Source organism: Equus przewalskii, chromosome 18 (assembly GCF_037783145.1).
Source record: "Equus przewalskii isolate Varuska chromosome 18, EquPr2, whole genome shotgun sequence".
Lineage (NCBI taxonomy): Eukaryota > Metazoa > Chordata > Mammalia > Perissodactyla > Equidae > Equus > Equus przewalskii.
The window spans coordinates 46,941,267-47,013,355 of record NC_091848.1 but is presented as its reverse complement, the minus strand read 5'-3'; the positions used below and the strand labels follow the sequence as shown (position 1 = coordinate 47,013,355).

Sequence of the window (72,089 nt, the reverse complement as noted above, 5' to 3'; positions counted from 1 at the left end):
TCCAGTGAGTCTATTCTGTGCCATTGGTCATTTATGTTTGAGCCAAGATCACAGTGCCTTTATTACTATAATTATGTGATATAATTACATCATATCATACATTAAGTATGTAATTAATTATATAGACTAAGATATAATTAATTAATTATAGTTTTAACAGATTTTGATATCTAGTACCACCTTCAGCTTTTTTTTTTTTTTTTTGTTGAGGAAGATTGTCCCTGAGCTAACATCTATGCCAATCATCCTCTATTTTTGCATGTGGGATGCCACCACAGCATGGCTTGATGAGCAGTGTGTAGGTCTGCACCCAGGATCCAAACCTATGAATCCTGGGCTGCCAAATCAGAGGGCTCAAACTCAACCACTACACCACAGGGCCAGCCCCACCTCTAGTTTTTCTTCTTCAGGATTGCCTTGGCTATTCCGAAGCCTTTGAATTTCCTTAGAAATTTTAGATTCAGCTTGCCAATTTCTGCAAAACACAAACAAACGTACAAAAAACTCTGCCAGTGTTTGATTGAAATTGACTTGATAGTTTAAATTAGGTCACATAAAATATTTTGTAATCATTAAAATTACTTATAAAGAATTTACAGAACTCAAGAAAAACTGTTGTAATAATATTGATAATAGCTAATAATATTGTGCTAACATCTTACATGAATCATTTCATTGGACTGTCATGAAAACTATATCAGATATGTGCAATTACCCTTACTATTAGATATTTGAGAAAATGAGAGCTCAGAGATAAGATTTAAAATGTTACACAGTAAGTAGCAAAGTTGGAAAAAAATTCAAGCCAGTACTCTTATGAAAAAAAGTCAAAATTTTAGTCACCTACTTTTAAAAAACATTAAGCATTTTGAATGGAAACCTTTCTAAAATGAACTACAAACTTCTTTTGCCTTCTTCTTAACCTATAGAACACAATTATACATTCTCATTTCAATTTATGATTATAAACATTAGTGATTGGCTTGACCCAGAACTATCCTAAGACTCTATTATGGTACCTAGGATTATTTTCTGTTACATTGAATGGTCTGAAAATAACTGACTTTTTCTTTTTTGTAGCTGCTCTTTTGGACTTTTCCAGCTTAAGTACCTTAACTTGAAACAATTCTTTCCCCTTGCTTCTCACTGTGTGTTTTAAATTTGACTTCACAAACCATGTAATGCCAGCATTTTATTCTGGTCTGCAAGCTTTTCTGGTGTGGGTTATCGTCCCTCGAAGTGTACTTAGAGGCAACCATCACGTGAAGGCAATTTCCTGCATAACGGCTAAGCATAGCAAAGAAGATACATAAAAAGAGGTGAACCTCTGATGACACAGTGGGGCAGGGGAACTAATTTGCATATTCGCAATGTCAAACAGGATAGGAAAATCGTTCTTTATATTGATATATCAAATATGTAGTAAAACGTTTATATCTTGGTGATAAATTAATGCATTTAAAAACATTTTACATTAAGCAGAATGTCTCAAAACTGATATTTTATCTATCTTTTGAAATCACTGATAGATTTATATAGTATTCATGTACTGTTGTATTGATATTTTCCAAATATCGTGGAATCAGGGAAATTTAATTATGGACTTCTACATCAAGATGAAAGACTTGCTATACATACTTATCTCTTCTACCTCATGAAAGTCCCATTGACATGATCATAAAATAGCTTAAAATATTATAAATATGCAACCAATAAAAAGAGAAAAGGTGAGCACATGTTAAAAGCCAGGAGGTTTTAACAAAATTATGAAAGATGAAAATGAATGTAGGAGCAAATGAAGGAGAAGTATGGAGAAAAGGTGGCATAGGACAGAGATGGCTCCAGAAGAGAGAAATGCAACGAATCCTGGGGCAGATTCTAGGGTTGTCTAACTGCAACCCTAAATCCCGGCCAAGAGACCTCCTACTACATTCTCTAATTTTCTCAACCACACGCAGACACATAGGCAGCCAGTTATTTAAATGCCACCTAAAAACAATCAAAAGATCCTTCAACAAGGAAATTAAATGAATTAGCTGAGATAACCTAAGGCAGAGTATTTATATTTGGACATAAGTTTCTCCAGAGCAAAGACCTCTACATGTGGGCACTTGGGGTCCTGAAACATTTTTGGCCTGCTCTTGTTTCCACAACGTGAAAACTACCAGTTAATAACCCCTAATTATATTCCCAGAACAGCCAGGAGTCATGAATCACTTCCAGCTATTTGAGGAAGTTTGGAACATGAAAGAAAGATCAAGTTAAAAACAACGTTAAAACTCTAATCATTTAGTTGAGAAGAAAGAGAAATGATTTGGGAGACAAAAAGAAACTTGAAAACAGACAAAATTCCAGTTAGTATCTGCAGGAAGATCTGAGATATTATTTACATAAAACAAGCATAAGAGACTCTGATAAAAGAAAAACCAGTTATCCTGAAAGACTCTTGGAAATTAAAAGTGTATTTGACCAACAAAACAAAACAAAGAATCAAGGAAAGAACTAAAAAATAAAACCTAGGAAATCTCTGGAAAGAAGAAAAAAAAAAAGATGGAAAATCTGAGGGAAACATGAGAGAAATGGAGAATCAATACTGGAGACCCGATAACAGACTAAAGGGAGTTTTTAAAATGATGACTTGACAGAAAGAAATGATTACAGGAAGAAATAATAAAAGAAATATAGAAGATATTTCCTGCCTGTGAAGGACGATAAGGAAAGGTTCCACTGAATGCTAGGGATAGTAAATAAATCAAAAGCTATGCATATTCTCACTGAAGTTCAGAACACCAGAGAGAGAGGGGAAAGAGTAAATCCAAATTACCTAGCAATGGTCAAGAACCCGAGGGCATCACACTGCTTATGGACCCCCAGGATTCTTGAGCTCTTCAAAGTCAAGACAGTGCTGGAGTTCAAAATATAATGCAATTGCAGCTGAGGGTAATGAGAAAAAAGCAAATAAAATTTAAAAAATAAGATTTGACCATAGAAGAATATGCTGCTTTCCAGTTCCCTCTGAGCCCCAGTTTACTCAACTGAAAGATGGGAGTTGGGATTCCTGTCTCACGTGGTTGTTATAATAATCCAATAAGAACATGTACATAAAAACACAATGACTAGACACTACAGATATACTGTTTTCCATGTGTTATCAGTGTGGTCCCTGTGTGGGGAAGACAAAAGATAGACATGTGGACGGTAAAGAGTTAATTACTTGGATTCAACTTGGAAGCTGCCATGAGAGCATTTGTCTTGTAAATGGCCTGATGTCCCATGACAAAAAATAACTGAATTACATTTAATTCAAATCTACAATCACCGTTTTAGAATCTACTGTGGTAGAAACTAGAAATAGTGAGATAAAGGAGATGTGGTTCCTGCCCAAAAGGAGCTCCCCATGAATCTCCTTGGATCTTTGTGCATTCACTTGATTCATTCCTCCAACAAATGCTTGTTGAGCTGACAGAGCCTGTGCTAAGTACTGTGACTGCAGCAAAGAACAGGACATTCTTCATTCTTGATGATCTTGAGTGTGTACCAAAAGAAAACAAAACACTCTCTCAACCTCTTTCTCTATTATGAAAAATAAACACTGATGGCCTAAACTTCACCAGCCACTTGTTCTTCACTTGATTTCAACTGAGCTTGCAGACCAACCAGTTATCTAAAAAGACTATTGAAAAATATATGTGTGTGTGTGTGTGTGTACACGTATATTTATATAATATGTTCAAACTTGTTGATAACCACTTCATTTCTAAATGCAAAACAAACCATCTGTTAAAAAAATTATTTCAAGACTTTGCCAAAGATCTATGCTAAGCAGCATAGTTTTCATGTATGCTTTAGGCCCCTGCCCTTTTCAAAATAAATTGTTTTTTCCCTTATCTTTTGTCCCCTTGCCAAAAGAATGAGCTACTTTCTATTCTCCATCATAATTTATTGTGTATTAATTAGCCTAAGCTGCTGCTAGCGAGTCTTGGAAGTCTGAACTTTACAATATGCATTATTTATAAGGTAATTAAAAAGGAACATGGTCTGGATTTATCAATTTTGTTATAGTTTTCAAGTATAATATTTATCTCCATGGGGTGGGGGGCATGTGTATACAGTGATAGTCTAAAAATGGCCCCCAAAGACATCAGGTACTAATTCCTAAAACCTGTAAATATTACCTTATTTGGAAAAAGGATCTTTGTACATGTGGTTAAGTTAAAGATCTGGAGATGGGGAGATTATCCTGGACTATCCCGGTGAGTGCTAAATGCAACCGCATGTATTCTTATAATAGGGAGGCAAAAGAAGATTTGACACAGACAGAAGACGTGGAGACAATGTAACCATGGAAGCAGAGAATGGAGCGATGCAGCCACAAGCCAAGAATTGCTGGGAGCCAACAGAAGCTGGAAGAGGCAAGGGGCAGACCACCCCCTAGAACCTCCAGAGGGAGCCAGTCTGACACCTTAACATTGGCCCACTGGTGTCGATTTTAGGCTTCTGACCTCTAGAACTGTGAGAGAATAAATTACTACTGTTTTAAGCAACCAAGTTTGCGGTCATTTGTTACTGCTGCAATGGGAAGCATATAGACACACACGTGTATACAGCATGTGCGTAAGTAAGTAAGCGAAGCCATTGCTGCACTTGAAAAGAAAAAGGTGCACTCTCTCTAAGGGAACTGGAATTGGGAGAAATCTCTAAAAGACAAAAATTATACTGATTGGATTAATTAAAAGCCACAACCCAAAATCTATGCTTAATTAAACTATTAAAAATATGGAATTTGGTAGCAAGAAACTCCATACCTGGAGAATGATGGGTACCAGAGGAAATAAACACGGTGGCCAGTAGGAGCAGCCGAGCTGCTGATTAGTCATGCGAAGGGAAGGGAGTGGTTGCTTACAATAGGAAGGAGTGAGAGAGATCCGGTTAGAGAAAATGGACAATGGACAATGTGCATGTGACTGTGCTGCCTAGGAGGAAGGATGGACACCCACACTCAGAAGAAAAAGACACTGACGTGCCATCCTGTCAGCACGCCATGCTTTCCCCACACTTTCAGTGGAACCGTGTCCTGGCAGGCTGCACAGACATTTACAACCAGATAACCAAAAATAAAATCCCCACCAAAAAGAAGAGTGAATAATCTGGAATAAAGAGATATTTGAGGAAGCCAACACGTAAGAGCGAGAGAGAGAAGCTTAATTAATGGAAGACTCTACAATGGAGAAATAGAGTTAATGGAACAAGCTAAATAGAGGGGGTTTTTAAAAAAATTAAAAGCATAATCAGTATCATCAGGAGAGATGAAAAAAGCTATTACAGTCATAAAAATATCAAATTATGATGATGGAAATTAAAAATTTGGTTGTTGAAATGAAAACCTCAAGAGAAAGTCGGAAAAGTAGACCACACACAGCTGAAACTTGATGTCGCAAGCTAGAAGAGTGGGCCAAAGACGGCCTGCCAAAGGCATGTGAAGAAACAAAGAGAGGCGAGGGATGAAAGAAAGCTTAAAAGACTTTGGAGACAGATCCGGACTTTATATAGCCATTTCATAACAGTTCCCCAGAATAAGAATAGACCAAAAGGAAGAAAGATGATTTTTAAAGAAATGTTAGAGGATAGTTACTCTAAACTGAGAAAGACATGAGTCTTGAAATTAAAAGACCAACCGAAAGTCAATCAAGAAAAAGAATTAAACTATACTACCTATAGTGTAATATTTAGAACACTAAACACGATGGGGAAAATCCTAAAAGCTTTCACACGACAGCAACAAAAATTATCTACAAATGAGTAAGAATCAATTGACACCAGTCTTACAATAAGTAACACTGGAGGCAATGAGATAATGAAAAAATGTCTTCAAAATATCAAGAGAAAGTAACTTTGGCCCTAGAATTCCAATCCTAGCCAAATTAAGAAGTTGAAATAAAAATATTTTATACATGGAAGAACCCAGAATATTTACCACCAAAACTCTTACTGTAAGAATTTCCTGAGGATGTATACTAGCGAGAAAAAGATTATTCCTAAAAGATGTGGGATTCAAGAAGCAATGATAACCAAAGAAGCTACTAAAACTTATTGTGAACATGTATTGATTAGCTAAACAGAAACTTCCGTATGATAACAATAAAGATATAGAGAAGGTTAGAAAGGGAGAAGAGAGATTTTTAAATGGAGCAATTTTCCTGTATTGTTCAATCAAAGGATATAGTTACTAATTAAACTTCCACGTTGATTGTTAGAAACAATACACAGTTAATTACATGGTACAAAAAATTAACATTTACAGAATAAAATGAGAATATAAAACATTCAAATAAGTTGAGGGAAAAAGGGGAAAAAAGACAGGAAAGGGGAAAGAACAACCAAAGTGGGCTAAATATAAAATATGAAATATGAAGTAAGGAATAAATTCAATCAAATCAATAAACACATCAAAAAATGAGACAGAAGCTCATTTTTTAAAACCCAGGTAATATTATTTAATAATATCTACAGTGGAAAACATCAAAACAGCAGTTGTCTCTGAGGGTTGGGCACATTGACTGGGAGGTGGCATGAGGGAACTCATACATGCTCCATATATGATGGGAGGGAACTCATATATGCTCCATATATGATGGGAGTTTGGATTACTCAGGTGCATACATTTTTCAAAACTCATCTAATGTACAAATGAGATTTATACATTTCAGCATGCAAATTTTATATAAAAAGAAAAAACTCTAAACAAATATTGCCATCTAGTTAATGATATGCAACGTTTTTTAGCTAGAAGTGTACTCATATCGTTATTTACCTTGAAATATATCAGTAAAATAAATAGATTATTGGATGGATAGATATGTGATAACACAACTATAGTAAGAGGTTGACAGTAGCAAATGTTGATGGCAACATTATTCATATAGCCAAAAAGTGGAAACAAACTGCCATAAACTGAAGGTTTGTGTCCCCCTAAAATTTGTATGTTGAAATCCTACCCCACAATGTGATGGTATTAGGAGATAGGGCTTTTGGGAAGTGATTAGGTCATGAGAGTGGAGCCCTCATAAATTGGATTAGTGCCTTTATAAAAGAAGTCTCAGAGCTCTCCCTCCTCCCGCCATGTAAGGACACAGAGAGAAGCCAGCTCTCTGTAAACTAGCAAGCAGGTTCTCACCAAACACCCAATCTGTCATGCTTTGATCTTAAACTTGCCTCCAGAACTGTGAGAAACAAATGTTGTTTAATCCAGTTTATGGTATTTTTGTTATAGCAGCCTGAATGAACTGAGACACAACACAAATGTCCATCAACTGATGTCCATCAACTGATGTCCATCAACTGATAAACAAAATGTGGTATATCCATACAATGGAATATTACTCAGCCATAAAAAAGAATGAAATACTGATACATGCTACAACATGGATGAACCTTGAAAACAGCATAATGCTAAGTGAAAGAAGCTAGATATAAAAGGACACATATTGTATGATTCCATTTCTATAAAATGTCCAGAATAGGCAAATCCATAAAGACAGAAAATAGATTCATGTTGCCAGGAGCAGGGGAATGACTGTTAATGGATATGGGATTTCCTTTTTGGGGTGATGAAAACGTTCTGGGATTAGATAATGGTGATGATTGCACCACCTTGTGAACATACTAAAAGCCACTTAATTGTGTACTTTCAAATGGTGAATTTTATGTTAGCTGAGTTATATCTCAATAAAACGACCAAAAATTAAATCTTAAAAAGTTAATGGTAGGATCCAGGTAGTCAGTATATTGCTGAAGAATTTTAAATCCTTTCCAATTTTCTGTATATTTGAGAATGCAAAACGTGAAAAAAATTAGGGGCCAGACTTTCCTGATAATAATCCCTATTCTTTATTCTTTCATGGCCTGGATTTTGATGGATATTTCTTGTTCAGCAGAGTTGTGAATCTGATCACATCATGACTCACTCAACTCACTCTATTAAGCACTTGACAGTCAGGTAGGCATAGAAATAGAGAAACGAATATGGCATAGAAACTGCTGTTAAGAAGTACCAAGCGCCAGTAGCCTGGAAGAACAGACACCTAGGCACAGTAATGCACCTCCCACAGCCCAGCAGAGGAGGAGACAGGAAATAAAGTCCTGTCAAGGACTCTGAACCAGAGAGAGACAACAAACAACTAAAGAGAGATGAAAGCAGCTCTAGGAACCATCAGCCATGAAGACTTTGAGAGAGAGCCAAACATTTGCCTCAGTCTAGAATTTTAAAATTGTGTGCCCTGTGAAAATACACTGTATTCTCTGAGTGAGATTGGCATAGGACCTAGAGAAAAGTGAGACTCTCTAAATGGAAAGCGGCAGCAGAGAGAAGGAATTCCTCACGTCCATAAATTTTGTTCTCTTATGGAGCAAAAACTTATCAGGACAGAAGCATCCTGTGAGTTTCCACCATGGCGTGAACTTCTCAACAGATGGACATGACTTGACGTGGTTAAGATGTATTACTGTAAAATTCATGTATTTTGGAGCTTAGAAATGATCCTTTTACTGAGACCCTATAAAGACATGCCTAACATCTTGAAGCTAACGATACCCTGAAGTGTCATTTCTCCTGTGTTTAACCTCACTCCATCAGATATAATTGGAATGTTGATTACTTCCTCAGACATTTTTCACTCCCATCTGTAACAACAAGATCATCTATGTTTAGTACTGAATGGATACTATTATTAGAGGCTTTTGGAAAGGAGGGAAATGTTAGTAAGAAGAAACATGCTTGTATTTGAAGCAAGTTGTTGGATAAGGTTTTGAGAATCTCTACTGGAGACGATTTTAATGGATAGTATTGGGATCTGGTGCTTCCAGGAGATAACCCTCTGCCTTTCCCTTTTGATTTGGGCAATTAGAGAGTGACTCATAGCTAGACTGATGAAGATCAAAATATCAATATATTACAATCAAAAGCTGAATTGGAGCATTTAGCTTAAATATGCAGCCACAGTGAGTTTCTTAATACTTCACTCTAGATTTAAACTGACCCTCCCACATAGCCAGCCTCCCCCAAAGAAGCCAGGCCTGCTCCACCACCAGGAGTAGGGGGGCAGACAAGAGCGAGCCTGTCTGCAGCTGGGCATGTCTAAAGTGTGAGCAAACCCAGAAGTTCAGTTCTGTCTCACAAATTCACCAGGTAGATAGATCACTCCTTTTCTTGTAGGAAGGTATGAGGAAGGGCTAGAGAATTAGAGGTGCTTTGTGCATAATGTTTCCTATTGAATGGAGTAGGGTTACAATTGGCTTCCACTTTCGTAAATATAAGAATCAGAGATTGTGTTCCCCCCATTAGATATCAATCTGTCCAAAATGATTTCTTGTAATAGTGTACATGTGCATGACATTTTACAGTTTACAAAGGATTTTCTTATAATTATCTCACTTGGCCCTTAAGGGGTTCTTCCAGGATGTAGCAAGTTGGGGGCTCAAAACAGTAACTACGAACCTTGTAATTCCAAGATCTACATGTAGATTTCCATGACACTACTGTTATAGGATTTGGGACTATAATAAATGTCTTATTTGTCATAACATTTCAGACCCATTTTATTTTAGTTTAGGACAGTATGGTCCAAAAGTAAAAAAAGGTTTTAAAAATCAGGGGATGAAAAATAAGTGGAATTAGATGGGTACAAATAACCAAACGAATCTTTTCCATCCTTGAAATTCTTCTCTTCTGTTAGCATCAATACACACCCTGGTCAGAACCTGGGAGTCATTTCTCCCTCTTCCTAATCCCTCCTATCAAGTGGCCAAGTTCTGACAAATCCACCTCCATTTTATCACTCATATATTTCCTCCTCCTCAGTGTCTACCACCACAGGTTTAGTTTCAGCTTCCTTCTCCTCTCCTCTCGTTACAGCCTACTAACTGATTTCCCTGGCTCCAGAGTCTGGCCTTTACTTGTGCATCTTCTACTCTACAGATACAATGACCCTTCAAAAATATAAATCTGATCACCACCCCTCCACAGGCCCAGTGGAAGATGCCGATAATGGGGTAAACCCACAGCCGTTTCAACTCCCTTTTTCCTCAACACGCCCAACTAAAAAGGCAGTTGAGTTCCCTCTACTCCCTTATACTTAGTAATAACCATGATGTGTACTTGTGCCACTAGCCATTAGGGATTCTGTTGAGTGGCTCCCAGGAAAGTTTTACTTTGTTAATAAAAGGGATCTGTGAATTAAATGCCCCCAACACCAGTGCTAGCTCTGAGAAAGACAGCTAGGAGTGTTATCCTCTTGCTCTGAAATGCTCTAATGGAAATCCCATGAATGCACTGCTCCCTGCTATTGGGACCCGTTTGCAAGTGCCTTTTCCTTCTTCTACGATCTCTCACTGATTCCAATTATTACCTTTTTGAAACACACACTTTCCTCCATGGTTGAATTTTTTGACTCAGCAGATGTATCATTTACCCAAATGGCTGTTAAGAATAGCAGCTATGCTAATAGATCCTCCTGGGTCCCACCTGCTGGAAGACATCAGAGTATTTAATTTTTTTAAATTTTTTCCCCAGCTTTATTGAGCTATAATTGACATATAACTTTCTGTAAGTTAAATGTGTACAATGTAGTGATTTGATATATGTATATACTGCAAAATAATTACCACAAGGTTAGTTAACACATCCATCCCTCACTTAGTTACAATTTTTTATGTGTGAGAATTTTTAAGATCTACTTTCTTAGAAACTTTCAAATTTCAAGTATTATTAACCATAGTAACCATGCTACACTCTATATCTCCAGAGCTTATTCATCTTGTAACTGGAATTTTGTACCCTTTGACCACCTTCACCCATTTCCCCACTCACCTTTCACCCATGGCAACCATCAGTCTGCTCTCTGTTTCTATGAGTTTGTTTCTTTTAGATACCACATATAAGTGAGATCATATGGTTTATCTTTCTTGACATATTTCACTTAGCATGTGCCCTCAGGTTTCATCCACATTGTCATAAATGGCAGGATTTCCTTCTTTTTATGGCTGAATAATATTCCATTGTGTATATGTATCAAATCTTCTTTATCCATTCATCCATTGGTGGACACTTAGGTTGCTTCCGTGTCTTGGCTATTGCAAGCAATGCTCCAATGAACATGGGGTTGCAGATATCTCTTCAAGATAATGATTTCACATCTTTTGGATATATACTCAGAAGAGGGATTGCTGGATCATACACTAATTCTATTTTTAATTTTTTGAAGAATCTCCATACTGTTTTCCATAATGGCTCTACCAGTTTACATTCCCACCAACAATGCACCAGGGTTCTCTTTTCTCCACATCCTCACCAACAGTTGTTATCTCTTGTCTTTTTGGTAACAGCCATGCCGAAAGGTGTGAGGTGATATCTTATTGTGGTTTTGATTTGCATTTCCCTGATGATTAGTGGTGTTGAGCATCTTTTTGTGTACATATTGTCTATTTGTATGTCTTCTTTGGAAAAATATCTATTCAGGCCTTTGCCCACTTTTTAAATCTGATTATTTGTTTTTTTGCTCCTGAGTCGTATGAGTTCCGTATATAATGTAGATATATAGATCACTGTTCAGGCTCCCTTGCTACGCAGGGCCAGAGGCTATACTTACCCATTGGGCAGTACTGCTGGCCTGTCTCCCTGCCCAAACACAGCTGTAGGAGGGGCTCTGCAGCTGCCCAGATTCTCTAGTCAAGCTTCCTAGTTGGGTGGGACTAGAGGCTATACTCAGCAGTTAGGCAGAGCTGCAAATTTGCTTCCTCTTTGGCAGGGCCATAGAATGGGCTCCATTTCTCATATAGCTCATTGGCTGGTGACCTGAATTAGGCAGAACTGCCCACCAAGCTCCAGATGCAGGGGCAGATGAGGCCACTGGCTCAGCTCTGCAGATGGGCAGGTCACTGACTGGGATCTCTGCACAGGCATGGCTGCAAGGAAGGATGCAGTCCACTAGGGTCTAAGCACTGGTTGCTGTAAGCCTTTGCCCCCCTTCTCTGTCTCTATCTGATTTCCGGTGATCAAGTCCCACAAATTCCCCAGTGATTTCTGTGAGGCAAGACCCACATAGGCCTCCTGGGAAGCATCCCACAACACTAGAGGAGCTATGTATCCACGTTGGGCTTTCTTTTTCCCACTGGAGAAACTGTAGGGTCAGGAGGGCCCTCTCCATGTGGCACGATGCCAGCCAGCCTGGCGGAGGGGAGATGTGGTCAGTGTAGCTCTTCCTCTTTGCCTTCTAACCCTGTCCTTCTGGGTCTCTGGGGCCAAGGGAGGTGCTTCAGCCTTATCCTGGGGTTCTGGAATTTTCTCAGTGTTGTCTTGTCTATGGATAGTAGCTGGTTGGTCTTCTTGTGAGGAGGACTGAAGATGGGAATGACCTATGTACCAACTCCTTGACATCCATTCCCAACATCCCTTAAAGAAACATAAGACTAGTCCTGCTGATTTGAAATGGAAACGTATTTACATTTAGCCCAAATCTGACCACATGGGTGAAGTTATGACCTTTGGGAATACACACTGTCAAAATTAATAGCATAGATTTTGTGTCTTGTTCATTTATGTCACCTTTCTTTGGCACAGATAAATTTAAACCCAGGCCTGGTATCATCAGAGCAGCAAAATAGAAAAATTTAGTGATATGGGAAATTTATAAAGTCCTGTAACTACATTTTCCCCAACCCATCATTCCCATCTCTAGATCTTAGAAATAGTTCCAGCAGAGGCCCCACTTTACTTTGTCTCATATTCAATCATCTGAATAACTAATCCACCCTGAAAATCTTTTTGTCAACAGCTTTTGAGAAACAAGTGTTTCACATTCCATTCCAACTTTTCCATGAAACCACTGCTCGAGGAGTGAAAAGGAATGCAGCAGCACCATGCAATTTTAGTCTTCTTTGTTCACTTCTGCATATGGGTAGGAGAAAAACGTATCGTAATCAGAAGAAATATATCCAACTGAGCCAAATTGATGGATAATTTGCTCTTCTAGACTTTGAATTGTATTTTCCAAGGTTGCTTCTGTTATAGAATCAGCAAACTCATTATCATACAGTTTCAGTTTGAGTTAACACCCACTAGTAGGCCCCTGGGACCACCGGGAATGATAAAAAGGCAATCCATTTGCCAGCTATGCACAGGCCCTTGACCCCAAGCAGTCTTACCCAAGCCATTTCAAGCAATTTCTTTCCTGTAGACGCAGGCATAGTTTCCTGTCATGTTAGGCAGCAGGTACAAAGGGAACGTGTCATCTGTAAGCCCATCAATGCATGACCTGAGTTTCTTTATGCCCATTCATTTCAGAGTCCAAAGTAACTTCTAGCTGGGGATATGACTAAGGCAACTTCCTTAGTCTTCCCATCTCCTTCTGAGCCAGAAACTGGGGTTTTTTGATGGGCACCTACATGACTCACTTTAACTTTTCCTTTAAATTCCTGCAGGGAATTCCAAAACTGAGCTCCTCATACAGGATGTTCTTTATGTTCAGTTATCTAGGTCTCATTTGCCTGACCACACAGCAAGGGCCCTGGCTGCAGCTGCAGAGTCTGTAAGCATCCAGAAGACTACCTGAGGGTAGGAGCCTTCTTCCACTTTGTGTCAAATAGACAACCCGCAGCTCTGCACCTTGTGCAGATTTGTGTTGCCTTCTTCCCTTAAGGCTCACTCTCTTAGGGTGCTGCTGATTTCCACACAGCAACATGGCCCTCAATCCAGAAACTAACCAGTGAACAAGGCCAGAGAAGCAGGCCTTGCCCCAGCTGGGAGAGAAATCATAAGGTTCAGACAGTGATGGGGTTAGGGAGGTCCTCAGAGGCCTGTATCATTGTCCCTATCGGCAGTAAATCAACTTGCTCCTATATGTGCTGGACATCCCAGGCATCCCCTTTGGGCATGCTCTTGAGTGCATGACTTCCACTTTATGAGAGAGTCTGCTGGGCTGCTTCTTTCCCGTTGGACTGTCTCCCTGGCATCACCCAAGGTGTGATCCATATTACTGGCCTCAAATGAGTTGATGCCTTGTCATGGTGAGGGCAGTTTGACTAAGACTGCGAAACAAGAAAATTGTTTTTCAAATGGGGGTTTTTGAGTTCAAAACTTGAGAGGTGTCCATTGAGTAATGTATTTGATTTTTGCCAAAAGCTCCAATTAGGCATGTACTGTGGTTGTAGATAGTTCTAACGTGGTCTGAGCTGTTGGTTCATAAGGAAGGAATGAGACTACCTGGGCCACTGCCTTTTGTGAATTTTTTAACAATTGTTTCTGCTAGAAACTCATTGAAATTCAGATTTCTTTATGGTGATTTGCAAATAGGTTCAAAATTTCTAGACAAGGAATATACGTTTTGCCCAAATATGAGTAGCCAGCCCTGCTTCCCTCTGATGGTCTGGCTTGTTGACAAGGTCTCCAGGAGATAATTTATTTTTCAGTTTGAGGAATGTTGGTATTTCCTACAGCCCACGTAATTCCCAGATTGGGTTTGGCCTTGAATTTTAGCTGCAGCTGTCAGACACCATGTATTTATCGTAAGGGTGATTGTATGATTATATGAGGTCCGTTAGGACTCCCTGAACATTCTCTAAGATGACAGTTCCCATAACGTCAGGAGTATGGTGCTCTGACTTGCTCTTAATAGTTATCAAGTCTAATCTCATCTCATTAGATTATGACAATATGTCAGCAAATTCAAACATTTATGAGCCAAAACAGTAAACGCACACTGAGTTTCATTCCATGAGGACGCTCTGTGCTTGGCCAGACTTGGAAATTGAGATTGAAAACAAATCATTATCAAGACCTAAACTGGCATGCCAATCTCCTTTAAACTTTCTGCATAGTCGTTACTGTCTCAGATATTGCTAAAGCTATCAGAGAAACTAGAGTTTTTTTAAATCTTCCACAGTCTAGTATTGACCTCCAGGAACCATCTACCTTACATACTGGGGCCAGCCAGGGTTGTTAAGGGAGCTAATAGGAATGAAAATTCCCACCTCAGTTGTTTTCTTTATCAGAGTAGTTACCTCTTCATGCTTCCCAGAATTCTGAGTTGGTTAATGTTTATTAGAGAAAAGGGACTAAGATAATTCCTAAAGTTCTCATGAGGCGTGGTCAATTAAAACTGGGCAAAGGTTAATGGCACCACGCCTCATTCATGTAATATCAGCCCAGTTATATACTCGGGTTAAGGAGATAACCGCCAAATAATCTCTCCAGGCACACTTTCCAATGTGCAACCTCCCCCTGCCTTGGTTTCCTGCATTAGGGCATCTTCATACCGCCCCAGTTTTACCTTCAGGCCTGTTAGTGCACCTCCTTGTGTTTATCAGGGGATTTGTCCTGCCTACCTTCCTTCTCTCTTGGGTGTCCACCAGTAAAGGAGAATACGGATAACAGGCCCACTGCTTAATCACTTCCTTCCCAGGCTGCAAACAGTCATGAGCTGCTCTTCCCCCTCAGCCTGCTTCTCTATAAGACAAAAAATAAATATAACCATCAATTATGAGATTAACCCGATTAGGTTCGGTTTCCTAGGAATGGAGCCTAAGAAAGGGATTTGTATGCACGAGATTTACTGAGGGAGTGCTCTTCAGGAGGAGTCTCTAAGAGACTCTCTCGCTAAAAGAGAGTGTGAGGCAGAAGAAGGAAGCGGAAAGAGGTGAACAGGATGTGAGCTCAGGTGCAGAATAGACTTTCTGGATCCCTGGGTGTGGGGGTGTGCTGGAGCATAAATTGCCCCACAGAGTCATTCCCCCCTTGAGGGAAGGATTTGGTCTACCATACCATACGTAACACGCTGCTATCAACCAGTCAGTCAGTCACTGGCTGTAGGCTGGGGAGGGGAGGGGGGAGTTGGTAATCTCCCCTAGAGGTGGCTGCTGTCATCCGAGGGCAATTCTCCAAGGCAGTGGTAGGCAGCTGTAAGCCATCAGCAGTCCACACTTATGAACAGCTTGAGAATGTGCATTACTGCTGGTAAATGCGATGTGGAAGGAGTGGCAACACCATTTAGCCCACCTGCTCTGTTCCATCTACTTCTCAAACACATAATTGGCTTGAGAACTGTAAAAATGTATTAACGAGGAAACTGAAAATAGTTTAGAAATGTTGTTGACAAAGTGACAGGTGTACAGGATGAGGGAAATTGATGATGTGCTTTGTAAAAATGAAATAAACTACAATCTGGGGCCCCTCAGACAAGGGATGCACGTGTATTTAGTAAGGATAAGCCATCTGATAAGTATGGGAGCTCACCAGTTAGAGTAGAATTTTTTAAATTCTACTTTTAAATTTTAAAAAGGAACTTATATAATTTGAACTTTTTAGCAACCACTCCTTTTGAATAATCATTGCCTATGCCCAATCAGAGGTGATCTTGGAATAAAATCTGGGGCCAGCATTTCTTTGTTTCTATATAAAGATGAGAAAATTGGTCTCTAATATATGCCTTTGCTATATATTATAAGTACTTCCATCACTACACCTCGAATGCTCTTATACTAATCTGTCTCTATATCTCTCCGCCTCTCTTGGACTCTAACCGCCTTAAAGGTAGAGAGTGAGTCTTACACATCTTTCTACTTTATTGTCAAGTGGAAGTCAGTATACTTTTGTTGCATAAATGAAGAAATAAATGGAGGGCTGAGAAAATGTTCTAAGGATCCTCAGTGTCATTGGCAAGAGTCCTCATTACCGTGGGGATCCTAAGATACTTTTAGGTTGCTAGGGCGTGATCGCTTTTCTTCCAGTAACTACTGATCATAATTCAGGGAGGCAGCTACAGTTCTGAAGTTTGTCGGCTCACCCCATTTTCACTCCCTCAGGATTATTAGGGCAAGGCTGATTCCTAACTATGGCTTGATTCTAAAATGCAAAAAGAAAGAAGGCTAAAGCCAGGAAATAACCAATGAGACTTCTCAGCTCAGGAAAAAATAAATTCTTTGGAAAAATAATACTTAATTGCTTCTTTGACTGAAAGAATAAGTGAAAATATGCCTACTTGTATAACTATGATAGAATAGATTTTAGGGTTATTGACGATGCATTATAGTTGAGTAGAACCTAAAAAATCAGGGATTTTAATCTATTTGCTTCAGAAATTAAGTAGCCATGTTGAGTATTTTTCTTTTTAATAATAAACTATGTTTTTCCTTGGGTGGAGCAGGAACTTTACTAAAATGTGAAAGTGATTTATTTTTTTATTTTTTGACATTTGACTTCATTAGTCAGGGTTCCCCAGAGAAACAGAACCGTTAGGAGGTATATGTGTATCCTGATTCTAATATCTTCTATTGGTTCTGTTCTCTATATGTAGAGAGATTGACTGATTGAAAGGGAAGAGTTGATGTTGCAGTTCTAGTCCAAAGGCCATCTGACAGTGGAATCTCTCTTCTTCTGGGGAGGCCAGTCTTTTTCTAAGGTCTTCAACTGATGGATGAGGCCCACCCTTAAATTATGGAGGGCAATCTGCTTAACTCAGCCTACTGATTTAAATATTAATCTCATCTAGAAAAATCTCCATAGAAACTTATAGAATAATGTTTGACCAAATATCTAGGTACCATGGCCTAGATAAGTTGACATATGACATCAATCATCATATTGTCCCAATCTTTACAAACCTGTCAAGTATTCTGCTCCCTTTTTCTCTCATATTTCACAGTATAATTTCTTCTATTCTGAGCTCTGTGCATTTATTCCCCAGGTCGCCATTAATTCCTATTCTTAAATTTTCCTGGTTGCTTCAGTGTATTTCACATATCAATCACATTCTCCCCTGAATTAGTGGGAAAGTAAAACTTCTGTACTTCTTCCCCCTCTATATTTACTGCATAGCATAGCTATTTGGAGAATTGTGTTTCAAGAATGTTAGGTTTAAGATCATAGCAGTAAAAAAACAATGAATGAGCAGTCATCAACTCCTCTGACATTGCAAATAAATCATTCACAGGATACAGCTCACAACATATGTTACCACAGACCACTAATGAAGGGAGCTAGTCAGAAAGTTCTTTGGAATATAATTTCAATGTTTTCCCCATTCCAAGAGTTTAATTTGAGCAGATTGCATTGGTTTAGGCATTTGGAGGTTTTTAAAAAGATATAAAGAAAATAAATGACTTAGGAAAAGAAATGTTTCTATTTCACTAAATAGTCCACCCAAACTAGACAAACAATGAACTGTGAACATGCTCAGAGCTCTCTTACTTCACAGCTTTGGTCATTCTTCTTCTTAACCTGAGCCTCACCTGTCAAATTCCAATCCCCTCCACCAAGGCATGTCAAAAAAGAAAAAAGAGAGACAGGAAAGAAGGAAAAAAGAGAGACAGAAAGAGAAAAAGAAAGGAAGGAAAGAAGGAAAGCAGGAAAGAAACAGAAAGAAAGAGAGAGAGAAAGAAGGACAGAAAAAGAAAGAAAGAGAGAAAGAAAGAAGAAAGAAAGAAAAACAAGGAAGGAAAGGAAGGAAGGAAGGAAGGAAGGAGGGAAGGAAGGAAGGGAAGGAAGGAAGGAAAGGAAGGAAGGAAGGAGGGAAGGAAGGAAGGGAAGGAAGGAAGGAAGGGAAGGAAGGAAGGAAGGAGGGAAGGAACGAAGGAAAGGAAGTAAGGAAGGAGGGAAGGAAGGAAGGAAGGAAGGGAAGGAAGGAAGGAAGGGAAGGAAGGAAGGAAGGGAAGGAAGGAAGGAAGGAAGGGAAGGAAGGAGGGAAGGAAAGGAAGGAAGGAAGGAAAGGAAGGAAGGAAGGGAAGGAAGGAAGGAAGGAAGGGAAGGAAAGGAAGGAGGGAAGGAACGAAGGAAAGGAAGGAAGGAAGGAAAGGAAGGAAGGAAAGGAAGGAAGGAAGGAAGGGAAGGAAAGGAAGGAGGGAAGGAACGAAGGAAAGGAAGGAAGGAACGAAGGAAAGGAAGGAAGGAAGGAGGGAAGGAAGGAAGGAAGGAAAGGAAGGAAGGAAAGGAAGGAAGGAAAGGGAGGGGAGGAGGGAGGGACGGAGGGAGGGAGGCGAGGGAGGCAAGGAGGGAAGGAAGGAAGGAAGGAAAGAAGGAAAGAAAGAAAGAAAGAAAGAAAGAAAAAGAAAGAAAGAGAAAGAAAGAAAGAAAGAAAAAGAAGAAGAAAAAGAAAGAAAGAAAGAAAAAGAAACGAAGGAAAGAAAGAAAGAAAAAACGATTATGTGAGCAGACTGGCTTTATCAACTGAGAATCCACATTAAATTTTTTCTGTAAAGATGATGCTGTCAGAGTTAGGCAAACCCAGACACTAGTCAAAGCAGTAAAGATAGTTTGTTCAATCACTACTGCATCGGGAAGAGGGCCCACTGTGAACTGAACTCAGCTTCACTGAAACAAAGGCTGGACATCTTTGAAAGGCTAGGGTCTGCCAGGGGAAAGACTGAAGGATGTTAAAGGAGGTTGAGCCATGTGACTAGGCCACCTGGGTTTGTTAATTGGTGCTTAGCCAGAGGAGAGAGAAACTCCTGTCTTCAGGACAAGAGGCAGATGTGCAAGTCAGAGAGAGGTCCCTGCCAAAGTCAGGTCCTTATCTTTCCACAGGGACTGGGAGTGAAAGCAAGGGTTATCTCCCTGAATGTTTACATTTCAAAGAGATGGCTCTCAGGTCCTTGAAACAGTTTGGGTGGTAAATGTACATCCCTAAAGGCAGAGAAAGGATCTGCAATTGCAAGTTTTCTGAAGTAACTGCTCTAAGAGGAAGTTCTGGGGCCTATCAGTTTATCATCAGGTTTTGCCTGGAACAAACAGTAAATGTTGAGCTTTCTCAGGCAGGCATTTGAAGGGGGGCTGGGGTCAGGCTAGGGACACAGCCTTGAGAAGCAGAAGCCATGCTAGAGTTTGATCAAGTCCCTTAGATCAGAGGTTTGGACGGGGTTGTTACATGCCTAGAACTGTCTGCAGTTCTCAATGCAGACAAAAGGAATGCTCAAAAGTATGTTTGTGGGGCCGGCCACGTGGCCGAGTGGTTAAGTTCGCAAGCTCCGCTGCAGCGGCCCAGGGTTCGGATCCTGGGCGCAGACGTGGCACTGCTTGTCAGGCCACATTGAGGTGGTGTCCCACATGCCACAACTAGAAAGACCCACAACTAAGATATACAACTATGTACGGGGGGTTTGGGGAGATAAAGCAGAAACAAACAAACAAAAAAGATTGGCAACAGTTGTTAGCTCAGGTGCCAATCTTTAAAAAAAAAAAAAGTATGTATCTAGAATAGCTTCTCAGAAAGATATTTTGCCCTATAGAACAAAAGTCCTTTCAATGCTCTTTCTATTACTGTGACTAGTAAGATTTCTCCTGTTTTTCAGATTTCTACGTATATGCATGGTTCAAAGTGTAAAACTTCATCCAACAGTCCAACATGGAGAAACAGGCAAAATATAGTGATATCTTGTGAGTATAATCAGTCAGCGGTTTTTAATGTCTGGGCAAGTAAAATTGAGGTTACTGATGATAATACTACCCACCCCCAGGCTTTATTGAGGCACAATTGACAAATAAAATTGTATACATTTAAGGGTACAATGTGTTGATTTGATATATGTATAATTTGTAAAAAGATCACCACAGTTAATTAAAATAACCATCACCTTATATGGTTACCTTTTGTGTGTGTGGTGAGAATACTTAAGATCTACTCTTTTAGCAAATTTCAAGTATAAAGTACAGTATTATTAACTCTAGTCACCATGCTGAACATCAGATTCCCAGTACTTATTCATCTTATAACTGAAAGTTTGTACCCTTTGACCAACATCTCCCCATTTCCCCCACCCCGTAAACACCAGTATACTCTCCATTTCTATGAGTTCTAATTTTTTAGATTCCACATATAAGTGATATTTTACAGTATTTGTCTTCCTCCGTCTGGCTTCTTTTATTTAGCACAATGCCTTCTAGGTACATCCAAGTTGCAAATGCCAGGATTCCTCATTTTTATGTGTGGATGACATTCTACTATATATGTTTATATCACATTTTCTTGATCCATTCAAGTATCGCTGGACACTTAGATTGTTTCTGTATCTTGGCTATTATGAGTAATACTGCAATGAATGTGGGAGCGTAGCTATCTCTTCCAGACACTGATTTCTTTCCTTCAGATATATACCCAGAAGTGGCATTAATTTTTTGAAGAACCTCCATACTGTTTTCCAAAGTGGCTGCACCAATTTACATTCCCACCAACACTGCACAAGGATTCCCTTTTCTCTGCATCATGCCAATACTTGTTGTTCTTGTCTTTTTAATAATAGCCATTCTGACAGGTCAGGGGGGATGATATCTCACTGGTTTTCATTTGCATTTCTCTGATAATTAGCAATGCTGAGCACTTTTTCATGTACCAGTTGGTCATTTGTGTGTCTTCGTTTGAGAAATGTCTATTTAGGTCCTTTTTAATTGGGTTACTTGCTTTTTGTCATTGAGTTGTATGAGTTCCTTATATATTTTGAATATTAATCCATTGTCAGATGTACAGTTTGTAAATATTTTCTCCCATTTCATAGGTTTATGTCTGGGCTCCCTAATCTGTTCTATTGGTCAATGTGCCTGTTTTTATGCAAGTTCTATACTGTTTTGATTATTAGAGCTTTGTAATACAGTTTGAAATCAGGAAATGTGATACCTCCAGCTTTGATCTTCTTTCTCTAGATTATTCTGACCATTTGAGGTCTTTTGTTGTTCCATATGAATTTTAAGATTTTTTTCCTTTTTCTTGAAAAATACCATTGGAATTTTGTTAGGGATTACATTGAATCTGTAGATCAATTTGGGTAGTATGGACATTTTAACAATATTAATTCTTTCAGTTCATGAACATGGGATATTTTTGCATTTATTTGTATCATCTTCAATTTCTTTCATCAATGTCTTATCCTTTTCAGTGTACAGATCTTTCACTTCCTTGGTTAAAATTAGGAATAAATATTTTATTCATTTTGATGATATTATAAATGTGATTTGTTTTCTGAATTTCTTTTTCATATAGTTTATTGTTAGTGTGTAGAAATTCAAATGATTTTTGTATAATAGTTTAGTATCTTGAACTTTACTGAATTTGTTTATTAGTTCTAACAGTTTTTTGGTGCAGTCTTTAGGGTTTTCTGTATATAAGATCATGTCATCTACAAACACTTTAACTTCTTCCTTTCTGATTGGGATGCATTTTATTTCTTTGTCTTGCCTAACAGTATTATGCTGAATAGAAGTGGTGAGAATAGGCATCCTTGTCTTGTTCCTGATCTTAGAGGAAAATCTTTCAGCTTTTTCGTGTTTTTTAAATTCATTCAGCCATCCTGTCTTTTAATTAGATAATTTAATCCATTTACATTTAAAGAAATTATTGCTAGGTAAGGATTTACTATTGCCATGTTGTTCATTATTTCCTCATTGTTTTGTAGTTCCTTCGTTCCTTTGTTCCTTTCTTGCTGTCTTCCTTTGTAATTTGACCACTTTTTGTAGGGGCATGCTTTGATTCCTTCCTCTTTCTCTTTTGTGTATTTACTACAGGTTTTTCCTTTGTGATGACCTTAAGGCTTACATAAAACATCTTATATTTATAACATCCTCTTTTAAGTTAATATCAACTTAACTTGGATTGCATACAAAAACTCTATACCCTAATATCGCTTCCCCCTCACATATTAGGTTATTGATGTTACCTTTTACATCTTTTTATAATGCTATTCATTAATAAGTTATTGTAGTCATAGTTATTTTTAATATCATTTTTTAACTCTTATATTTGAGTTAAAAGCAATTTATGGGGGCTGGCCAGTGGTGTAGCAGTTAAGTTCACATGCTCCCCTTTAGCAGAGTGGGGTTTGCTAGTTCAGATCCTGGGTGCAGACCTACACACCACTCATCAAGCCATGCTGTGGCAGCATCCCACATGCAAAATAGAGGAAGATTGGCACAGATGTTAGCTCAGTGACAATCTTCCTGAAGCAAAAAAGAGGAAGATTGGCAATAGATGCTAGCTCAGGGCCAGTCTTCCTCACGAAAAAAAATAAAATAAAGTAAAGTAATTTATGCCTTACCATTACAATATTAGAAAATTCTGGCTTTAACTATTTATTTACGTTTACCAGTGAGTTTTATACATTCACATGTTTTTATGTTGTTGATTAGTATGCTTTTAATGCAGCTTGAAGAACTCCTTTCAGCATTCCTTGTAAGACAGGTCTAGTGGTGATGAACTCCCTCAGCTTTTATTTGTTTGGGAAAGTCTTTATCTCTCCTTCGTTCTGAAGTATAATTTTGCTGGGTATAGTGTTCTTGGTTGGCAGGGGTGTTTTCCTTTCAATACTTGAAATATATATCATCTCATTCTCTCCTGGTCTGCAAGATTCCTGCTGAGAAATCTGCTCAGAGTCTTATGGGGGCTCCCTTCTATGTGATGAGTCACTTTTCTCTTACTGCTCTCAAAATTCTCTCTGTCTTTGACTTTCAATACTTTAATTATAACATGCCTCAGTGTACACTTCTTTGGGTTCAACCTGTTAGGAATTTTGGGGCTTCATGAATCTGGATACCTATTTCTTTCCCCAAATTTGGGAAGATTTTAACCATTACTTCTTGAAGGTGATATTCTGCCCCTTTCCCTCTGTCTTTTCCTTCTGAAACTCTGATATTGAATGTAATATTTCCTTGATGCTGTCCCATTTACCTTATAGGCTTTCTTCACTTTTCTTCATTCTTTTTTTCTCTGTGTTCCTCTGGATAATTGCAAATGACTTATCCTCTAGTTCACTGATTCTTTCTTTTGCTTGATAGAGTTTTTTGTGTAAGTTCTCTATTGAATTTTTCAGTTAGTCATTATGTTCAACTCTAATCTTTCTGTTTGGGTTGTTTTGTGTGTGTGTGGTTTCTATTTCTTTGTTGACCTTCTCATTTTGTTCATTATTGTTTTCCTAATTCCATTCAGTTGTCTATCTGTGTTATCTTGTAGCTCACTGAACTTCTTTAAGAGGATTATTCCAAATTCTTTGACAGTCAGTTCACAGATCTCCATTTCTTTAAGATTGGTTATTGTGGCTTTATTAGTTTCTTTTGGTGGTGCCATATTTCCCTAATTCTTTGTGATTTTGTATCCTTGCATTGGTGTCTGTGCATTTGAAGTAGCAGTTACTCTTCCAGTCTTTACAGGTTCATTTTGTCAGGGAAAGACCTTCACCAGTGAGGTAAGCTTGGGGTTCTGGGTGGGCCAGCTGGTAGCATCCACAGGCATGCAGGGCTTGCTGCCAGGGTTGATTTGGTGGGGCTGCTGCTTGAACTCTGAGGTAAGGTATGGCCACTGGCTGGTCTCCACAGTCAGGCTAGTCCATGGGCTGTGCTCTATGATGACAGCATCATTGGCTGTGCTTCTTGGTTGGGTGGGGCTACTGGCTGAGCTCTGTTTTCAGACAAGGCCACTGGCTGGGCTCTCTGGTTAGGTAAGACCTCTGGCTGAGCTCCCTAGTCAAGCAGAACTCCAGACTGTGCTGCACGCTTGGGTGGGGTCACTGGCTATGCTCTGTGATTAGGTAAGCCCACAGGCTGTTCTCTACAGCCAGGCAGACTCTTGGCTTGGGACTTAGCCAGGCAGAACTGCTAACAATGCTTTGAGGCCAGACAAGGCCCTCAGTTAATTCCACAGGTGGGAAGAGTCACTGGCTGGGCTCTCTGGTCAGATAAGGTCACCAATAGGAATGTGGTGCCACCCCCACTATCTGTGTGCTGGTTACTGTGAGCCCCGCTTCCTTCTTTATTTCTAGCTGACCCCAGGTTGTCTGTCCTTGCCAATTCTTCTCATGTTCACCATGAGGCAAGACAGAAGTGGGCTTCCCAGGGAGCACTCCAGAACTTAGGGGAAACTGGATATCTGCCTCAGGCTCTCTTTTCTCCACTGGAGAAACCATAGACTCAGGGGATGCCTCTTGGTGTGGCACTGTGCTGGCCTGGTGAAGGGGCTATGTGGTCAAAGTGAAATCACCCCTCTTACCCTTCTGATGTGGCTTTTCTCAGTTTTTGTGCCCCAAGGGGTGCTCAGTCTCATCTCCAGATTCTGGGATTTTCACGAAAGCATTCTTGTCCATGAATAGTTGCTAATTGGTATTTTTGTGAAGGGAAACAGAGGCAAAGGCCTCCTGTTCTGCCATCTTACTGGTGTCACTCTGAGAATTCTGCTGTTGTTTCTCTAAGAACGTTTAGTTAGCTAGAATCCTTTAACATTTGTTGTGTTACGTCTACTGCTGGTAAAGAGTCCTTGTTTAATCAGGCTAAAATTTTGCAGAGAGCATGGGAGTCAATGAAGGAACAGTAAAAGATTCAGAATAGGGACAACTTCCTAAGATTTTAGTCATTAGCAACTCTTAGCGTTACTGTTTTGGGGCAGTATTAGTTCTTGAGGAAGAACCATAGATTTTCCATATTATTGGCTATGGCTAAAGTCCAGGAACTCTCTCATATTTTTATTAAATATTATTCTTGGTTTTAGAGGTTTTTTTCCTTCAAATGCCTATTTATGGTATCCTATGTTAATTAGGAGTGATAGACTTGGATGAGATATTCTAATGAATTTGGTGGGATTCATTTCACGTTATGTGTGTGTTAGCTATGTGTGTGTGTGCATGTGTGATGTTTGTTTCATTTACTTATACTCCTTTTATGGCTACTGAAGAGTTTCTGGAAGCTTTATGGTTGAATCATAGCTATTTGGGGAATTGTGTTTTTAGGCTTAATTTTAGAGGTTCTGTATTTGAATAATTCAGTCATTAGAAGAGTTAAAAACTGTGTTTTAACATAATTTAGATAATTTAGAAAGTTGGATAGTTTTCAATGATGAAAACATTGGCTTTGTTTGATGATTATGCTGTTTGTGTTTATTGTGTGGCTGTGATGGTTAATTATTGTATTTTCAGGTCAGGTTGTTTGTCAGTGTGTTTGATATTCTTGACATTACTGTGGATATTAAATAATTAATGAAAATCTAAGAGACGAGAATTGAGAAAAGAATGGAATAAAATTCGCTAAGTATTTTTGGGTGTCATTTGTGATTATGTAAACTGAATTGAAATAAACAAATTTTCTGTGATCAAGTTTTGACCTCTTTTGAGATGTACTAAGTACGAAAATTGATGTATAATCACTGGGAAATATCCAAGTCTGTGAGAGAAACTATGGAATTATCCGTAAGAGTTATGAGTAATTTTTGGTCTTAGATGAGAAACCAAGGTTAGAGTGAAACTCAGAATGTTCATAGTGAGGAAAGTTATGTTTACGTAATCTTGCATAGTTGTGGGAACGGCTTGACCAATGTTAGAATGATACCACTAACAAAAATGTTTCCAGAATATGTTTCATTGAATTTATAAACTAGTGTGATTCTCATAAATTAAAATTAACATTAGAAATTGTAGCCGATCTAAGAAATTAAAAAACATGTTTTGAGTGCTGTAAACAAAAGTGGCAATTAAAGAGAGTGATTGGATACAGCCGTTAATATATGTTGTTTCCAGATTAGATTTTAGGTATAAAAGTGTGCAAGGAATGGTGTTCCTATTTCCAATTAATAATGGTGATATAGGAAATATCTCCTCTGAAAGTGCTGTTGATTTATGGGATAGCTTGTTCATTATTTAGATTGTGAATAGTTAATCCTGAATTTGTGGATACCTTAGCCATGAAGAATGCATTAATGCAGATATGTACAAATGCTAAATGTCAATGGTTAATTCTTATTTTACTATAATTAGTTCTAATTATCTAGAAGTTGAGAAAGTCATAATTTTTATGCCAATTTGTGATAAATTATAGATAGTAGGAAATTGAGTTGCTATAGGAGTAGGCATGCTGTCGTGGTTTGGACAGTAGTATTGTTTTCCAATATATGGTAAAATCAAATTAGTAGGAAAACTGCTCTTACTTAAGAGGGAATAATACTACAACTGGAATTATATCATCTATAAAGAAGGGAAATTATGAATGGAGGTCAATTTCAGCTGGTTTTATGGATGCTACTATAATTAATCCTAATGAAGTTAAATGCTAGAAGAACATAATATAAAATAAGTTTATGATTATATTTGTTATAATTAGAAATATTTGTGATATAAATAGTATTGAGATAAAATATTTTATTTTTAAATTTTTAATAGCTAGGTTATTAATATTGACAAGGGTGCTGAAGATAAAACTGTGAAAATCAATGAGAAATGTAGATATCTCAATAATTTTTAGATAATTAAAGGTTAAGTTAGTTATGAGACTATATAAGCAATGTTTAATCTAAAAAGTATTTTGACAGATCATTTTATTGTTAATAATATGTGTGGGCATAAAAATGATTAGTGTTGAAGTAGATTAAAATTTTGGACACATAAGACTGTATATATTTGACACTATTACTAGTAATGCAAAACCTACACAGGAATCTCAAGGTACAAATGCTAATAAAATGAGTGATGATGAAGCTCATGATGTTAAATGTTTATTTAGGGCAAGCAAAGTTATATAGAGATGATGTCATGCATTGTAAATTTAATAGTGAAGATAATATTTGGAGTTTGTAGCTTAAAAGTCACAGTATAGCTATTATAAAACTAGTGAGAAATTCATTTAAATGGTATATGGGGGGTGCAATAGGCATTATGAGTCAGTATCATTTGCTTGTTGTTACGCTACTTTCTTTCATTCATTTACTTCTTTTGAAGAACAAGCTCTTGGTTAATACTACAAGAACAGATGGCAGAGCAAACACAATTTGTAAATTATATACAGGCACACCTTGCAGATATGTGGCTTTGGTTTCAGAGTATCATAATAAAGCAAATATTGCAATAAAGTGAGTCACACAAATTTTTTGGTTTCCCAGTGAATATTATAGTTATGTTTACACTATACTGTAGTTCATTAAGTGTGAAATAGCATTATGTCTAAAAAAACACAATGTACTACCTTAATTTAGAAAAAACTTTATTGCTAAAATATGCTAACCATCATCTGAGCCTCCAATGAGTTATAACCTTTTTGCTGGTGGAGGGTCCTGTAAAAAAGGCAGTGTCTGTGAAGCACAATAAAACAAAGTGTAATAAAATGAAGTATGCCTAGGGATACTCAAGGTAGTGATAATAAAAAAGCAAGAGGGTGGGTTAAAGGCCAGGAAAGTGACAGCTACTAGGAAAACTTTTGTTGGAAATAAATATTATGTAGATCCTAATCAAATCTACATTCAGACAGTGTTTTTCTGTATATGCATTTAATTGTGATAGAACACAATAGCGATGAATACTGAGGTTAATAGTTCATGAGTAACAGTGATACTATTTTTAAGTTTGTTCTTTTTCTGCATTATCCTGAAAATAATTAACTACAAGTTGGTTGTGTGATTATTCAGGGTTCTCCAGAGAAATAAACCAATAAATATTATATGTTATATATATACTAATATACTATAATATACATTGTATATAATATAAGATCTATAATGTAATAGATAGGTGGATATAACCTATGTAGATGGAGATTTATTATAAGGAATTGGCTCACATGATTATGGAGACTGGCAAATCCAAGATCTGCAAAGTGAGTCAGTAGCTAGAGACCCAAGAGAGCTGATGGTTCAGTTCTAGTCTGCACCTGAAGCCCTGAGAAACAGGAGAGGCAATGGTGTAGTTTTAGTATGAAGGCTGGCAGGCTTGAGAATCAGGAAGTGCCATTATTTCAGTTTGAGTCTGAATGTAGGAAAAAAGCCAGTGTCCCAGTCTGAAGGCCATTAGGAATAATTCCCTCATATTCAAGGGAGGATCAGCATTTTTGTTTTATTCAGGCCTTCAACTGATTGGACGAGGCCCACCTGCATGGGGGGGGAGCAATCTACTTTACTCAGTCTACCAATTAAATGTTAATCTCATCCAAAAACACCCTCACAGAAACACCCAGAATAATCTTTGACCAAGTACCTAGGCACCCCATGGCCCAGTCCACACAAAATTAACCATGACGGCATCACAGCTCTACTAAATTAGAAGGATATAATCTCAATAATAGATTGATGCACAAGAAATCCTCAAAACTTCAATATTAAATGATAGCTTCCAAGCCAAAATGGGATATATATATATATGAATTCATATATACATATGAGTTTTAATTATAGTTTATGAATTTAACTATAATTTAATTATCCTTAATTATTTAAGGATATGTTAGAAATGTTGTTCCTATTATATATAAACCACGAAATCTCATCTCTCAAAAAATGTTAAGCCATGTATACCGTTGGAAATGGTGGGATGGTGTTTTAAGTATTTATAGATTTGTAGCAACATTACACAAACCCCTGCGAGAGCAATGGCAATAATTAATGTCTTTTCACTATTCATATATTGTAAACATATTGGTTGATATTCTCAGTAGATTGGATCTATTAATTAAAATTTATCATGTGATTCTGGTGGCTGGCCTCAAATTTATGAAGTCCTTATTTGGTATAACTTGGTCAACTTTTTATTTATTTCCTAATTTCCATCACTGCGGCACCCCATGGGGATGTGGTTGAGTAACGTGTGGTGAACCACTTCAAAGAGGGCGTGAGGCCAGCTCCATTTGATCTCCTGTAAACCCACGGATGTTTTCAAAGGTGATGGACACTGAAAGGTCATGACATTATCAATAAAAGGCTTCTATGTTTATAGATATAAAATAGCATTTTCAGCACCTAGCTTCAGATTCAGCTATATTAACTCATTTTTTTTTAATTATGGAAGATACCTCTTATGAGAGTTTTCAGGACTTTAAGTGGTATGGCAGCAATGACATAGTAAAACATGTAGTCTTCACAGGTGTAAAAGCATTTGGGAGTTGCCCGCCCGGCAGTGTAGTGGTTAAGTTAACATGTTCTGCTTCAGCGGTGCAGGGTTCACAGCTTCCCATCCTGGGTGCGGACTTGCACGCCACTCCTCAAGCCATGCTGTGGCAGCGTCCCCCGTACGAAATAGAGGAAGATTGGCACAGATGTGAGCTCAGCGACACTCCTCCTCAAACAAAAAGAGGAAGCTGGCAAAAGATGGTTATCTCAAGACCAACCTTCCTCACCAAAAAAAAAAGTGTTTTGGAAAAAGATCCTAACATTTGAAAGAGAAAAAAATATTTTAATTATGAAATTTGAATACTTGCCAGAGGAGAAAAGTATTATATTAAATGCTGATAGAAGTCCTTAAGAGTAGTAAGTGCTAGCAAGTAGTTGTTATATTTGGGATGTAAATTTTAATATTGAAGTGTCAGAAAAATGTATCTTATTATACCATTTTTTAAAAAATTCGTGAATTCTATTTTAAATTAAAGATGTGACAGAATGAAAAAAACAGTATAAGGTAATTAAATTTTAAATATTAATTTATATTTAAAATATGTTGGTATTTCAATTTGTAATTGTCTACTTGTTTCTTATTATATGTGTATATTTATGTCTGTGTGTGCATCACATGTGTATTTGAATGTATATGTGTGTTACATGTGTACAGGTAGGTGTTAACATTCGGTGAAAACGTATATCCAAGATTATTACATGTGTATTTGCATGTGTATGTGTATTACATATGCACATGATAATGGTATGTGTGCATGTGTATTATTGGATGAAACATATATAAAAATGTTGTGCCATCAGGCGTAATTAAATAACATCTTAAAGCAAGTGTTGCTGATAAAAATTGTTTAATTAAAGTCTAGCTAACACAGATGTCTAACTGTGTTAAGGCCTTTGCCAGCCATGGCTGAGATTTCCCACCCTAATTTCAAATATATCAAATTAAACCACTGCAATTTAATGTGATCGTGATCTGATTGTCATTAATCCATTGTTATGTCATAGTTAGGAGGAAAAATGGGAAATTTTAAATAAGTTCCCAAAGGAAAAACAAGATGCCACTTTTCGTTGTAGGACTGAGGAGAAAGGTCTTATGCAAATGGCTTGCTGGTTTCCTGATACTTGGTTATTAAAGAATTACCTTGGAGATAATATGCATAATGCTGAGCATTTTGTAATAGTATATGTATGATATACACAATTAGGTTTAAATTCTATGTAATATATAATTTTTTGTGTGAGGAAGATTGCCCCTCAGCTAACATCTGTGCCAATCTTCCTCTATTTTATGTGGGCTGCCACCACAGCAAATCTTGATGAGTGGTACCAGGTCCGCCTCCTGGATCTGAACCAGTGAACCCAGGGCCGCCAAAGTGGAGTGAATGAACTTAACCACTACACCACCCGGCCGGCCCCTATGCAATATTTTTTAAAGAAAAAATTAATTTTAACTACATAGAATTTAGAAACCTTAAACAGCAAGGAATATCTGGGACAAAATTATTTTGAAGTATGTATTGAGCTACTTTTACGGTTTCTTGTAATAACTTATAGCTTAGATGGTCTTTATTGTTTCAAATACTTCGACCTGGCCATCAAACTTAACTACAGTTTAAGTAACAGTGTACAGATCAATTCAGTCAAAATATAGTACGTATACTATCCAATTCCAGCAATTCCAACGAAAAGAAAACATATTCAAAAGAATTATATTTAAATTGTCTATATTCAAAAAGGCTATTTTAGGAAATATAATTCTACCAAAATTCAATAAGAGCAGCAGTAGAATCAAGTAAGTAATTGCAGTTAAACTAAAAAGAAGCAAATTTTTAGAGAGAGAGAACACAGGCAAATATTCTCCGTGGTTTTGGGTGTCTGGGGCCTGGCTGCTTTGAAAGTGGAATCAGACCTGCATGGGACTCAGGATCCCTGAGTTCTCACCCCTTAACCCTCTTATTCCTCTGAGACCTGATGATCCAGGGGACCCTCTGATGCTCTAGGGCCTGTGCTCAGGGCTGTGTGTGGAATAGCAGAGCCAGAAGGACCACTGAGGAAAAGCTGGAATTTAAATTCTCCTTCAGCCAGTTTTGTTTGTTGTGGCCATTTTCTTTCCTTAGCTCATGGAGCTTTTTCTGAGTCAACAGAGCTGCCAAAAAGCTTTCTAGAGCTTTTTCTCTCATAGGAGATAAGCCAGGTTTGATAAAAAAAAAAAAAAAAAAAAAAGAAGAAGAGGACTTTTCTAATTCTTTCTCAAGCCCTTTTATTCCAGACTATCTTTTCCAGGATGTTTGTATAGCAAACAGCCTTGGAAGATGGAGAAGATGTCTGCCTCCAGAGCAAAGAGCAGACACGCTTACTCCCCACTAAAAAAGGATCAGTTTTCCTAAGTTTCCAATTCCTCTCCTGTAATGAACCCACCGTTTGTGCAGGCATCCATCTGGGCCCATCTGCATCACCCCTGTGGGACTTGAGGGGGAAAGGGAACTGACACAAATATGCTGATATTCATGCTGTTCACTGTGGCATAAATGAGAACATCTTTTGTCTCTGGTCCAGGAATCTCATATCTTCTCCCAGCATCCATCTCCCAGCAGGTTAACTTCTCAGCTTGCAAGTAAGATAAAATCTCAGACCTTTTACAGTTCTTGACGTTAAACTAAAAATTATGTATAGTGTAATTCTATTTATATCAACTTCAAAAGCATTCAAGCTAATATATGGTATTAGGAGTCAAGATAGTTTTCTTGGGGAGCAGAAGCATGGTTTGGAGCAGGCAATAGAGGGGTTTCTGTTTTGCTAGTCATATTCTGTCTCTTGGTCTGAAAGGGTGCTGATTACATAAAAGTATTTAATTCTAATTCAACAGTCTATGCACTTATTATTTGTGCTTTTTTTCTCAATGAATGTTTTAATTCTATAAGATTTATACTTGAAAAAAAAAAAACAGGGCCAGCCTCAGTGGCCTATTGGTTAAATTTGATACACTCCACTTTGGTGGCCCAGGTTCAGATCCCAGGCACGGACCCACACCACTCATCTGTGAGTGGCCATGCTGTGGCGGCAGCTAATACAAAAAGAAAAAAAGGGGAAGACAGGCAACAGATGTTAGCTCAGAGTGAATTTTCCTCAGCAAAAAAAGAAAGAAAGAAACAGCAGAGGTGGTGACCAGGATACTGCAGATTGCTAAACCAATGAATTATAAAATATGTGGAACTAAGTATCCATACCTCAAAAAAAAAAAAATAAAAACTGGAAAAAGAACTGAGTATGCTTAGCCAAAAGGTAAGAGAAATGGAGGAGAGATCCAGGAGAAAAAATACACTTTTAGTTGAGATTTCAGAAGTAGAGAAGAGTCAAGAAAGAAGATATATGCTATTTGAAATACAGAATTTCAAGGATAAAAAAATAATTTCTGAGATTATCTAGTCAGGAAAAGGAGGAAACAAACAAGTTACCTAAAATGGAAAAAAAATTGTATTTCCAACAGACTTTGTTTCCATAATGCTCAATCTCAGAAGCAAATAAAACAGTAGCAACATCATTTTGAAAGAAAAAAATACTGACCCAAGAATTCTGTATCCAGCTAAGTTACTATCTATATATTAGGGCAAGAGAAGTATACTCTCCAATGTAGATGGATTAAAAAAATACACCACCCATTTACTCTACTGGAAAAAAAAATTGGAAGAAATATTCCAGCTACCTGAGAAATAAATCTACATCAATGTCCAAGAACAGATAGAGATAGTGCAGAAGAGAAAACAACAAACCGCTAAAAGAACACTGAGTACTTTCAATATGGTTATAAATCACTCAGAGATGGTTACATAAAGCATGAGGCAGTATAATATTTTACCTGACAGAATTTCTACATCTCAGGCCTCCAAATAGCCCTATGCTAGTAGCATACAGCTGTGGAGGATTCTGCCCATTCTGGGTGGGAAATCTACCAGACCGAGAAAGAGTCTTTGCCGTTGTTGGAGTTGTGAGCCGGAAGTAGCCTTGAGACCCTCCTGGTACTCTCTCCTGCCTGACTTCTCTGCAGTGTCTAGCTTATCTTCCTACCCGCTGACTAGATACAAACAGCTGGTATAAAGCATCCCCCAGACATTTCCATCAGGGAAGCCAAGATCATTCTTTGAGGATTATCCTTCTTTAAGTTCAGGCATTAGGTTTCTGAGATCCAATCTTTCAATTACAGCCCTCTGACCTATTTAATCACCAGATTTAGGCTGATTTATTCCCTCCACATGTGCCCCAGAAGGAACACTAAAAGTACAGATGGATGGAAGTTTATAAACTTTTCCAAGTCTTAATAAAGTTTAACAATTGATAAATATTTTGGGTTTAAAAAAAGGAGGGTCAGGATTGACTAAAATTTCATCAAATCTTATGAGGCAATAACCAAATAAAAAGAGGTTAGAAAGCGCCAATTTTCTCAAGCTAGCTTACAGTGGTTAAAAATGATAGCTCCAAACTGAACAACCATAGATTGAATTGTTTTTCAAATTTTTGGGAATTTGTAATTTCGTCAAATGAAAATTCTGTGTAGAGACTGGACCACATAAGTTCTCAAAGTTTGTTTGAGTGATATTAATGTTTAGTGTGTATCTCTAAGAAATACAAATTAGACAATATTATAGTAAATCTCTTCCAAGGAAGTATTCCAAGCAATAACAGAGCTGGCCCATGGATTGACTGCTGTATTAAATTGGGTCTTATGTTTTAGGGGTTTCTTTGGTTCATAACCAAACATTAATAATCACTTCATAATCTTTTACCTTTTATGATTCTTGAGGACCTCCTGACAATAATAAAATACTGTTTATAATAACAGATGTCTACCATTTATTGAGTGCTCACCTGTGAACCCATAGAAAATTTAAGGCCCAGGCATTGCTTTAAAGTCACGGGAATCGTCTGGTTGGGTAAGATGGCATTGTCTCAAAAGCTGTGATTGACAAGGTGCAAGGCTATCTAACCCCTAAGAACATGAAAGAGATGCAAGCCTTTGTGGGGATTTGGGGGTTTTTGAGGACTTTTATTCCCCACATGGTACAGTGCCTCCATCCCTTATACCACCTGATAAAGAAAGGGCACGTGTGGGACTGGGGATCAGAGCAGCAAGCTGCCTTTGAGAAGATAAACATACTAGGGAAGTAGATTAAAGCTCTGGGCATCTCCCAAGCAGGGCTACCATTTGAGTTAGATGTGTCTGTGATTCCAGAAGGTATGGGTTGGGTACTGTGGCAGAGACAACAGAAGGAGAGAGTACCCCTAGGATTTTGATCCCAGTTCTAAAAGATGGCAGAAAACTGATATATCCCCTTAGAGCCAAAGCTCCTGGCAGTGTCCACAGTGCTCCTCCTGGTAGAACCTCTCGGGCAGGAGCAGCATATCGTGGTAAGAACTTACCTTTCTACCAAGGGGTGGGTTGAGAATACGTTCCATCAACCCACCTCTGCTGTGGCTCAAACTCCCACTTTGACTAAGTGGCATGCCTATTTGCAGCAGAGGAGTACCCTGTCCTCCAGTCCACTGTCTCTAGAAATGTGGGGGCTGCTTGGCCCTGTAGAGTATGTAGATCTTCCAGATGCCCCCAACCCCCAACTCCTGTGGTGGCACCTGTAGCCTGTAAAGGGAGAGTTGGGGAAATTCCTACTGATGCTTGGTATACAGATGGATCCAGTCAAGACAGTATGTCCACATGGACTGCAGTCATTATTCAGCGTAACACTGACACCATCTGAATGGTAACAGAAACGAACTACAGCAGGACCCAACTCAGAGTAGTTTGGCTGGTGATCACTCATGAGCCCTGGTGGTAACCGTTTGTAATGACAATTGGGCTGTTCTAATGGGATCAACCCTATGGCATGGAGAATAAGAAGCTGAGGGATGGATGATCATGAATAAACCCTGTGGGGTCAGGATATGTGGGAAGACATTTGGATCTGCTTGCAAGAGCCTGAGGAAGTCCTCATTGTCTTTCATGTCCCGGTTCATAAGGAACTGACACCCTCTGGCAATCAGGAAGCTGATACCCTAGCCCAGGTACAAGCCCTAACAACTGACCCTTCAGTAGATACAGCAGATTGAGTGCATAGGAAGAGCAGCCACTGAAGCATGTGGATGGGATGGTGTATTGCCAAGGATGCTCAATTACTGTTGAAATACAGTGACTTGGTTAGTACACTAACAGCCTGTCTTCTGTGTTCTAAACCATGCCCAAGGCAATTGCTAAAGAAGTCTGGGCCCATCCACTGGAGTTCCCAACCGGTGAGAAATTGGCAAATTGATTATACTGGCCCCTTCCCTCCAAATGGGGTTCTAAATATGCCTTGGATTGTGTAGACACCACGTCTGGCTTAGCCCAAGCTTTCCCCTATCATTGTGCAAACAAAGCCGCCACCATTAGGGGATTAGAGAAGCTGAGTACCATGTATGGATACTCTTGTCACATACAGTGATTGGGGATCACATTTCAAAGGTCATGATGTGCAAGACTGGACAAAAGAACATGGTACTGAATGGAGGTTCCATCTCTCCTATAACCCACGAGAAGCAGGGTTGGTAGAAAAGAAAGATGGAATATTAAAGCAGCAAATTAAATTATTAACGAGTAAAATCACCTTGGGTGGGTGGACTAAAGTACTATCCCAAGCTTTAATGCATCTGAATGATCAGCCAGTAGGGTCCATTGCTCCATATGCCAGACTGGGAAGCCCAGCCAAGGCACCCAATACCACAAAGGTATAGAAGTCTTGGGAGACAGCCATTGCTCCAACTCTTACCATGGATCAACGTGCCATGCTGCTGAAAACACCAAGCCTCACTGTATCTGTGAAAGAAATTACCTGCTGGGATTTGCAATGGGACATCCTACCAAGATGGGTGAGTTACTTCAGACTCCTGGGGGAAGAGGAAATACTCAATCTCCACTGGGATCCCACTGTCCTGCTTCAAGCCGGATCTGTGGAAACGCACTATACCTGGAATGGAACATGCACATTGAAAAAGGAGAGAATGTGGGGGTTCTGGTCTGGTATATCCCACCCCCAGTCCATCTCCTAAAGCCTGCCAGTGCTGCCTCCCTCAGCCAACACATATGATATTCACAGCCACGTCAAGTTCTTAAAGCTGCCAACCTCCCTCTCCTCAAGGCCAGGTGGGCATGTTCTGTTTTCCACTGGTACGATCATTTAGCCACCGTCTTTTTCCCTCCATTGGCCTGGAGGACATTATAGCACACATAGAAGCCCTTACTAAATTTGACCAGGAAGCCAGCAAAGCCTGTCCTTACCGAACCCAGAAATGTCTCTAATGAGAAAAGCTGTCCTCCAAAACAGGAAGGCCTTGGACATTATCACTGCCTCACAAGAAGCCACCTGTGCCATTATGCAAACAGAATGTTCTGTGCTCATACTTGATGAGTCTGCTAATGTATCATCTTTATTATATCACATGAAAACACAGGTGAACGCCCCGAGTGATTTAACCCCCAGACTAAGGGACTTAATCAATCAGTGGTTTCCATCATAGGGTTCTTGGTGGAAAAAGTTGTCACTGATTTTGGTAATCATTGACTTCATCTGTTTTCTCTTACATGTGCCTCTGCTGTTGCTGTGACATCAGCCCCCAGTGCAGCCAGCTATCTGCCAAATGAGCCACCGCCATGCTAGCACTACCCCTTGATTACTGCTCAGGGCACATTACAGAGGTGGGGGGTGTATATGGTTAAAGGAGAAGGGACGTAAAACATTGTAAGAGCCAGTCATGAGGGATGAAGTGTTAGAAGAGGTCACCAAAAAGACGTGACTGCTAGTTGACCCATGAACTGGATCTGGGCAACTGGATTCTCCTCACCCCTTCCCCTGTCCTTGGAACGTGTGGCTTGCTTGCCTTCCCTGCTTCCAGAAGCTGCCCCAACGATACAGGCTTGAGATAGTAATGTGGTGATGAGCCTGTCTGGACTATATATGAGACTGAACCCAGGTAAGTCCTCTATATAAACTTTAAGATTCTGGTGGGTGTGTGTGGAAATCTACTCACCTTGTAGTACCCAAACAAGCCTCATCAGTAAGTTCCCTTACTTATAAACCTGCCACCTGCCAATCTGGCATGGCCTGCCTCTTTCTCCGGTCTCGGTCTCGCCCTGTCCTGGGAGTAGAGAGTACAGGGCTGGTTTCAGATTACACCCAGGAAGACCCCAAGGTCGCACAACAGAACCTCTCACCCTTTTACCACATTAACTTCAGGAAGGAACCATTGCATCAAAGGCAAAGGACACTGTCATCACTTCTCCGGCTCTCATTCATTTGCAATTAAGGAGGTTTGGAGCACACTGACATCTCCCACATGGCTTGTTGGGTATGTCTCTTTAGACTCAACTCTTCCCAAAAACAGGTCCCAAAGTCAAGCAGGATTTAGGTGGAGGAATTGGTAGGAAACTTACTTTGTCTTTGGACCCAAGCCATGCTTGCCAATTCACCTTTCCTATCAATATTAGTATTTCCCCCAATTTGACTCCTTTAATTTCTCAACTGATTAAGAATTTACAGACACAGAGGAATGTGATTAATTAGTTTCCCTCAAAAACCCCAAATAGCATCTCAGGACCACGGATTCTACTAAAGTGAATAAGACGTGGTCCTTATACACAAGGAACTTACAGTTAGGTGTTTCATGGCACTTTGCACCTACCTCCATGACAGAATTCCACTATCAGCTCACAATTTTTTGTTTGGTTTCTACCTCTTTGTCTGTACTGCAAGCACTGAGAGGCAGGAAGGGAATCTTTCTCACACACGACACCTCAGAAGCTAGCAAACCAGTAGGTACCTAGTATGTGATCATATGTCGTTTGCAGATAAAGCAATTCTCATGGAATGTTTACCCTGACTCACTTCAGAATAGGGCCTGATTTTAAAGATTAATACCCAGAACTTCCTTTTGAACCTGTAACTTGATTTCTAGCACAGGATTTTCAGTTCCTGTGTTCTCAAGTTCAGCACAAACATTCTATAAAGTATTAATGTTTTCTTTCTCACTTGCCATTTTTACTTTCTGGGCTGGGTGGTGAGGCCCTTCCTGTTTCTACCTAAAATAGGACTTTCCAAATGAGTCTGTTTTATGAATGTGACTTGGCTTCCTGCCACACCTGACTCTGGAGGCAGGGGTCGGGGAAGGGGAGGATAGCAGGGGGAGATAGAGTTCATAAAGGCTAAATGGATCACAAGCTTCAAAAATCACTTGAGGGATCTTGTGAAAATGCAGATTCTTGTTCAGTAGGTAAAGCCAGAGATTCCGCATTTCTAATAACTCCCAGGATGCCCATGCTACTGATATGAGGGCCATCCTTTGAGTAGCAATGGACTAGAAAACTGACTTCACAAACACAATCACTCATTCCTTAAACATTATTTACTTCTACCATGTGCCAAGTACTGGGTTAAGAAACTAAAGAGGAATGTGACATAATCCTCACCCATAAGAAGTCCACAATCTAATGTGGTGACAAACATAATGACAAATAAGTGCTGATATGACCATTAGCATAATGATATGACCATTAACAGAATGAGAAGACAAGACATAGACTGGGAGAAAACATTTTCAAAAGACACATTTGATAAAGGATTGTTATCCAAACTATACAGAGAACTCATAAAACTCAGCAATAAGAAAACAAATAACCTGATTAAAAAATGGGCAAAAGATCTGAACAGACATCTCACCAAGAAGATACACAGATGGCAAGTATATGAAAGGATGATCAACATCATATGTCATCAGGAAGTTTCAAATTAGGACGATGGGATACTACTACACACCTATTAGAATGGACGAAATACAGAGCGCTGACAACACCAAGTGCTGATGAGGATGTGGAGCAACAGGAACTCTCATTCACTGCTAGTGGGAATACAAAATGGTCCAGCCACTTTGGAAGGCAGTTTGGTAGTTTCTTACAAAACTAAACATACTCTTACCATATGATCCAGCAACCATGTTCCTCGATATTTGCTCAAAAGTGTTGAAAACTGATGTCTACACAAAAACCTGCACCTGGATGATTACAGCAGTTTTATTCATAATTGCCAACATTTGGAAACAACCAAGACGTTCTTCAGTAAGTGGTTGGATAAACTGTGATATATCCAGACAATGAAATGTTATTCAGTACCGAAAAGAAATGGGCTATCAAGCCAAGAAAAGACAGGGAAGAAACTTAAATGCATATTATTAAGTGAAAGCCAATCGGAAAAGGCTACATACTGTATGGTTCCAACTATATGACATTCTGCAAAACTATGGAGACAGTAAAGTGATCAGTGGTTGTCAGGAGTTTGGAGGGAGGAAAGGATGAGTAGATAAAGCACAGGAGATTTTTAGGGCAGTGCAACTATTCTGTAGGTTACTAGAATAAAGCATATATGTCATTATACACTTATCAAAACCCATAGAATTACACCACCAAGAGTAAACCCTAATGTAAACTATGGACTTTGGTTGATAAAATGGTGCATCAGTGTTGGTTCATTGATTGCAGCAAATGTACCACCCTGGTGAAGGATGTTGATGATAGTGGAGGCCACGCAGATTAGGAGGCAGGGGGTAAATGGGAACTCTTTACATTCCACTCAACCTTGCTGAACCTAAAACTGCTCTTTAAAAAAGGATATATGGAGATAGATAGATACAGATGGGATCAGTTTAGAGAATAAATTCTGGGGCCTGGAAAGTTTTGATTGGTGGACAAAACTGATCAAATAAACCACATATGCCAAACTGGCCTCTACATTGAGAAACCTATATTAAAATTACGGGGAGTGTCTTTTAACGGTGAAAATTATGGAGCCATATCTCCGGAATTAGAACTTCTAGTGCTGGGAGTTGATAATCAACAGGTTGATAATCTAGCAAGTTTTTCAGGCTGTTTTCATGTGCCATCAGGTTTGAGAATCACACTTCTATTTCACATCCATGCATTTTTTGATACAAAAGCCAATACCGAATTGATTCCAAATAAGTTTTAATAACTTTACTTTCTTATTGGGAACAACCAACAATCTTAAAATTCATGGAAAATCATTAAGTTATGTACATATTCTTTTTCTCACATTTCATTAATGAAATAAGCCATGTAAATAAGACTGAAATAGATTTATTTGGGAAATACATATATAACTCTGACACCTTTTATTAAGAAGAAATAAAAGCATAAATGATTTATGATTTTGGCAGGATGGTACAAATACACATATAAATCATTTACAGAGATGAAATCATTATCAACATTGTCTTTACTGTAAGGCATGCTAAGAATATTATAAACAATAGACAGAAATATCTTGTTTTTTAAATTCAAGAAGATTATGAAGGAACTGTTCAGCTTTGTGAGTTTATCTGATAAGGACAGCAAAATGCATCCTCCCCATACTTCCTGTTTCTATTTTTAAGAATACCGCAAGAAGCTATTCTAATACGCCTTTTGTACCTAAGTTGCCCAAAAATGCAGATTGGCTAAAAGAGTCTACCTAGAATTAGGGTTACTCAAAATTCTAGGTTTAACGATATCATACTGGCTAGAAAATAATGACTCTAAAACAACACCCGTAACCCCAATCTAAGGGGCAAAATCTTAATGCCAAAGTTACATAAGAAAAGCTTGGCCACAAAAATCTCAAGTTCATCTTTTGGGACAAAAAATTTTACTCCTGTCCCCATAATTTCATACATTACTTTCATATATTTTTTTGTAATGACCCGCTTACTCTATATTTTGAGCTTCTTTAGAGAACTGAAATAGAACTTCAGCTTGTCAGTTTCTCTTTTACAATTTCTGTAAGTCACCTACCCTTCCTTCTACGCACTAACTACACACACACACACACACACACACACACACACACACACACGCACCCCCGCATTCGTTTGTGCAGCAGCTCACACATTGGTTCAAATGGGTCCTAACCTTTGCTATCCACTTTGTATGAGGTCTATTGTATTACTAGTAGCAGCACCTGAGAACCTGAATAGCCTCAAGCTGTTGAAAAAAGTTGTAGGCTGTTTTTGAAATAATTAGACTCAAGAACTCTGGAAATTTAGAAAATCTGGAAGCATCTCTTCTTGCTATACTCTTCAGTAGCTGCAACCTCAGTATTTTTAAAGGAATGGTTATCAAACTGTAATATTTCACTATCTGATTTTCTCTTCCTTAGTAAGAAGAACAGCAAGACACAGATGTGGTGAATGAAAGCATGTTGACCTATACAGGCCAATTAAATATTTTGGACTTTTCTCCATTCTATTAATTGTGCTTTTAATTTGTTATGAGGTCAACCATGAAGCAGTTTAAGCCATCGATCTGCCCTTGCCTGACAATAATCTCACTGATTTTTGTACCTGTTCAGATACCTGTAAGTATGTTAATTCAGCAGCATTATGTCACATTCATATATATTAGTCTATGTGACCCAAACATTGAGTCACCATTTTGTTTATAAATGCACCATACATTAGTTGCTCCATGACTACCTATGTTTGCTTAGCAATCTAACAGGGTAGATATAATAAGCACTTGTTTGTCAGATATGGGGAACATCTACCTCGCTTCCAGTTGCTGTACTCCACATCTTTATTGCACCATTTATTCTTTCCATTCTTTTGTAATAACACCAAATCTAAAGTTATTTCTCCTTTACATTTAAGAAACCCCAGTATTAGATTGACAGAGCATAATTTCTTATTATGGAAGATTGACTGGAAATAAACATTTCTGTATTTATGACTAGTTAGTTAATTGGGACATTATTTTTCAAGAGAGTGTAGCGAACTGATCCAGATAACACAAACCTCTCTTCCTTTCATGTCTCTGATAGGTCCAAAGAAAATATTGAGTTTGTATATTGGGTAAAATGTAGCTAAATTGAAATGTTCTACTACTCTGCTACTCAGGATATCACATAGTTTCGGAGAGAAGATTTTGTTGTTCAAGGCTATAGTATAAAAGGCTCCCAAAGAAGCACCTGGGAGAAATTTTAGTTATTTGTCCTGTGGACCCTTAAGACCCAAGCACCAACATGAACATCCTTAAAGTGAAACTTCTCAGGTCAAGGAATGTTCTTTGACATTCTGTGGGCTCAGACAATGGTGCTGACATGCTGATCATTCTGTAGTCATGGCTGGAGACCGGGACCAGATTTAACTCCTCACGCATATAGCGGCATATTCCGTAGGTGCTTCTTTCACATTTCTTGCCTGTCTTGGGTTTATTCCAACGAGGGAATGGTTCAGGGAAGCATAAACAATGCCTTGTTTATTGTCCTCCAGACATGGGTTAGAATAAACCCCAGACTCTTCCTGGACCCCGAACAGGGGGTCATTATCATAAATTCCAGTTTCTGATGGCAGTGTTTGGGAATTTTGCCTGGTGCCCACTTCAGTGTGCTCACTCCTAAAGGGCTGAGGAACATCAGCCTATAAGAGAAGAAAAGAGTGTTTTAAGTCCCACTTAAGGATGTGATAATGCATATCCGTTAGTGAGCTATGAATGTAGGCTAAACTGAGTCATTATACAGTGAGAGAAATAATCTACTCTTCCTCAATATGCTGCTGACATCTACTTTTTTAGCAGATTCTTGCTGGTTAAAGGATGAAAGGACAAAAACCACTATGTTCCTCTCAAATAGTTATTTTGTGCTGTATTATTAGTCACTTTTGAGGTTGCAGAACGATTTTCGATTCTTCCTCAGGATGAAAAACATAGCCAAAATTAATGAAAGAAGCGTAAAATATTCCACAAGGACTTCAGGCAGCTTACAATATAATGGATAGTATTAACATAGTTTAGAATAAAATGATTAAAGATAAAGCAGAACAGATATCCTCTAAGAGGGCAGAAAGAATAAACTTTATGGGTTATCCAAGACGTATTATTATGATTTGAAACCCGGAACTGGAAAACTGCTGTCAATTTTGAGGAGGGGGGAGCCAAAGCTTAGAAAAAGTTCTAAAATATTCCAACTGGTATTTCTATCACAAGAAAATTTTTACGCTTCCAAAGACGGTCAAATACCTTAAAGCTTCTGAGAAAAGTGTGAAACTATGGGAATTAAAAATAAAATGGGTCCTGATGGTTTGCACTCTCTTCAGTTATTTGTTAGTCATTCCAAGCTAAACAAGGGGCCCACCTGATAAAAATGAAGATATCATGTTAATGCTAAGGGTTGTTATTTCAAATTTTTTAGTCCCAATTTTGCCAGTCAATTTACGTCCTTGAAGTTTGATCCAGCTCCTTTGAGGTATCGGGTCCACAGTCTGATAGTCTATGTGCCTTATCTGGTCCTTTGTCGTCCACACTGTGATGTACACAGTAGTATGTCTACCCCACCTCCTTGGCAGAGTTCTACCGCACGAGCATGTCTGGCTCTATCCTGAGAAGCTAGGAGTTTGACTCCTGAGTACACTGCCTCCCTCCAAGGGGTGACTGCTCAGGAAGTAACACCAAGGCTGGATAATTGAAAGAGGCAGGGATTGCTCTAACCGTCCCAGTCTCTTGGTTCAGAAGGAAGGAAAGTGCTCCAGTCTCCACTCAGAGGAGCCTGGTTAAGGTCTCTTTGAAGGAGCGCAGGAGAAGACTGTCGTGTGATCTAATACACAGCCATAAATCTTCAATATATCAACAAGGTCCCTGTCCTCCTTTTCAGTCTGTATAAGTCTGTCAACTCAGTTATCTGGCTCCCAACCCCACCCATGGCTCATTTCCATGGAAAACATTCTTAGAATGAGTAGGGTGAAAGGCTCTTTCACACACAGCACTCTGAGGCTGGACCTCTCCTGTGGCACCTCATCAAAGTGGGTGAGTGCCACGTGGCTGGTGCACCATGCTGTGCTGGGTACAGATGACAGACACTGAGGCACTATGCTATTCTATATTTGTATGGCACTTTATGGTTTACAAAGCACTTTTTAAAAAATATATACAATTCAGTGTTTTTCAGTATATGAGCACTTTTATACCCTTGAAGGACCATTCTGGAATAAGTTGGGAACTCTGGCTTTTATATGTACCTGCCAACCTTTTACCAGTTGCTTTCTCTACTGTGGATTCCTATTCCACTGGTTCCCATACAACTTCCTTCTTAAGAAATCTTTAGTCTCAAAGATCTAATATGGCATCTCTTTGATTATTTTCTGAAATGTTTCACAATTCATATGAGGGCAAAACTGTGAATTCCTGTGAAAGACAGGAACACCTTAAAACTAAATTCTCAAATAATTACAACAACAGAAACACCCCTCCTGAATTCAACTTCAAATCATAAATAATTTGTCCTGCTTACGCAGGAAGAAATATAACTACATTTTAACCAATCGGGGCTTTGCTTGGACAGTAAATTATTTTTTAAATGGTTTCATAGCTCTCAGATTTGATTGTAACAAAACGTAGTTTGTTGTTGTTCACTATAGAAAGAAAGGAAATAATATTTAAGAAAATGTCCCTACTTCAGGAAACGAAACCTTAGCATCTAACGCAACGATGCCTACTGATTCTTACTAAAACCTTAATTCAAGTTTATCAAGTTGAATGTATTTGGTTTGATTTAAAATTAGGCAATCTGGTGGGGAATGCTGAATGCCATTTAATATTATATGTAGAATTATTGGCTGTATCTGCCTCTGGTATTTCTGGAAATTTCAAGAAGTTTACTGCATCTTTATCTCTAGTCTTCTGTATTGAAACAACCCCCCCAAATTCCTTTGCAATACCTCACTTACGACTATTTGTTTTTAACAAAAAAGCTTCATAAAACTTTTTTCAGAAATATGTTGCCTCATCTTGCATTCTTCTTTGGGTTTCTATATTTACACAATATTGAACCCAAAAGAAAGGTCTAAGTTTATATTTTAAGAACTTTTCGGAAAACTTGGCACGGTCTCCAAGAGGCCCTTTGTCTGGGAAGTCTCTTCCTCAAGGAGCCTACACACATCCCGAGGGACCTTTGCATAGTAACTGGACCTGTGATCATGCCTCTTTATCTGCTGGTGTGATCTGTCAAGAAACCACACCTTGTTTTATGAGGTTGTTTATAGTTTATTCTCTCGTTAACTCTCAACTCTCTTCCCGAAAGACTTTAAGATATTTTTGTGAGGATAAATGAATAGCCTGGTCACATAACTGGCCAAGAGTAGAGCCAAGGTAATACAATTCAGTCTCTGACTTTTCTGCTTAGGGTCTCTACTGCCACCCACGCCCTTCCAAAGGACCTTATTATGAGACTTGTTAATCCTGAAGAATCTTTGCAGATGGAGGTGAATGTAAAAAAAATACATTTTTAAAGTAAGTCGATAAATACAGTACTTAGAACAGTGCCTGGCATACGATAAGTGTTACACAGACTCATTACATTAAGAAACAGAAATATTGACGTGGTATAACACAGATTGCATTTGTTTTAACAGATACACCAAACATACCAGGTTAATTTCCCTTCCTGTTGTATCAGAAGGCTTCTTTTGTTTCCCTGGAATTCAAAAAGAAAAATAAGAAACCAAAAGGAATGAAGAACACCACAAAGTTCTTCCCCAGTGTCCTGCAAGTTAGGGTTGTGGTAAGAATATGGGTTACGAAATAGATTGCTAGGTTGAAATTCAGCCCCCAGAGCAGGGGTGGGAGGCCTTCCCACCGTGCTTACCCACTTGCCTACCAGCGTTGTTACTAGTTTCGACTTGTCTATTTGCTGTGACTAGCATGGCACACACACCCCAGTTGTGAGAACTATGCTGCCCGTTTTGTTCACTGGATCCTCACTTCTCACTGCAGAGAGCCCTGTGGCACATCCAAGAGGAAGGAGCAGAGTCTAGCACATCACTTTAAAAAGGCTGGAAATCCTTGTTCTGGGGACATTCTGTACTCAGTGCCAGACAAACTGCTGTCCTGTCACCTACCTAGCCAGGATCTCCTGTTGCCTACTTGACTTTGGATGTGGTAAATCAAAGGATTTACTCCTGCCTCTTTTCCTGAAATTCTGAGAGAAGTTACAGCAGCCTTAGGAAAAGTGGTGAAACCTGGAGAGCGACCATGGGAAGGGCCTCAGAGTTGCAGATGTGGAGTTGGGGTTACAGAGGATTCCCTCAGCATTCTGAGAAGGTTCTGGGCTCCAAGAGTGCTCACCACAAAACACCAGAAGCACTTTTGCCCAGACAAAGCTTTCTCTTGTGGCAAAAATAAGGGTTGCTCTGTCTAGCTTAGTTTCTATAGCTAGACTGTGGCTGCTGTTATGGGAAAAGGGATGGGAGGAGTTGGCGTAGAAGAAGAGGAAGAGGGAGAGCTGAGGTGGTTTAGAACAGAGCTAGGTCAGGAGTCTCCAGGGGCCGGCCCCGTGGCCGCATGGTTAAGTTCGCACGCTCAGCTGCGGTGGCCCAGGGTTTTGCTGCTTCGGATCCTGGGCGCAGACATGGCACCACTCATCAGGCCACGGTGAGGTGGCGTCCCATATGCCACAACTAGAAGGACCTGCAACTAAGATATACAACTACGTACCAGGGGGGATTTGGGGAGATAAAGCAGAAAAAAAGATTGGCCACAGTCGTTAGCTCAGGTGCCAATCTAAAAAAATAAAAGAAAACACTCAATACATGGTATTTATAAAAAAAAAAAACAAGAAAGAATTCTCCAAATATCTCTCCATTACTGTGTTTAAGTGTTCACTCATGACATTGAGGGAATTCTTACAAAGGCAGAAAGGAATTGTTTTCAAAATATCACATCTCTTTCATCATAGCCAAACCCACATTTTCAAATGCTTTATTGTTGGGTGAGGGCTCAGTTAAAGCATGTGTTTGTGATGGCAACAGAAAGCACAGGCATATGAATTTCCTCTGTGGACACCGGGTCTTCATTTAGACAAGGGCGTGTATGACTGCATGATGTGGTGTGGCTGTGAAAAAGAGGACCAGACAGACTAACTCAAATCAGACCTGTTGATCTGAGATTATTTCAACACTCTTGAAGTTTAGAAGAGCTCCTCCTCATGCAAACCTAAGATTGACACAGGTAGAATGAGTAAGTCCCAGCAATGTGCCCTTCTTACCACAAACCTTGCCTGGAGCACCTCACTGTGGTAAGCATGATTTACCATGACTAAAGGGGAGCTGAATTAATCCATTTGGCTTTGTGGTAGAAGGATGAGTTGTCCCCCAGGAAATCATTATCCATGGTTTATGACACAGTATTGGGAAAGAAAACAATAGGAACCAACTAAAAATCTCTCGTCCCTAGTAATTGAATTCCAAACATATGGCACAGAGCAGCAGAGGGAGACGGAACCCACCTTGGTGCCTTCTCAGGCAGAAGAATAGGTAGAAACAGGTAATGAGCAGAGGCAATCCCCCCAAAGGAAGAAAACTATACAGGATCCATCGTTTGTCCGCTGTCTCTTCCTTGGAGGTTGTTGCTGAGGCACTGGTTGCATCTGAAATGTTAGTCAATGCTAAAGACATTAGGAAATCGGAAATATATTAGGATTGGCAACACCCTCAGCATTGTCAGAACTTGAATGAAAGAGACCTCCAGCTGATGCTTCTGTTTCTTTTGTAGGAGGCCTTCCCCAAGAACCCCAGGCCTCAGGACTCTCACCCACTTGCTTTATTGCTGAGCATGTGTAGGTGGCTCTGCATTATAATTTAATTTTTGCAAAAATTCTTTAATCTGCTAGGGTTAATCCCCTGTAAAACAATATCCATAACAGTTCTCAGAAAGTGCTTCACCAAGTTCTTTCATTTCCTTTGTCTTATTTAACTCTCATATTTACCACTTAAGAAAAGTAAGGAAGCCGTTATTTTTATCCACTCCCCTGCCTTGAGAAGAATGCCCAAAGTCAGACAGCTAGTGAGTGGCAATTGGGACTCAAGTCAACATATTTCTGATACTAAATTAAAGTTCCTTTAACACAATGCCTTTTTGTTGCTTCATAACTCTTTGGTATCTCCAAATACTGAATACTTTTGCGATCTCAAAATAACTTTGGTATCTCCAAATATGCTTTGCTGAGCATACAAGTAGTACTCATTATTATTGATCAATGTTAATATACATGAAGGCCCTGTTTGTCCCTGGTAGGTTGCAATTTATTAGTGGGTCATGAAATAATTTAATAGATCTCAAATAATGTTAAAAAAAATGAAACACAGAATAGAAAATGTCAGAGTACATCACATCTTTAATTTTATACTTGAGTTAATTTTTTTAATGCAAGAAAGCTTTATTTCTAAATATGTTAGCATATAGATATTCACTTCCCCATATTCTTGGTTTTGGGGTAAAGGTGGTCAGGAGCTACTGGAGCCATGCATATAGAGGTTTGGTAATTCAGAGTGGCAACAAATGCTGCATTGTTCATGCTGCAGCTGTTGCTTAGATTGGACAAGCAACTCAGTCTTAGTCAGGAGTGACAGACACAGCTGTCTCGGGGAAGTGTATGTTGTGGTAAGGTTCCCACAACAGATAACCTGATGCAAACAAATGCGCCTAGTTAAGAAGATCCAACTTGTATTATTTCTCCAGCCACCAAACATTCTAGTTTCCTTAATTTTATTTGACTAGTTTGATACTTACTTATTAGAGGGTGTTCTGAATTGTTTTGAGTCCGTTCTGAAACAGAAAAATATGATAAAGAATTGAAATTGGCGGTGAAAACAGTGAAGGCGTATACTCAGGTCTGTCCAAAATCAGAGCTAGTCTCTGAGAAAACTCCTGCATTTGCGCACTAACAGAGAATCCAATGATACAGCTCGAAGGCAATTTGCATAATTGGCAGATCATCACCTCAACATCACGGACACGAAGTAAATCCCTGGGTTTATTTTGAGGCTCAAAGAAAGACTGTATAATTACAACACAACCTTCATCTGTCTGTGTTCATTCTCTCTTCCCCACTCCATAAGCATAAGGACGGAAGACAGCCTGTATGCTTCCGTTTGGCTCTTGGAATAACAATATACACATTCAGCAGGTGCTCCAAGTGAGTGTAGAAGGCCACGCGGAAAGGATGCTTTTGATGACAAGCTGAAGGAAAGATTGTGCCTCTCACATCCTGGTCACTCACACCATTCCCACTTCCCTGCTAAGGTGATGGCCACCTGCCTTTGTGAAGTTCCTAATCAGGGATGGACCAAGGGTGGGTTGGGGAGGATAGAGTTATAGGTCAATGTATGTTCCAGCGACTGATCCCAGCTCTGCCAGCCTTTCCCCTGGGACTTTGCTTTGCAAAGTGCTTTTCTTCATTCTGGGAGAATATTACTTTTCCCAAAGCATCCAAGCCCTCACTCTATCACAGCTCTGTTCTTACATGGATCAATTCTTAACTTGAACATAAAATGCAAAGGAGAGTACGATACCAAACAGAAAAATTTCCAATATCCTCAAAAGATATTTCAAGGGGAGAAAATGGAATATTTTTTATCATACCTCCAAAATTGATTGACAGAAGTCATGGTCCTTAAATATAACTCTGGAGTATATTTTTCTCCTCACCTCATATTCAGTTTACTGAGGATTCCCAGGTACAGAAGGAAAAAGAATTTTCCTTTGACCCTTTCTCTGTTATGTTTGTTCTCATCACTTCATGAAAGGAAAAATTCAAACCCAGTTCAAAGCCATTTCCTAAATAATTCATTTGAATTTTGTAAAGGAAGCAGGGATGACCAGAGAAATACGACAGTTACCACTTCCCAGGACATTATAATCCTTCATGGGATAAAAGACACTTGCCCATATTACTCCAGTAAGTGATGAATGAGAGGCAGAGACCTTAAATGGCATAAAAATTGATAGAAAAGAGAAATCCCTTCCCCCTAGGGTTAACATGGAAGGCTTCAATAAGAACTTGGGAAATGAGCTGGGCTTGACAGGAGGCATGGAATTTTGATAGGTGGAGGCAGACGAATGAGCGTCCTACAGAGGGGGAGAGCAACATAGGAAGGACTGTGGTGGAAGCATGGCAATGGCAAGGAGGGCTGTTAGGCTGGAGTTGAGAGGTTCTATCCGGAATCCAGAAACAATCCAGAAAGGCCAGTGGGGTTGGACTGTGGAAAGCCTCTGGTTAACAAACATGAGCCTAATATTATAAGCACTGAGGAGTCTCTGCAGGGGACTCAATAAAAGAGTGACATTATGAAAGAAGTTTATTAAGCAAGTTAAGTGTATTAGGACGGGTTTTGGCTGGAAGTGGACCAAAATGGCAAAACACCAAAGACAAGCATTCCATACAATTAATCAGAATATTTAAAAGGATGATAATAAGGTGTGAGATGCTCATAGAAGCTGAAGGAGGCAACAAATCACAGAGTGGAAGGTTGTTGACAGACAAGAATAGAAGGCTAAGGTCAAGTCCCCGGGAATCCCAAAGGGGGTCAGGAGCATTAATTAACAAAGTGATAACAAAGATATGAGAGTATGACATTAGGGGAGTAGCACTCTTCAAGGAAAAATGTCAGAGGCCCTTCACGTCTCCTACTTAGCTCTTAGACTTTCCCTTTCAACATTTCATCCTTCACACTCTGACCCTAATAAGAGTCAGACTCTAATAAGCATATTCCCTCAGGGGACAGGGTTTGAGACAGAACACTGCTTCCTTTCCCCTGAAGCTAGGCCCCTCCTCTCCAAGGGAGCCAGATTCTTAATCCTAATTCCAGCCCTGACTTGATCCCTAGAACAGGCACCTTTATGCAAATTTTACAAACGACAACCATCTGTAGTCTTCATAGAATAACGCAAACATGGGACAGAGTGGAAACCATAACACTCCTGGGAGAATTCTGTGCCATAAGTAATTATTAGCTTGCCTCTGACCCTGGCTAAATTCCTTCCTCTTGTACAGAAGTGGATTGGTTCCCACGAAGAAAGACTAAGTTACACAAGGAGTCTTGTCTTCCAAGGAAAGTGGACTCAATACCACTGCATTTAATTTTATTATATATTATATTAATATACATTATATAAATTATCTAAGGGCACTTAATTATTTTATATTTAATAATATAATTAATATTCTGAGGGTAATGATTTGCAAGTTTTGCTTATTTTTATCATTTATTTTGCCACTTAAAAAAACTCTTAAAAAATTCGGTATTTTATCTCATTATGTAAATTGATAGTGAAATTTCTCTCCAGAAATGTATTCATTCCATACATCCTCAATAAAGGTTTCTCCAGGTTGTTAAAGGCAATTTTTTCACTTTGCATAGATTATGTTCTTTAATTCATTTACAAAGAAATGTTTATTGAGCATCTACTATGTGCCAGACACTATACCATCTATTTGTAGAGAAGCACATGTTTAAGACAAAGCCTCTATTCTAAAGAGATTTATAAGCCAGTGCATCAATGGTCACAGGCAACAGCATTGAGTTTGACCTCAAATTTGCAAATACAGAGTCTCCAACTCTGCCATAAATCCCTTTTACATCTCTGTGCCTCATAGCAGAGGGTTGCAGCTACCACTAGAGTACTGAGCGTTTCTTCATCAGGTTGCTTTCAGAGATCTTAACATGATTTAAAGGATTTTAAAGAGATTTAAAGGATTGCTTCATTGGGCTACTTGAAGAGAGTTTAAAGTCTGACTCTGAAGTCTCCGTGTAAAATAATAAATTAATTTTCAAGAAACACAAAATGTATGCATCCAAGTAAATGGAGTCCATAGAAGTAACCAAATGAGGCTACATATAGATTCAGACACGCTACCACTGCACCAAACCTCTTTGATATTTCTCTTTTGTAATAACCTTCAAGGTCAGTTTATGGGCCACAAAAGAAACTCCACTCATTTCTTATAATTAAAAGGTGATCTTTTTTGATTCAAATATATTTTTTTATCATAGTAAAATACAAATAACATAAAAATTACTATTTTAATAATTTAAAGTGTGCAATTCGGTAGTATTTTGAGACATTCACAGCGTTGTGCAATGATCACCACTATCTAGTGTCAGAACATTTTCATCACCCCAAAAAGAAACCCCATACCCATTAAGTAGTCATTCGTCATTCTCCCTTTCTCCCAGTCTCTGTTAATCATTAATCGCTTTCAATCTCTATGAATTTTCCTATTCTGGATATTTCATATAAAAAGAATCATACAATATGTGATCTTTTGTGTCTGGCTTCTTTTACTCAGAATAAGGTTTTTGAGGTTTATCTACGTTGTAGCATGTATTAGTGCCTGATTCTTTTTATGGCTGAATAATATTCTGTTGTGTGGATATACATTTCCTTTATCCATTTATCAGTTGATGGACATTTGGATTGTTTCCATTTTTTGGCTGCTGTGAATAGTGCTGCTATAAACAGTCATGTACAAACTTTTGCGTGGACATGTATTTTTATTTCGCTTGGGTATTTACCTAGACATGGAATTGCTAGGTCTGTGGCAACTATATATAACCTTTTGAAGAACTGGAAAATTGTTTTCCAAAGCAGCTGTACCATTTTACATTTCCACTGGCAATGTATGAGGGTTTTGATTTGTCCACATTCTTGTCAGCGCTTGTGATTTTCCATTTTTACACAATTCTAGTCATTCTAGTGGATGTGAACTGGTATCTCGTGGTTTTGATTTGCATTTCCCTAATAACTATTGACATTGAGCATTTTTCATGTGCTTATTGGCCATTTACATATCTTCTTTGAAGAAATGCCATTTGGAATCTTTTTCCCATTTTCTACTTGGTTGCTTGTCTGTTGTTGAGTTGTAACAATTCTTTATATATTCTGAGTACTAGTCCCTTATCAGACATACGATTTGCTAATATTTTCTCATATTCTATGTGTTGTCTTTTTACTCTCTTGGTAGTGTCCTTTGATTCACAAAAGTTTTTAATTTTGATGAAGTACAATTTATCTGTTTTTTTCTTTTGATACTTATGCTTTTGACTTCATATCTAAGAAACCATTGACAAATCTAAGATCATGAAGATTTACTCCTATATTTTCTTCTAAGGAAACATAGTATTCTAGCTTTATATAAACATAGAATTTATACTTTTAGCTCTTATATTTAAATAGCTGATCCATTTTTACATATTTTTTGTATATTGTGTGAAATAGAGGTCCAAATAATTCTTTTGCATGTGGCTATCCAATGGTCTCAGCACCATTTATTTAAGAAATTATTTTTTTCCCGTTGAGTGGTCTTGGCACTCTTGCTAAAAGTCAGTTGACCAAGGATGTATGGATTGATTCTGGATTCTCAATTCCATTCTATTGATCTATGTATTTATCCTGATGCCACTACCACAGTTTTGATTATTGTAGTTTTGTATTATGTTTTGAAACAGGGAAGTGTTAAGTCCTCCAACAGTATTCTCTTTCAAAATTTTTTTGGCTACTCTGGGTCTGTTGCAATTCCATATGAATTTTAGGATCAGCTTTTCCATTTCTGGAAAAAAAAGATTGGTGGGATTTTGATGGGGATTTCATTGAATCTGTAGTTCACTTTGGGAAATATTGCCATCTTAACAATATTAAATCTTCCAATCCATGAACATGGGCTGTCTTTCTATTTATTTACATCTTCTTTAATTTCTTCCAGCCACGTTTTGTTCAGTGTAAAGTATTGCACCTCTTAGGTTAAATTCATTCCTAAGTGTTTTATTCTTTTTGAGGCTATTATAAATGGAATTATTTTCTTAATTTCCTTTTGAGATTGTTCATTGCTACTGTATAGAAATACTACTGATTTTTCTGTTGATCATACAACAAATTTGTTGAATTCATTTATTAGATCTAGTAGTTTTTGTGGATTTTAAAGGATTTTCTATATATAAGACCATGCCATCTGTGACCAGAGGTAATTTTACTTCTTCTTTTCCAATTTGGATACCTCTTATTTCTCTATTCTTGCCTAATTGTTCTGGCTAGAACTTCCAGTTCAGTGTTGAACAGAAGTGGCAAAGCCTACATCCTTGTCTTGTTTCTGTCCTTGGGGGAAAGCTTTCAGTCTTTCACCATTGAGTATGATGTTAGCTGTGGGATTTTCATTAACCAAATATATTTTTACTCTCCTCTACTCCTCTCTATTTTTTTTCCATGTTTCATTTAGCCTTGTTTTGCCCAGCTTAACCTCAATCAGTCCATCCTCTGCTGTTTGAGCCTATTGAGGGCCTATGGAGAAGGACTGGGGAGGCAACTAAAGATATCAATATTCCTAAAACTCATCAGGAGTCAGGTTATTTGTGTTCTGTTTGCCCTCTGTGCAAACTGTGAACTACTGACAAGTATGTAACTATCTGAGCTCCACAAACATAACTTTGAGGAATTAGTATCAGTAAAAGTCAAGGACAGAAAAATAGAAGGAAAAATAAAAGAAAAAGAAAACAAAAACAGAGAATAGAAAGCTGTCTCCTACTAATGGTATTCACTTTGTAATTTTTTCCATATTTCAGTGATCTATTTTTGGACTTACCAAATAAATTTTATACCTCCTAAAGGCAAGAACAATAACTTTTATTATATTTTTCTCTGCTCTTCTCTAATTCACTCAATCCCAAGACATACACACAGACATGTATGTGCACTTATATCACAATCTGTGAGGTGTGGCAGTATTCTGATGTTTTACATGAGTTCAGCATCTAACATAATCACTTGAGAATCTGGGTCCTCTTTTTCCTTGAAACATAATGAGAAAAATATTAGGTAGTCTCAGTGTCTAGAACTCACCTGTCACAATAACGGTTATTGAGTGGCTTTCAATGACTCCAGGTGGAATATTTGCAGAGCAGCGGTATGATCCATTGTCACTAACAAGGACTTGATCAAAATGCAGAACAAAAATGGAAATATTGTCCTTTGCTTCCCAACTTGTGTGCGTCTGAGGTCTATTCCTAAGATATGAACAGCTTTTTTCTTCAAGCTTGCACCAGGTCACATTAGGTCTGTTTGCACAGTATGATACAGGGCATTTCAGTTGCAATGGACTCCCAACTGAGACAGTGTGTAGGGAGTCCCTCTTAATGTAAAGCTGTATATCACATGATTTTCCCCCTGAAAGATGAAAACAAAATTAAAATCAAATCTGTTCTGGAAGGAAGAGACATTTGCCACTTCAACAAAGATTTTTCAAGCATAATTCTATAATTTTCCCAGATAACATTTTCCAGTAATTAACCCTCACTAACAGAGTGTCTGGCACACAGTTAGCACCAAATAAATACTTGTTGAATAAAATAAATAATTTCCTCAATTACTCAATAATTTACTCAATTTCCAAAATATTGTTGATATTTTTATTCCTATAAAATTATATTTTATTTTTCAGCTAGTACAAATAATAATAACAGTTTCTTTTCAATTACTTACTATATCCCAGGGGTTGTTTAAAAACACATTAAATATTTTAACTCATTTAATCCTCACAATGAAATAAATATATGTTATTATGAACTTTGTTTTACAGATAAGAAAACTGAAATAATAATTTGCCTAAAATTATATGTCAATAATTACGACAATCAAGATTTAAATTCATACTGGAGTCCATTATTCTATAATTCATTAGCCATTCCTCTGTAACATTTCTTGAGCAGTAATCATATTTTCTATTACTAGCTCTGGTATACTCCAGTGAGTGAGAGAGAAATTTTGTAGACAATTATTTCCCTATAATACTTGGCATTAAAATTTTTCTTTACTTGCTTTCCAGTGGTTTTAATATCGCTTTGCAATTTTTTCCGTGACTTTTTCCATGTAGGAGACATGCAACTCAAGATAACTGTCTGAAGATAAGATGGTCTGCGATAATGTGAATTTTTTTTTTGTTTTCCCAGTGGGAGGAGAAGCAGTGATCCAGCTCTTTTTGAAGTTCTGCCTACTGGCCCAACATACAGGAAATATGCCTTTCTTTGTTTGGGTGGGAGAGTTTTTCCTGGAAACAGATTTTCCCATTATCTTCTATGAACCATCAATTAGTAACTGCCAATTGTATAGAAAATCTGCAGCACAGAAAAAAAATTTAATTCTCTGTATAGTGGAATAAGTTCTGTTATCCTTAACTTATGAAAGTATATATGATAACTTCAACATCTGGAGTATAACTGAGAACTAAAATACATGAAAAAGCAAACAAAATAGATATAGCAAAATCCAAATTTTATTTCATTTTTATATGTAATTCTTACAATTTCATTATCATATCCTAATTAGCCCAGAGGCCGTAATCATGTTGTATAATACAGAATAATAACTACGTTCATAATGATAAGATTGAACCAAGAATAAAACTTTAAATTATGTTTAATATATCCACTTTTAAAAACAAGGAAGTGTTCAATACGTTTTACAAAGAATTTCATCAGAAATGGTTACTTCAAAGAACGTTTTGATCTCCAAAGCGGCAAACCCCGATTCCTTAGAACATGCATTTATGTGGAATTTTTCATTCTCTGATCAATGCTGCACTGTATTGGCCCTTTGAGACTCACGTAAATGAGCGTGAGAAGTGGCACGAATTTGACAACTACTTAACCTTTTTGCATCAGTTACATCATGAGTGTATGTAAATCATAGAATATTCTACTCCAGAACTGGCAAAATAAAATAACTAAAAGAAGCCATGATTCCCTTTAGCTAAGGATTTTGTAGTGATTTATATCTCTTTATTTTTCTAGTAGCGTTAAACTAAACACGTAGTCTTAAGAGTGTTTTCTCTTTAAGTTTCTTTTCCTACATCCTTGTACTTCTTTCTTGGCTCTGTCTTTATTTTTGAACTTCTTTTTCAGCAATATATCCAATCAATTCCCTTCATGCATTTCTTTCAATAATCTTCAAGCTTTCTTCTTAATAGATTTCTGGTATCATAGGTTTTAATGACATAAGTATGACTGAGATTATAGCCAAAATTCTCTTTTAAAGACAAAGAGGGCTAAGAGCTAGTCAGATGTTGAACCAGAGGACAACTTTCAGCCCTGCATTCCACGTACTTGTCTACGTAACATAAGGTGCCACTTTATTTCTACATCCTTGCCAGCATTAATATTCTCATTTTCAGCTTTTTCTTACCACTCAATAAATCTCCCACTATAATTCTGCTCACATCGCATCAGTCCCTTCTCAGAATAATTATAACCTGATTGAGTCTGCAGGAATCAGACTGAGACAAAAGACCTGCAGAAAACTTTTAGAAGCTCTGCATATTTATATATTATAGCTGCTCTGAGACCTCAAACAAGTTCACTTTAATCCTTCCTAATTCAGTTGCTTCTAAAGACTCAGAATAAAAATGAAAGCAAACTAAAAGCTAAATTATGAGGATGAGGTTTTCAAAAAATTGAAGAGAAAGGATGAGATAATTTACCAAAAGGAAGTGCCTACCAATACAACACCTGGATGTGGTTAGACTTATCACAAAAAGAGCAATATGGTCGGAGGTAGATAGGCCAAGTGAAACTCTTGTTTCCAGAAGTCCATTTCTCTACCAAGTTAGTAGCCTATCTCAGCCTCCTAACCTCACTTTCACCTACTTGGATAAGTCAGTCATAGTTTGTGGACCCTATAACCATGCCAGCATTGTGAAAAACAACAAGATCGTTAGCGACAAAGACCTTCTTGCTCTCAGGGAGCTTGTCATTTAATTGGTGAGACAAGATTAACTAACAAGGCCACTTTTCTGGAATAAATTTACTCTCTACCACTCTTTTTTTTCTTCCAGTTTATCTAAACTGAAAGTAAGCTTCAGAAGGATCTTGTACGCTAGGTGTTAGAGGGTGTAGGAATAAATTAGACAAGGTGCCTTCCTTCAAGGGGCTTGCCTTCTAATGAGAAATAGAGATGCTTGACAAATGGGAGAATGAAATAACACCATAAACAAGTGCAAACTCTGCTGAGGTGTGCAGAAGATTAACTTCAGCTGGGACTACTGGGGCACATCTTAATGGAAAGGTTATATTTGAGCTGTACATTAGTGAATGAGTAGCTCGTTGATAATCAGAGCAGTGAATGGGACAGGGAGTCATTTTAAGACTGAGATAATGGAAGGGCAAATGCAGAGAGGCCAAGAATCTCATGGCGGATTCAGGGAATTGATACACACTTGGAACATGCTTTTCTGAAATAGTGGCATTGTAGGAGACCGATGGTTGTTTCAGAATAAATTAAATAAGCATTAGGTGGGAGAAGTTTAAACTTTGCTTATCCATGTGAGAATACAAAGCCTGATTCTTTGGGGATATTTATAAAGGTCATGTAAATAGCTAAAAACGAGAATATTCATTTGAACATGACTATTCAAATGCAAACATATTGTGTGATGGTGAGATAGGCACCCATTCTCACTGGTCCTCGATTTCTTACACAACTTCACCTCCTTCAGTGTATGACTGACACTATAAAATCACTTCTAAGTCTCACCATTACAATGTGTTACCTTTTCATTTAGCCATCGAGCTGTCACCCAATGCTAGTAGCACAATTGAACATGCCTTCCACTTCTAGCTTGGGAGGAATGCACCAAGTGGGTTAGGAGTGGAGAAGAGAGCTGGCTGTTAGTCCTGACCACATCACTGACTTGCAGTGGCATTACAGAAACATCACTGCGGTTCTTGCATATTCTTATCAGCAGGATGAGGATCATTGACTGTCACATTGGCTGGCATAGGAATTTTTCTTGCATGGAGGAATGACCAGAGGAATGCAGGCTGGCCAATGGGCATAGAAGTCATCAAGAGTACTCCCTCTTTGTACAAAGAAGGTATTAACACTTGCATCACCCTGAGACCAAAACTGATGTTTGGAGTGCAGGAATGATGCACTCAGCTAAATGGCACAATTCCAATTTCCCATCTGACGAGTATGTTGACATTTCTTTGTTGCTCATCCTAAATAATGTTTATCCATCTCATGACACTTAGGATAGCCAAAGCTGTTCCCAGGAAATTCATCTTGTCAAATAAACATTGTCTGAATAGGGATGAAGGTGACAGCTGCTTTGGCTGTGACTTATCAGCCAACATTAGTTATTGTTGTCCCTGATGTCATTGTTCCTGCCATTTTCCTCAAACATTCATATCTGATGGTAGGGAATTTTCAATGCTAAAAATAATTAAATAAATACAAGCAGTAAAAGGATGAAGGCTCCACCATCCCCAGACTCTCATATGATGAGGCATTCCTTTTTAAGTCACTATAGGTTTAGGAAGCCTCTCATTTTAAAAATTCTTGTGAAAACCACTACTGTATTATTACAGTATGTATTTTCCATGGCCAGGACATAGCTAGCATATTTGATATCCAGACAGCATTATTTTTACAACCCTCTTCTCTATATGGAAAAATATTTTCAGAAATGATCATGAAATGAAACAGACAATAAAGTGGCCATAAAAGAAACACAGACAGTGAATATTTTCTTTTGTTGGACTCCATATATAAAACCACGCAAGTTAAACAAAATTTGAAAAATAATATTAGAATACAAAAAAGGAAAAATGCACAGCTATTTATTTAGTAATTTTTATATCTACCTGGATAATGTGAACTTTGATCCTTTAGTTACACGTCTGACATAGTCATTTATATAAATAAGTTTCCAGTAACCAACAAGCAAATTTTATTGAAACTGAAATTCTACAAAAGATACAATTTAGGCAACTACAAAATTGTACCACTAATGTAAATTTTATTCTCTTGATTCGTTCTTTAATTTTAAAACAATTAACACTTTAAAGGGAATAATACATTTCAATTTCAATTGTAAAGATATTAATTAATAAAAACTTACACCTCACAGTTCCTACTGTTTCACTGTTCTAAATTGTAAAAAAGTAAATATTTAAAATGATTGCATAGAATGAAAGCAATAAAGCCACTTGCATTGTGTTTCTTTGGCTTTATAATCACTGTGGATATTGTTTAGTTAAAATCTACTGTTTAAATTCAGGAACATGTATAAACGCAGATATTGGGGACACCAACTGCCTGGAGCAAGCTTGAGTGATTTCTGAACACTGTGAATTTACTCTCGAAATGGCCACTTGCAGCTGAATTTGTACGTGCCCAGGGCCAGCTCTAAAAGTAGGAAGTTCTCTGAGTTAACTTTCATATATAAGGCACTGTTTATCAAAGGAGAAGTACTAAAAAAATGTGCTAATTTGAAGCTTACATACATATTATTAAAACCCAGCAGTAACCCTAGTAATTATTTAGAACTTAGACCAAAAATACTTTTAAGAGGAGGAGTATTCTATCACTGATATCGTTCAGAATTGCTGGTACATGGTGATAATTAAAAGTAGACCAAGCATTGAGTGTTTTAAATTCTGTACAGACAATGCAGTCCCTTATCGTACACACCCTGGGGTGTAGATAGCCCACTGTCCATGACTAGTAATGTAACAGCTTCTAGCGCAAAGGGGATGCAGAAAGAGGCTTACGCTGCTCTTCAATTTTCCCATCAGATTTTTCTTTGGTTATCTTAAATAAGATGCAATCTCTCAGAGCTTTCAAATCTCCAAGAGGGAGAGGTTCCTTCTGGCTAGGTCAATCAGGAAAGGCTCCATGGAGGAGGCTGAATCTTCTCTGTCCCAAACCCCACCTTGGGGCAAACCTAGTCCTCCCATGATCGCAGTGTAATACCATCACCTACCTAATCACAGGGGCCAGAACCAGGGAGCCAAGCTGGTCTCTTTCCCCTTTACTTCTCCATCCCATCGGTCACCAAGTTGATTCAGCATTCAAAGTATCTTTCAAATTTGTTTCCATGCCACTGCCTTAATTTGGGTCTCATTCTGTTTCATGTGGATTATTGTCACAGCCTACCAATAGTCTTCTACATTCCAAACTTGGCCTTGCTCCCCTGTCTCCATCCCAATCCATTCTCCACATCACTGTAACAGTTTGTATTCTTAAAGTGAAAATCCAATTGCAAGATTTTTTGCCTAAAGCCCTTCAGGGACTCTTTAATACCTGCAAGAAAATGTCCAGACTTCATCAAATGGCATTTAGCCCCTGCCTTCTTAGGCACACTCACTCCACCCCCGTGCTCCAGCAACGCAAATCATGTTGACATTCTGCCTGGGGGACATCCCATGCTATTTTATGGGACACACCTCACTCTATCATAATTAAATATGTGTTTATGCATCTGTCTTCTTCTCTGGTCTACAACCCTCTGGATGGGATGTACTTGTCTCTGCAGGAGGAAACAGCCTTAGAAAAAGTGTGAAAGTGAGAAGGTAGGAAGGACTCTGAGACTGAACAGAGGGCTTCATGAAGAGAAAAACGTCCTGCTCACAACTCTGACTAATGCTCTTTGTGCACTAAGGGCACAGAGCAGCCGCAGCTGAACCTTAGAGAGATGGGCTAAAAGGCACTGAGGTGAAAAATGTATGTACTCTCAACCTACCCAGTAGTGGTTAAGTTATAACCACTAAAGACAAACTAGACCTCACAAGTATGCAGTGTGGGAAGACCTGATTTATGTCCACTCAGGGGTGATAGTCAAAATATTTAGTGGCTGGCCCCATGCCATAGTGGTTAAGGCTGGTGCACTCTGCTTCAGCGGCCCAGGTTCATGGGTTTGGATCTCAGGCATGGACCTACAGCACTCATCAAGCCATGCTGTGGCAGCAACCCACATACAAAATAGAGGAAGATTGGCACAGATGTTAGCTCAAGGCTAATCTTCCTCAAGCAGAAATAAAAAACAAAAAAGAAGAGGATTGGCAACAGATGTTAGCTCAGAGCAAATCGTTCTCACCAAAAAAAAAAAAAAAAAAATTAATAAATGACATTCCATGGTCACCCAGACACAGATCAGCCAATCAGAAAGACATGCCAGCTGCAAACAACTGCATGATCCAGTACCTTCCAGCTGAGCAAGGGGAGTTGCAGTTATAAATACCATCAGGAGCTGAAGAAGGTAGGCAATTTGTGAAACCTATTAGCTCTTAATAAAAGAGATTTGTGATTATGAATCTTATATGAAATACAATTATTTCTTATTTTTAAAGAGCATATGCCTTGATTATAACTTTTACCAGGAAGAAAATCCCAACCAAGCTTCACTATCTCTCCACTGAAAAATCCTCACATATTATGAAAAGTTCAAAATGGCTAGTTACATATGCTGAAAGAAATGAATGACTAATGAATGTAGACTGCCTTAATCTGATTTAAGAGTTACTGTTGAACATAGAAGTGTAAACAAATAATTTTTGAAAAACTAAAATGATTACAAAAGGTATAATAGACGAATAATTTTCCGTGATGAGAACCTGGATTTTAGCTTCTATTAGAAGATACTACGGGGGCCGGCCCTATGGCCGAGTGGTTAATTTGACGTGCTCTGCTTTGGCAGCTCAGGGCTTTGCAAGTTCGGATCCTGGGCGCGCACACGGCACTGCTCGTCAGGCCATGCTGAGGCCGGGTCCCACATAGCACAGTCAGAGGCACTCACAACTAGAATACACAACTATGTACTGGGGGGCTTTGGGGAGAAGAAGAAGAAAAAAAAAAAAGAAGATTGGCAACAGATGTTAGCTCAGGTGCCAATGTTTAAGAAAAAAAGAAGATACTATGGTAGACAAACAACAAATAAAAAAAACGTCAGCACGCGGTAAGGAGGCTACAGAAGGAGAGAATATTCAGACTCAGGAGGAAAACAGACCTCCAGAGGATGCAGGTGGTGTAATTGGTCTTCCTTTACTGGGCTAGCTTAACGAAAGGCAGGGAGATATGACGACTACCAAGAAGAGGAATAAGGCCTCTTCCCTTGCAAATTGGTGTGGGTTTCAGGATCCCATGAGCCAGGGGCTTGAGCGTAGTTAAGGCCAATCCATGCACAGCAACAACATCCACGTAATCACACATCAAAGATCCTGGAAGGACATCTACCAGGATAGCCTTAAAGAATTACAGGCACAGCATCAGAAAGCACACACGGCATACTTCTCATTATAAGCCAGCTGGCATAGACTCACAAAATCGGGAACACGGTGACATCAGATGAGGGTGGGGGAGTTCCACCTCATACAGGCACCACTAATTTAATATAGTATTATGTACTGTTGATTAAACGTATTACTTTAACTCTGTGGTAAACAAACCCAGTACACATGTTAGATATTCCCAGAAGCGCTAGGAAAACCTGGGGAAATTTGATGCACCCATACGTATGTTAAAATCAGAACTTCTTTTGTAAAGGGTTAGTTTAAGGAAAACCTTGTGACGTGATCTCAGGCTATAATGAAAACTGACAGCCTCAGTCCCTGCTGTGAGATGAAAGATGTTAACAAACATCTACCCGACAAACAACACATACTGTAATACAGATCACAGCCATAGAAGCAGTGTGAAATAATAGTTTAAGTTTTTCTTCTTCTCCGTTCATATTGTCTGATATTGGTCTTTAGACAGAGGTAGGCACCTTCTCTCTGTCTAAAACACACACACACACACACACACAAACTTACACACATACAGAGAAAGAGACATTCACATAATATAAAATCCCTTTAGCAAAAATGGAACTGGAAAGAATTAACTTCACACCAAGAATATACAGGATATGAATCCATATTTATTCCCTTTGCTTAAAAAACAAAGACCTTGAAATAAGAAAATTGAATTTTCACAACCATTTTCTATTACTATTTTCTCTTAAAAAGTCTCTTTTTAATGGTATGTGAAACTTCTCTTTACGTTTGTTTTCATATAGTACTTATTTAGCACACTTTGAAGCTATTTCTTCTAGACTGGAATTTCTCATAGTGTGATATGACTATTTCATGGGAAAATTTGAAGACTATCTGTCCAATCTAGTTACATTGAGCAATTTAAGACTTTAAGCCACGTATTTCTTTGCTTTATCTTGTTTGGGATAATTCTGAAATTGATTTGTCTTGAAACAGTCATTCTAGTATTTGCCACGGTGTTGTCTCATAATTAGCAAATCTCACAAATTACCTGTGCCATTTCTTCTCCTGGAGATAGGAAAGAACAGGGCAAGCAGAAAGCTTTAGTGATCATCAGGTCGGATGGCACATGGGTAGTTCGACACATGTAGGAGACCACCTCCAGAATCACTGCTTCACACTCATGGCCACGTGCCCACAGGCGCACCGCACCCTGCATTATCAAAGTGCTGTAGACCCATTCTAGATCCTCTTGGCCAGAAGAAATTAGGGATATGACTAATATTTTTTGAGTTATTATTATGTGCTATTCACTTTTAGGTACCATACATATATTGTTTCATTTGATCCTCACAATTTTATGAGGTAGTTATGATTATTATTTTTATTTATTTATATATTTTGCTGAGGAAGATTCGCCCTGGGCTAACATCTGTTGCCAGTCTTCCTCTATTTCATATGTGAGCCACTGCCACAGCATGGCCACTGACAGACAAATGGTGTAGGTCCACACCTGGGAACCGAACCCAGGCCACCAAAGCGGAGCATGTGGAACTTAACGACTAGGTCACTGGGGCTGACTCTATTATCTTTAAGTTGGGGAAACCAAGTATTAGAGAAGCTAAGCCACTTGCTCAAGATCACTAGCCTGTGGGAGGCAGAGCCAGGACCAGGACGTGAACCTGGGCCTGGCTAACTCCAAAGCATAAGCCCCTATCTGGCAGGGTAGTTGTGAAAGTAAATGGAACACACAGGAAGAATTCTTAGCACTATGCTTGGCTCATGATAAACAATAAATGCCAGGTATTATTATTTCTTAAATAAGAGGAATTTAGGGACGTGACACAGCAGTTGAGAAAAGTCTGTAGGTGGCAGAGACACGATGGAAACCCAGAAAGTCCGCCCCAAGTCCCTCTGTTCTGAACAGTTACTCTCCACCGCATTCGGGGATCAGCAGTGATACATAATGACTGGTACATACATCAGACAAACAAATATAATAGACAAAAGGCAATACGTCCCATAGAAAAATGTCCTTTTATCTGAGAGACGAATTCCTACAGAATTACACTAACCAGCAAGGCTGGCCTTGGTCAAAACTCGAAAGTAATAAAATCTTTGCCTTTGGGTACTTCTCTGAGCTTTCTCTCACCAGTTTTTAATTACATTTCTACCAAGTGGCAGATGTCCCCTTGCAGTTCTTCCCTATTGTCACTTCCTTTGTCTCCTCAGGTCAGAGGGTTCACATGTGTTCCATTCCCCTAGATTCTTGCCCACCCTAGGTGACAAGGTTGAGCATCTGGAGGAGTGTTCACTGGGCAATGTGCAATCATCTCCCTGGAGTAGCAAAGGTTTTTAGCCAGTTTAATGAGCCCTAAAGAACACTGATTCATGTTGACAATGTAGAGATTCATTCTGGTCAGGGAAGATTTAACAGCCTCTTCCGGAGGGCTTTGTCCTTCAGAGATGCTAGGCCCTCCACCTTGGTCATAGTGCCTTCAGGAAGAAAAGCAGGTCAGAAAAAGCCTAGAGCGTCCTTTAGGAGCTGTGGACAACAGCATAAAAGAGAGCATTTGGCATTTTATCAGAACCCAACATGGATATTTCTAAATATTGCCTTCAGTGATAGAGTGGTTACTTATGATGCTCAGTGTAAAATGTAAGCTGTGTGTTATGGGAAAGACACAGAGAAAGTCCATCCCCACTCTTTTCCCAGATAGTTCTTCACCTTCCTAATGTTCTACTACAGAGATCACACTCTACAGAGATCACATAAGATGTTCATTGGCATTTTCAAAGCCCTAAAAGATACTTAACAATATCTATGTGGGTAAAAACTGCCAATTGTCCCCAAATATTAATTCTCCTCTTCTAATGTTGTGGAAGAAAATTAAATGGGCCCATAACCACCAAGCTGGAACTTAAATGCCCCAGCCTTCGTTACAGCCACTTTTGGACAATGGGCTGTTGGTGACATATGTGAGTTTCAGATTGTGTTCTTTAGATACAGGTGGCCATCAGGAAGGAGAAAAGGAGAAGTTAGAGAGCTCCACTAGCTAAACTTGAAGTTTCCCTATGACTGGCCTACATGGCCCCTCTAACACTCTCCTGGACTCTGTTCAGTGAACCTGAAATGACACATGCTTAGATTCTGAGCATACTAAAACGATACCCCCACACGTGTACACATAGACACACGCACACACGTAATTTCTTCTATAGAGATAATCGTGTACATCACAGTCTATGACCTCAAGAGGATACCAGAAAGGTGGATAATATTGAGCTTATTTTGAGGTAAGGAATGGCAAATATTAGAAAAGTGAAGCAAATTGAACATGATACAACAATTCACTGACAGAATAACTCAAATTGCAAGACTCCAAAATTCTATTATCTTTTCTTGGGGATTGGAAGTGATAGTGGGTAATAATTTCCAGAGTTATTTATAGACTACTTTTGTCAACCCAAAAGGAAAGACAGTCTCCCAAAACTATTTTAAGGGAATCGTCAAGCAAATTAAATTTTGGACTAAAAGGGAAAAAAAAACCCATTGTTAGCTAAACTTACACAACACTTAACGATACATCAGGCACTGTTTTAAGTGTTTCATAGAATTAATTCACTTAGTACTCACAATAACCCTATAAAGTCTACATCATCATGTCCTCATTGTTTACATGAGGAAAGAGAACCAGAGAGGTAACAGTCCCAGAACCAGTAAATGGCAGAGGTGGGCCAGTGATCCAGGCAGTCTGGCTGTGGAGTCTCTGATCCTCACCACTCCACCCTGCCTCTCCAAGAAACAATGCAAAACGTGGATTTCATTTTTGGATCTGATTAAAGATGCCCGTAGACATTTTCCTTTCAACAATTTTGAACTCTAAGTGAAGGTGAAACACAAATAATGGAAATTAAGTAGGAAAGTCCCAGTAAAGCAGAAGGAAAAGCATTTGATTTCAACGTTACAATAAAGGAAATTTTGATAGTGAGACAGAGGAAGCAGCAATTCATTGAAGAGCCTGTCAGTGTTACGAAAGCGTAGTCAACATTATTATCGGCACAGGGGTTAGTCTTTTCATGCCTTAATCCAGGAAATCCTGTAGCTGCAGAATGTATTCCGAGACATTTACGTAAAAGGTAGTCACACTTTGTGGCAGGCATTTTTGTAAGAGCAATGCACAGGCATCTGGCAGAAGACAGAGAGCTGTATCTCTAGCATACCATGTGCACATTTCAATAGGAACAAATAGCTCAAGCCATGGAAATAAGCCTGATAAAGACACCGTGCTACAAACCAGAACTTCAAGGAATGATAAACAGGTGCAGAGCACTTACTGCCATAACATGTCTGCTCTGACCCAAGGATATGGCCAGTTGGTGGTGGAGCAGCACAATCTGTGTGGGAGGTGGAGTGTGGATCCATGCACCATGAGGAACTATCGCAGTAAAGGGGAAAGAGGACACAGGCAAGACCCAAATGGACACTTGGCCCTAACTACTGTGTTCTCAAGGGAGCCAAACTATAAGCATCCTCTGGTACTAGACCAGATTAGGATTATTTTTCGTCAGAATAAGCAGTGATCCATCAGAAATTTCCTACTGCCTTCATTCTAGATCATATGTAATGCCAGGCATTAACTGCAATGCTCCTGCCTCCTGGGAGGTAGAACTCTCAGTTGGTCCTCGACTGAACAAGGGGTCCAGGGCCTCACAACTGGAGCAGCTCATCGGCGACTAGGCAAGCAACTGACACGGTGTCTCTTCTGCAGCCTAGTTCTTGCCCGCATAATCTGCCCATCTGTCCATGAAGGGAAGGTGCTGACACTTCTATGACTTTCATCAGGACAGAAATCGTAGGCCAGATATTGAGGGGCAGACTTCCTTCTAATTTGTTTTGTAAACACAAAAAGCAAGCAAGCATAATTCCATTATAAAGAAGGACCTTAAGCAGGACGTTTGTAGAAATTACATTTTTTCCAACCTTGTTACAAAAGCAGCCTCATCTCTGAAAAGAGGCACACAGCTCTCACATTGCTTTGAAGAGGAGGAGAAAAAATTTCTTTTAATTATTTTGAAACTGTGCCAGCGTAAATAATTCAGTAATTAAGTAAATCATAGGAAATCCTCGAGATATAAAGGTTAAAATTAATGTGGTTTTAGGGAATAGAGCCATCAGCTCTGTGTGGGAGAATAAATCTTGTCAAACATTTCAAGGCTTTTCTGGGACAAAGGAATTTTCATTTTCCAAATAATTTGATTCACTATATTTTGAAATATTGTGCAATATATTTCATTTATTCATTTTATTTTAGTTTTAAAAACTGAACTATTTTAAATGACAACGTTAAAACTGACTTCTCATTTAACTGAATTTTATGGAAGTGGCTTGGAGAAAAGAATATTAGCAAAAATGCCATTAACACTTATCAAGCTTTCATTACGTGCACTTACTCTGCCAGGCACCCTAGCCATTTTGCTACATTTATTGTCTTCACAGTAGGCCCATAATTTAGGTACAATTATTCTCTCTACTTTACAAATGAGAAAACCAAGGATAAGAGAGGAAAAGAAACTTAACCAAGATAACACAGTAAGTGGCAGAGCCAGTAAATGAACCCAGTCCTAACAGCCAAGTCCATTTTTGTAAGCACATTGGGAGGAGGAGCAGAAGTTGTGCCCTACTCCAGCGCAATATAGCACTGAAAATTCTTCTACTCCATTTCACAGAGAGTGGTCTACATATTCTCCAAGTTGGTATGAATTCTGTTTAATAATGTCTGACTCCAGCTATGTGATTGTAGGCATCTGATGGAAAGTGAAAAATCCAGTCAGCCATCGAAGCACCTTGTCAATGTAATATCAAATACTCGCAAACATAAAAATGCTTAAATGATTGGAGGGCATTTTTGTTTTGTACCTAATTGTGCCATCTTGGCACCACAAAGACAAATTCAAAACCATACAATTCTAGAACTGAAGATGACATTCTATAGGATTTCAGTGACCATATTTTCCGATTTAAAACCACAGCGCACAAACCGATAAGAGTACGTGTGGGGGATAATAAGGCAGGATATTTGAAACGAGACCTGAGAAAAATCAGATATTTCTGCGAGCTATTTAGAGCCCTCCTCCCTTTACGAGAAGCAGGCCCCTGTGTCAATGTCAGGGAGCAAGTGAACTCACCAGAAGGAAGAAATTGCTTTTTTGCCTGCATAAAATCTTTGCGGAAGAAGCCAAACATCGTCTATGCAGAACCCAAGCTATTTTCTGTATCAAATGGCACCCAGGTAGGAACCATTCTCTTTCAACATAACAGAAGCAAAGACAGAACGCTCCCACCCCGCATTTCTCAGCATTTTCTCATTCAGTAGTCTCAAGGCACATAGCCCACTGAAGTAAGTCACGAGTTTTTATTTAGTGACGTTATTAAAGAGTAACCTTGGAGTCAGCTATAACCCCAGTTATCCAACACCTAGCCTACACAGCTGAGCACTACAGCTCTCTGCCCACCTCAGTTTGGAAAGAACAAGCTATTTACTCAACAGTACGGCATCCAGGGCATTTTTGCTGGTAATAGTGATAAATTTGAACTTAACTATTTGTAACATCTGCCCAATTCTCTTTTCTTACCATCAGAACATGTTTTTTAAGAAAATCAGCCAAGCCACAATTTGAATACCATGTTCTAATTTGGTTTATGTCCTGTAATGTCTTCAGTGAGAAAATCTAACTACTTCGTTTCACCTGCCATTATCCACTTGACATAAACACTACATTCTACTGAGAACAGCAAAGGAAAACATTGCCTCCCACACCTCTGAGAAATAAAACAAGACACAATGTAAGTAGCTGCCTTACCGTCAATACTCCAGATGCCCAGATGCGGGATTAGGAAGAAGACTGAAAACAATTTCCCAATTCCAAGCATGGCAGATGATGTCTCCATTTCCTGTGTATATCAAGGATGGACAAACTTCTCAAGGAGATGGCTTCCGTTCCTCCCCTGAATTCTTCAGGATTGAATCAACTTACCTACCTCAGAGACATCTGTGAAACAAATAAAAAAGAGAGAGGAGGGGAGAGAGGACAGTAGAAAGAGCCTGAAGAGTTTGTGAAACAAAGTGAACAGAAACACTACGTGGTACTCTGCTCTGTGGTTTTGCTTCTTGTCACAGCGGCTGTTCACTTTCAAGTGCTGTGATCTGCAAAGCAGCTCAGTCCCTAACTTCTCCTTCCACTTACCACCTTTTTTGCCCCACATTGAGGTTTTTCTCATTCAAAGTTCAGTGAAATGAGCAATTAAACTCTAAAGAAACCTTTCTTGTTGCAATCTTTAGGTTGAGATTTTAATCAAATCAAGTTCAGAAAATTCATGGTAAAAAGTACCTATGGTAAGTATACATTTTCTCCCTTTTCATTGCTTGTGATTATGAAACTTCTTTTATGTAAAAGATTCAGATTTTTCTTCCCAAATATCATGTCATGGTAAGATGAGAATGCTTATTGTCATTAAAGCAGTGGGGATTTGTCTGAGGCATGGAGAAAATGAGTGACAGGAAGCACTTCCTCAACAGATGAGGAAAGGGCAACTGTCTTTAATCTGTAGATAAATATCAATGGAACAAGATCATCTTGAGTATTGGCTATATGTTCTCTCTAAAGAACAAAGTTCCGAGCTAAATGACATCTTGAATATCAATTAAAGGAAACTTCCATTTTCAACATTCTTCATGTGGTTATTGTCTGGATTAAATAGAACAGAAACAACAAAGGAAGAAATGGAAAAGTTCAAGATCAGATAGCTCAGGGTCAATGTGGGACTGTTTTCTCCATGGCCATTTGTAATAATTAGCTTAGCTTCTAATCATAGAAGCTAATTAAACTTGCCCACTTGAGAGTCCAAATGAGAAATCAAAATTGTGAAATCTGTGGGCATTGACAGAAGCTGATTTTGTAAGTCTTTCTCTCAGAGGCTGGTGATTTTCTTCTAAGGCCAAACTTCAAAGGTTTTATGTACTTAAGGTTAAAAAAAACAATTATATATTCACTGGGGCCAGCCTGGTGGCGTGGTGGTTGAGTTCACATGCTTCGCTTCAGCGGCCTGGGGTTTGCAAGTTTGGATCCTGGGTGTGGAACTATGCACCACTCATCAAGTCATGCTGTGGCAGCATCCCACATACAAAATAGAGGAAGATTGGCACAGATGTTGGCTCAGTGACAATCTTCCTCAGCAAAAAGAGGAAGACTGGCAACAGGTATTAGCTCAGGGCCAATCTTCCTCACACACATACAAAAAACATT

General features: G+C 38.7%; 1 protein-coding gene across 1 annotated transcript; it reads right to left on the bottom strand.

Moving 5' to 3' along the window:
* Positions 1 to 41,024: 41,024 nt before the first annotated feature.
* On the bottom strand, positions 41,025 to 71,050 carry BTLA (B and T lymphocyte associated). The gene is made up of 6 exons (XM_008530222.2): positions 70,647 to 71,050; positions 55,597 to 55,920; positions 49,495 to 49,530; positions 48,212 to 48,352; positions 46,356 to 46,402; positions 41,025 to 43,355 (listed from the first exon to the last, which is right to left on the bottom strand). Exons 1-6 carry the CDS (start codon positions 70,732 to 70,734, stop codon positions 43,080 to 43,082), a joined length of 912 nt encoding a protein of 303 aa, XP_008528444.1. The 5' UTR covers positions 70,735 to 71,050; the 3' UTR covers positions 41,025 to 43,079.
* Between the last annotated feature and the right edge of the window lie 1,039 nt (positions 71,051 to 72,089).

Coding starts and splice junctions, on each gene's coding strand:
- BTLA (XM_008530222.2), bottom strand. CDS start 70,734: ATGGAGACATCATCTGCCATGCTTGGAATTGGGAAATTGTTTTCAGTC. Junction 55,921..70,646: donor GGGCATCTGGAGTATTGACG/GTAAGGCAGCTA, acceptor TTCATCTTTCAG/GGGGAAAATCATGTGATATA. Junction 48,353..49,494: donor TTCAGAACACCCTCTAATAA/GTAAGTATCAAA, acceptor CTAACATTTCAG/ATGCAACCAGTGCCTCAGCA.